This window comes from Peromyscus maniculatus, chromosome 4 (assembly GCF_049852395.1).
Source record: "Peromyscus maniculatus bairdii isolate BWxNUB_F1_BW_parent chromosome 4, HU_Pman_BW_mat_3.1, whole genome shotgun sequence".
Classification (NCBI taxonomy): Eukaryota; Metazoa; Chordata; class Mammalia; order Rodentia; family Cricetidae; genus Peromyscus; species Peromyscus maniculatus.
In genome coordinates this window covers 85,712,320-85,784,408 of record NC_134855.1, presented here as the reverse complement: position 1 = coordinate 85,784,408, position 72,089 = coordinate 85,712,320, and the positions used below count along the sequence as shown (strand labels likewise).

The 72,089-nt window shown below is 40.2% G+C and overlaps 1 long non-coding RNA gene across 1 annotated transcript; it reads left to right on the top strand.

Annotated features, from left to right (window-relative positions):
- The first annotated feature begins 37,438 nt into the window (after positions 1 to 37,438).
- LOC121829104 (uncharacterized) lies at positions 37,439 to 56,088 on the top strand. Its single transcript, XR_013050634.1, has 3 exons — positions 37,439 to 37,523; positions 39,882 to 39,957; positions 55,982 to 56,088. It is a non-coding gene; the product is annotated as an uncharacterized LOC121829104 (long non-coding RNA).
- The last annotated feature ends 16,001 nt before the right edge of the window (positions 56,089 to 72,089 follow it).

The window sequence follows — 72,089 nt, the reverse complement described above, 5'->3', positions numbered from 1 at the left end:
ATTTGAACTCTAGCCATGGACTGGGAAAATCCTGGCATATACACCAGGAAGTATGACTAATTGTAAGCTCCACAGATCACATGGGTTTAACAGTCTTCATGGAGAGGAACTGACATTTGATGCTGATGGAGAGGATGATGGTGGAAAATATAAATATGAATTTTTCTAAAGTCGAGTCACAGTTGTTCTTGGAACTGCACACCCTGAATACATATAGAGAAAACCTCACATAGCAAACTCCTAAATTATACTAAAGCATTTTGCTCAATTCAACCACAATTATTGATGGGAGATTGTATCAGTTGGCCTTATGGTTCTTGCTTATTCTTGTCTCTGTTTTGCAGTTTATAACAGCATCAACCCATTCCCTACTTTTTAGTCACACACACACACACACACACACACACACACACACACACACACACACACATTCATGTAACACATATGCTTTTAAGTTTTATTGTAGACAAAACCAGTCTTGAATTAGTTTCCACTCAAAGTACATATGTTCACAGATGTTCATTTATGCTCAGGTTTTCCCAGCTACCCAAAGCATTGCTATTGAGTTTTTTTTTCTGTGAAGGCTTTTGGCTTAGACTCTATGAGTTAAATGCTAAGGCTAAGTAGATTTTTAGAAAGCAAAGTCAATTTGTTTTGAGTTACCTGAGAAAAGGGACAATGTGCTTAGTAGGCATCTAGTAAATGTATATGAAATGAATGTTTAGAGGAAGAATGTGTAATAGAAACTCAACATTTTTTTAAATAAATTAAAGAAGGAAGAAAAGATGGATGTGATGTGCATGCCTGTAATCCTAGCACTGGAAAGGTAGAGGCAGGAAGATCAGGAGTTCAAGGTTAGCCATGACCACAGTGAGTTTGAAGTCAGCCTTAGCTTCATGATACCTGTCTGTCTTGATACACACACACACACACACACACACACACACACACACACACACACACACACACACACACCAAAACAAATGAAGAAAGAGAGCAGGCATGCAGGATCTGTTGCCATGGGCACGTTTCTTGACTGAGAAAGGGATGTCAGGAGACTCAGCAAATGTCCGTGAAGGTTCAGGTAGCTGACTGGCACATATTAGGCAGTTGAGAAACAACAAGAACAAATAAGAATCCTATTTTGTTCACATAAATGGCATCTACCAGGTTTAATGGGAAGATGTGGGAATATTTGTCCCAAACAGTTTATCTGCTGGGATTGTTCCCTTTTGATTAGGTCTGGGTCTCCTAAAGCATCAACAGAGGCTGTTTATAGTAACATACTTGTTTCTTTTCTCAGGGGCATATAGCCATTCATTTGCCCAAACTCACACATCAAGTGTCTGGTCCAAGCTCCTGATGTATCTGCTTCTTAGAGCCATGAGAGGTCACATAACCTTCCAATGGCTTTGTTTAAACACAGATCCTCTGTGGCAGTCCCTGTGAAGGAGTTCTTGTGTATGTTGATATCATGAACATGTGGTAACATGGATTGTTCTAGGCATTTTACAGATATGAAAGCCACATAAGCAACTTTGCTCAGTACTTGTAAAACACTTTTGGGGCAAACATTTTCTGGACAGCAGTAGCACTGTGCCTATGACTGGCATTTCTTTGAAAGGCAAGGTGCTAAATTCTGCTTGCTTTCACTTTCTTTGGGACAGGAGACTAGTTATCATTGGGTATCTTTCCCCATTCTTTAAATCTTACTCTCTTAGCAGTCATAATCCTTCCATCCTTTAAGCTTCTTGCACATCAGTTTCTTCCTCTGTAAAAATTGTTAGTAATAATACTTACTCCAGAGGATTCTTGTGAAGGTTAGGAATTCTGAGAAAGACTTAGCACAGCACTGAAGTGCTCAGGTAATCTGTTTCCTTAGCACAGACTTGACGTCTAGGAAACCACTGCCATGATGGTAGGGTCCTTAGATTACATGAGTTTGAGAGAAGAGAAAGAAAGACAACAGGGATCTCTGCACTCTTGTGCTATTTCAACCCATGCAACATACTTAACAAATAATTCAGGCTTCCAAATCAGATGCCCAGTAGCATGCTCTCTCAGCTACCACTGAAGAACAAAAGAGAACTTCCATTTTTATAAATGGAAAGGAAGACTGGGGACTGAGGGGTTGCTAATCCCTATACTAGTGATGACTGCATTCTCAGGTCTGCCCCTGATTTTCTCCTTAAAATAACTTTTTTGCACCCTGTGTGTACAACCCCAAACTCTTCAGGATAGACTTAGGAGAGATTCAAATCAGCACTTATTTTTTGGTTGAAAAATAAAGCCTGTATCTTTGAATAACTTGTCCAAGGCTATGCAGTTAAAAAAGGTGCTTTGGCTATAATGTGGGTTTCTTTTGTTCATCACTTAGCACAGTTTCTAGAACATCTGCCATCTTTTAATCCCTGTCAATACCATTTGTATGTACAGTCTAAGACACATTGCTTGGGATAAAGCTACAAGAAATGAAAGAGTGAAGAGTCCCATAATGCTTCAGGATTTCTTTCTGAGGTTCTGTTCCCTTTTACTCTTAAGGAGCTAAAAATGATTTAGGAAACCATAAACTTTAACCAGTTGACTAACCCAAACACCTCATGGTGTGAGTATTGAGGCTCAACCACCTTCATTTGGTATATTTGATTTCTCGATGTACTCCCTTCCTCCTCTTCCTTAGAGAAGACAGGTGAGAATTTTGCTGTGATATCAATGACTGCAGATGTACAGTTGACAGGGAGGGACATGAAAGGCTTCTGTGACAACACCTAACTGTGCGCACCCCCCACCCTCACCCTTCCCCAAAGTAACAGCCTAAACAGGAAGCTGTTGAAAAGAACTCTTAAAAAGTGTGATAAGGATGCTCTCAGCAATTGATGGCTTCTGGTGGGTGGCATGAGGAGAAGGATTCGGTTCTATTTGAGGGGCAGGCCACTGAGAGTTTGACCATACTTCAGGGGGTAAATGGATAATACAAATTGGACTTTTAAAATTTTTTTTCAATTCTTATTTTTAGTTTTACTTTTGGAAGGTCGCAAGGGTTTGGGGTGAATATGGAAGGACTGGGAACTGAGTGTGGCCATGGTGTGTGATGTGAAATTCCCAGATAACCAATAAACATGTTATGTTGAAAAAAAGAAAAGAAAATGTCCACTCAACAAGGCTGGTGGGAAATCCCACATGAAGATATACAGTCAAAGCCTAGATTTAGAAACAGATCCCATAGAAGGAGAAATTCAGTCCACTGGGTTTTTTCTTTTTGATTCACACAGATACTTTGGGTTTTATTTTAGAGTAACTTTGTCCCTAGCTTTCCCCCTTTGGTGTAAGTAAAAACTTCTATTTGTGAACTAGCCCTCAAAATACTCTAGTCCAATCCTGTGGTCATCACCGTGCCTGTGTTTAGATATGAGTTTTTTTGTTCGTTTTTTGCTTTTTGTTTTTTTAGCTCTAATCTGTGTCCCATGCATTAAGCAAGGCAAGGGGCAAGGGGCATTGTTTCCACTCTTCAGACAAAATAAAACAAAACCCAAACCCCTTGTGTTTCAGAGAAGCTATGTGACTTGTCCAAGGTCATACAGCTTTCGGTGTCTGACTTGGCATTCAAATCCAGATTTATTTGCCTGTCTTGGCTGCCTAGTGTTGGATCTTCTGCTTAACCTTTCCCAACATAGAGAATTGTATTTTTACATAAGACCACTTTAGTCACCAATCAATGGATGGTAAAAATACTAGTTAAGGAGGTCATTCCACCTTAGTGTCTGCTTCTAAGGCCTGGAAGTGCGTGGGAGGCAGGGGGAGAAGCTTGGAATAACATTCGGCCTCCTCATGGTGAGAGTTGAGGAGGTGGGAGACATTGGGACAAGTCAAGCGTAAAAGAAGGATGAGAGTTTCCAAGCACAGCCCTGTATAAACACAACCCTGACAGAAGGAAGGTCGTCTGCAAGGACACACTTGAGGTTTCCTTGAGTTTTCAAGGGGAAGGGCTGAGTCACCGTGGAAACACCATCACTTTTCCTCCCCCTGCATGCAGACAACCCAAGTGTGACTTTTAAAGCAATGGGACTAATGCTTTGGACTCTTGAGCCGCATGCACAACTGCCGGAGGATGGTCCCTTTTGCTGACCATTTGCTCAGGTCCTCTTCTGTTTTCCTGTTCAAGGCTTCAAATGAAGGTGTTCTTCCAGTTGGGAATCAGACACCTCAATCCTTATTTTTTAAGCCCCTTTTCTCTTACCTAACTCTTAGGTGAAATTTCACCTGCAATTCACAGACGATATGGCACAAAAGTAGCTTAATTAAAAAAAAAAAACAAATAAGAGATAAGGAGGGTGAATTAACCTAGAGCCTTTCTTCACAGCAGCAGCTCCTCTTCATCTTTCTCATTGTTTTCTTCAGAGGGTTAATCTTTAGACTTGAATGATTATGCTCTTAAGAAGCTTCCATACGTAGTCCCAGGTTTCACACTTTTCAATAGAGGTACCCAAATACAAATGCAGAAAGGGGGTCTTTCTTCTTACATTCTCTCTTCTCTCTCTTTCTCTCTCTCTCTCTCTCTCTCTCTCTCTCTCTCTCTCTCTCTCTCTCTCTCTCTCTCTCTCTCTCGCACATTCTTGTGAGTGCACATGCATGTGTGAATGCACACCTTTGTGGCAGGAGCCAGAGGCCAATGGTGGATGTCTTCCTCAATTGCTTTCTATCTTTGTCTTTGAGACAGGCTTTCTCATTGAAACCTGAGCTCATCAATTTGTCTAGAAAGGCTGGCCGACAAGCTACAGGAATCCTCTCTTTTCTACCTTGCCAGTGTTAGGATGACAGGTGTGTGTTGCCATGCTACCTTTTTATGTGGGTGATGGGGATCTGAACTTAAGTACTCATGCCTGTGTGTTTACCTATTAAGCTATTTCCTTAGTCCTTGTTTGTTTTTGAACAAAAAATGAGAAAATCAGAAAATGAGGCCTCAGGACTGTTATTTTTTCTCATCAAATATCATCTTGCCCTTAGTATAAACAATCTATACCAACAGGAATGGAATTACTGTCAATATCTTAGATTTTTCAAAAATTGGTGCTCCACTGACACACCTTTTGACTTGTAACAGTAGGAGCATATTGCACACATTAGAGAATGAATGTGATTTTTATAACATGACCAGAAGTCATGGCAGTTCTTGTCTGTCATAATTATTTGAATTCACAAAGAGGAGTTACACTTAAAAGTCCCAAGTTACATTCAAATTTTGATTCAGAGATCATGTTATAAGTCACACAGGCCCCATTTTTGAAGGCTGTCACCACTACTTACTTTCCTTCTGTAAAATGGGTATATTAGATCTCACTTCTTTATAAGTTGAAGTAATTAATGCAATAGTGGAACCTAATTGTGTCAACATCCAATCAATGTAGTGATTACATTAGATGAAAGGGAATGACATCTGCCCAGATGATGCTTGTTTTGAAAGTTATCTTCAAACTGGCTTGATACAATAATACAGAAAGGGTTTCTACTTGATTCACAGTTTGCTATAACTAAGGCTTTTAAAACTTCTACTCAGAAAAACCCACCCAAACTATGGCAAACAAATTACAGGTTTTATTTTACAGATACAGGAGGACCATGCAAAACTTCAGAGCAAAGACAGTACCAAGCAGCATGTGTCTGTTGTGCATGGTACCCTGCCGTGGTCTCTGCTGCTTCTCTCCCAACAACTGCTCCACAGCATTTGAAGACTGATCTCTTGCTAGTTGGCATACACCATGTGTTCACAACTACAGGACTTTGTGCTTCTCATCTCTGTCCTAAAAATTTGAATTACTAAATATGAATTCTAAGTACAAGTTCTCAGGTAAATCAGGAGTTCTTCCTACAGGAAAAAGGGACAGAAAAGCTTCTCTAAGTTCAGTTGAACAGGGTGGCATCTAGGATATGTGACAGCTTTGCTAGAAAGGGGTTCATATATTTTCTGGATCTCTATCAACAAGATATTAGTACTTAGGGTACTATGTTTTATCCCATGATTATTTATTGGTTATCCAATGTGGGGAGCTCCCATTTGTCATTTAGAAATCCTGCCAAGAAATAGGACTAGACATCCTCAGAAAAACTGTCTCCTCTATGTTCCTCTCAGGCAGAACTACTCTTTATATGTTAGGTCTTGTTCCTTTGTGAAGAAGGCCTAGTATCCACTCTGGGCAGGATGACTGGCCCTCGGCAGCACTGCTGACAGATGACAGATGACCCATTTCTACAAGTCAGTAGAGGTATTTTGCCAAAAGAAAAAAGGGAAAAACCCATGAAAGGGGAAGGGTTGGTCTTTAACATTTTGGTCACTGAAGTCTTGTTATCCATCTGGAACTCTGCCATTTACCCACTTGGCCATCATTGGACCAGAAATGATAAACGTAAGTCATTGTGGGTTTTGGGGGGGTTTCAAAAATAGAAGAAAAAGAAATGTGGCTAGAATGTGGCCTGTTTGGGTTTCTGGATACATCTATTTATATGAGAAGATAAAAGCCCTAGGGCATGCCATTGTAAATGCCACTACAAGGGTCCCCCAAATCTCAAGGCTACCGGTCCCTAGAGAGCAGAGGAACATATTTTTGCTTAGCTTTATAATTTTTTATGATTATAAATACAGTAGACTTTTATTCTGAAAGAAAAAGAAATTTTATAGAAATGAATGTCCTTTCTAATTTGATACCACAGAATAACCAGTTGAAGCCATTTGGTTCATAGTCTGGCACTTTTTTTTCTACCTGTATGTAAATACAAGTCTAAGCATGGATTTCCCAAATAATTATTTTTACTTAAGTATACTAACCCAAAAATATAGCCCTGGAGCTCTTTTTACTGTAACCATGATTCCTTGACATTTCCCCATCAGTACCTACAACTCCTACTCCTTAAGATTTCAGTTTTCTATTGTGTGGGTGCACTTTAGGGTATGGATTCAGAAAGCATGGAAAGTATTTAATGATCATTTTTATCCCCATGAGCTCCTCTTCTTGCATCCCACACCTCTGATTTTAGTGAGCAAAGGCGATTCTCATATTAAAGGTCAGAAGTGGTTTCTCTCCAGCAGCTGCTTGGTTTCTTTAAAATTAGCTCATCTCGGGGACTTACTGTAATGCTCCATTGCATGATTATTTAGTCTCAACTTAAAGAATTCACCCTCCATCAGTAAGTTTAATAATATAGACTCTGCACAGACTTGCAGAAATCTGAGAAGAATCTTGGTGCTGTGTAGCTTTGTAGAGAATCAGAAAACAGGGCACAAGCTCTTTTGTAGTTTCTGTACTGCCTTTCAATTTTTTGGCCTTGTTTGGTTTCCATGGGAATTGTGTGTGTGTGTGTGTGTGTGTGTGTGTGTGTGTGTGTGTGTGTGTGTGTGAGTTTTATGCATGAGCGTGTGCCTGAGAAAAAAGGGCAAAGTAAGCATGAACTCCCAAGAGCAAATGCCTATCTGTGCAAACTCAAAGGGGGTCAGGTAGAATTTTAGGGTCATCAGGCATTTGGAGAAGTGACCCTAAAGAAATAAAACACAAGACAAAGTTTGAATGCTATTTCTGTGGCTTTCATGAATCTGGAAAATTGATTCCATTATTAATGTAATGATGTCTTTGTCCTCTCTGATTAATTAAATGCCTCTGCCCTCCCCACGCCCCCCCCCCTTTGCAGACATTGTGACTTCTACATAAGAAATGTTCAAATAGAATATCCTGGAAAAAAAATCTTAGATAGATCTTCTATGTTGTTTAGGCTACAAATAGTGAAAAGGAGCTTTGATTTAACATGGATGCAGGTTGCCAGAGACTGTGGGCTAGGGAGGCACAACCAGTGTGAGGTGGGAGGCGTCTGAGCTGCATTCCAGGCTTCTTGTTACAGCTTTCAAACACTGTTATCTGCAGTGAGAAAAATGATGTTTCGAAGGGCACCCTGTCTTGGAGAAGCTTTTATTCTTTGAGGGCTAATTTAAGCACAGCGTGGTTTCCCAAGTATCAATACAGATTTAGTGTGTACTCTAGCCTACTGGAGACACAGATGTGGCTCTGCAAAAGCCACCTTGCTCTCTGTCGCAGAGTGCTCAGTGCAGAAAGAACTGTGCATAGCTCTGGTTTCGGCTAGGCACAGAGATGGTTTTGCAGTGACCAAAGAGGTTACTATGCCCTTTGTAATAATAAGTACAATTGTTTACACCAAATTGTCTTTTTAAAAATTCTTTTCTAATATTTTTATTCTGACAGCTTTATGGATGTCATCTCCTACACCTCATCTCCCACTATACCTCTTCATCCTAACAAGTCTCGTCCAGTTTTCATGTCTTTCTTTTCTTTTCTCTTCTCTTCTTTCTTTCTTTCTTTCTTTCTTTCTTTCTTTCTTTCTTTCTTTCTTTCTTTCTTTCTTTCTTTTTCTTTTCTTTTTTTTTTTTGAGACAGAGTTCTCTGTGTAGCTTTGCGCCTTTCCTGTAACTCACTCTGTAGCCCAGGCTGGCCTCGAACTCACAGAGATCTGTCTGCCTGTGCCTCCCAAGTGCTGGGATTAAAGGTGTGCGCCACCACCACTGGCTTTTCTTTCTATCTTCCTTTTTGTGACCTACTGAGTTTAGTTAGGGTGACTTTTATGAACATGAGTGGGAAGTTATTTGTTGGAATGCACCAGTCATCATATTGAAAAAAAAAAAAGTCTCCCTTGCCTCCAGAAACTGCCAGTAGCTCCTCAGGGTAAATAACTTCTTAATGTATAAAGCTCCTTCAGTTCTTGATTTCATGTACTCCTCTTTAGAAACACCTGGGATTTAAGCATGAGTTATGCCTCCTAGGTAAAAATGATTTCAGAAACAGTAAGGCAGAGGCCCTGATGGTTAGTAACATGAACTATGGGGTCAGGCAGAATTAAGTTCAAATCCAAGTTTCACCCTCAATTCTTCGAGACTATGGGCACGTTATAAAATTCCCTTGCCCTCCAGTTCTTCTTACTTTAAAGCTAAGATGGCCATTTCTACTATATAGAAATTATTGTGGAACTGAGAAAAATAAGGTATATTAAGCACAGAGTATACTTGGTAAGGCTTGGAAAATGAGGAAATTGCACAACGTGCTCAAGTACACAAAGCCAGTAATTTACAGAACAGAACTACAGTTCGAGACTCTGAAGGGAGTAGCTTGCCTTCTTTGTTTGTTTGTTTGTTTGTTTGTTTCTTTTTTTCGTTCTTTCTTTCTTTTTCAGTCATCATATACAGCATGTCCCAAGGTTGTCTTCGGGAAGTGAACTTGTTTTCCATTAGAACAATCTAGACTCATTGGAAATGGCACGTCTGAGCTGCTATAGGAAAGAAAGAATATTGAAGAAGCTGACAAGTTCTGAGTGCCTGGTAGTGTCAAGTACCTTTACAATGTCATTACTTCTTATTCTCCTTAAAAACAGTTGCATGTGCGTGTGCATGTGTGTGTGTGTTGAATGTATGTACGTATGTGAAGGTGTACTTGACTGTGTGTGTGCATATAGAGGCCAGAGGTTGGCTTTGTATATATTTCTTTATCACTCTCTTTTTCTTTCTTGAGACAGGTCCTCTCACAGAACCTTGAACTTCCTGTTTAGCTAGAGTTTCTTCCTAGCCAGTCTCTGAAATCTACCTGTCTCTACACCCCCAGTACTGGGATTACAGACACAATTCAGCAGGCCTCTTTCTTTCTTTCTTTCTTTCTTTCTTTCTTTCTTTCTTTCTTTCTTTCTTTCTTTCTTTCTTTCTTTCTTTCTTTCTTTCTTTCTTCCTAGTCAGTGCTGGGGATTTGAACCTAGATTCTTATGCTTGCATAGCAAGCACTTTATCATCTCCATGCCTCTTATCTATACGTTCTTGCTCATTCCTAAGAAAAAGGAACAGGAGGCTGAGAAAGTAGATAATTTGCCCAAGGTCATGCATATTATATGAAGTAGGGAGCAAGAACCACAGCCGTCCAACACCACAGCCATCTTCCTGTTGCTTCAAATAAAGGCCACAAGAAAGGCCCAAGAGATAAATTTGGGCTGAGAAGGTGTGGGCTGTATTTGGTTTGCCTGCCTGCTTGAGACTCCTTCTTCAGTCTGACTCCCTGGACTATTTTGGGGCTACCATGTCATTTCAGCCCCACTCAAAGAGCCTTGCAGAATGTGCAAGGGAAAAAAAAGAAACCCAAGAAAATCTATTATTGGCACTAGCCCTTGATTCGCTATTATGACGTCCATTCTGCAAAGTGTTTATACCCTTATAAGGTTCCCAGCATCAATTTAACTGTTATCTCCCAGTAGATGATACAAAATGCAATCTCAGTAGCAGAAGGCAGAGAGAGGTGGGAGAGATTTTTGGCTGGGGAATGAGAGAGAAATTTAAAAGGGCCTACTATGCTGAGTCATTCGGGCGAAGCGGCTTACGGTGGACCACATTCAGACCTGAGCCAAGCTGCAACAGCAAGTTGGTGATCGGTTAGGACTGTGGAAATGCTGCTCATTGGGAACACAAGTAATTGCAGCCAAAAACTGAGGGGAAAAATACCAACATCCTGAACATTTTAAGTTCATCAGTTATATTTTTATACAGTTAAATCAAGTACAAAAACAGAAAAAAAAAAAAAAAAGAAAGTCATATTTCCACAGTTTCCTTGTGCCTCCCCCTGCATAGGCTCACCAGCACGATGCCTTAGCTCTTCTCACTTGGTCCTCATAATAATCGACTCAGAATTCCTGAGTGTTGCTCATAGACCAGGCCCTGGGATCAGAGGATCACATGCCCCATCATTCCTTGCAAAGACCGCACCGGGTGAGTGCATTCATCATTTCCATTTTTTGAAAGGAGGAAACTGATGCTTAGCCGTGCTGGGTTATTTCTGAGCTAGAGGTAGTGAATCGCACATTTTCTGACGCCAGAAACGGAACCATTGATGCGCACTACTATCGTACTACTGAAACAAAGAAGGACAGGATATCTTCCGGTTTACAGACACCCAGGCCTCACTTACTATCCAAATAACTTGTTGAACCTAAAACCAGACTGCTGCACCAGAATGAAGCAAAACAAACACTTGTACAAAGTCCCGTCCCCCCCCCGCCCCCGCCCCCCTCCCCCGTCCCCCCTCGGAGTGGACATGCCCACTCAGGTTCCCAGGCTCCTCTCTTGTCTCAACAAGTTTTTCTATCTTTCTCTCCAAGTCTTCACAAGGTGCAGTAGGCTTAGATGTTCAGTTCCTGCTCAGAGGTTTTTCTTTGCTGCTTCATTCTTCTTAACATCTGGGAATATTCAAACTGGACTTTGGAAATTTAAATCCATTGAGATGTCTCCTCCTCACTCAAGATTGGATCTCACTTATCCTACGTTTTCAAAAGCAGCAGGTTAGACTATGGCGTCGCTGGTACACTGGAGGTGACTCTGGCATGCCTCCCCATATTCCTGTTCTTACCAGCTGATTAATGAACCATGTAATTATAGCAATAAACTAGGCAGTAAGCTATGGTTTATGGGCTGGGGACAGTGGCGTGTGGGATATTAGTGAGGGCCAGACTCATCAGAGAAGATTCTTCGGAAGGGGGTATACCAGACTACATTCAGCAGTAGTCATCAGCATGCTAGACTCAGTTCTCAGCAAGCAGGATTTGAACAGTTGGGGAATCACGATCAAATCCTGGGTATTTCCAGCAAGTGAGAGAATTGCTAAAAGTATACATGAGAATGAGATTGCTGTGTCTGGACATGAAAATATTCCAGTGGGAAGAATCTACTACCTAAAGATGAGGAAGTGCTAGATGAACTCCAAGAGAAAATAAAACAGTTAAACCAGCGTTTAAACAGCCTCTCGGAAGTGAGCAGTGGCCATCTTGCAAGCTGTCCTGAGAGTGAAGTTCCTTTTCACATCTGGAATTTTCTGTGTGTCTGTGGAAATGAAGGAAGCTGGTCGGATAGTTGATCTCCTAGCCTCTGGAAGATGGTGTATAGACACAGTGCATGGTGAGATACTCCCTCAAAGTTGGTACCTCTGATCAACTGACTTTTAGAATTCACACGAGTAAGGAAAGGAGGCCATTTAAGGCTCAACAGGGCAAAGGTGAGACTGAGCAGAGGTGGGGCTTGATGTCTGACCAGACTCTTTCTGGCATGCCGTTTATTTATTTGTTTATTCATTCATTCATTCATTCATTCACTCATTCATATTGTGGACACACCCACTCCCTTGTCTCAACAAGTTTTTCTCTTTCCCTTTGAGTCTTCACAAGATTCAGTGGGGTTCAGCTGTTGAGTTCCTGCTCAGAGGTTTTTCTTGGCTGCTTCATTCTTCTTAAACCAGTTAACAGTTTTTGTAACCAAGAACCTTGACCTATGTGCTTTCCATCACCAAAGCCTACTACTTCCCTGTTACCATTTCTCCACAGCCTTGATTGTCCTGCTTCGGCCTCTTTTCCTAATAAGATGGCACTTTCAATTGTGTTTTGCAATTTACTTTTCACATGTGAGGTAGTTATAACTAAGCCTCCAGTTTTTTAAATATCGGGAAAGAGGAACTCATGATAAGAACATATGAGTCCAGGTCCACACTTTGATACCGAATTATATGGTGTTGGGTGAACTTGATTATCTTCTATTTTTCATTTAGCTGACTTTGAATAAGAAACAATGGCACCTGCTTCCATCAGTCACTGGATGACGGGAGGCTCCATGATGACAATTAGGGCAGTCACCACGCTGATTACAGGGGAAGGCCAGTTCAGGCAGCCTCTCCGAGGCTGGGATACCTTACTCAGCCTTGATGCAGTGGGGAGGGACTTGGGCCTGCCTCAACTTAATGTGCCAGACTTCGTTGACTCCCCATGGGAGGCCTTACTTTCTCTGAGGAGTGGATGGGGGTGTGTGTGGGAGGGACGTGGGGGAGAGTGGAGGAGGGAAGGGAGGGGGAACTGTGGCTGGTATGTAGAATGAAATAAAAAGAAGCTATGGGTACATATCCCCCAGGATTGTTGGGAGGAGGAAATGCATGGTTAAAAAATAAATCCTGATATAAAACATACCTCAAATAGAAATCATTATAATTGTTGTAACTCTGGCCCCCAGAAAATTCCATGTGTTTTAATTCACTTTAAATTTATTTATTATCTTTCAAAGGAATACAATTTATAACCCAATGAAAGTTCCACATACTAAAGGTTATCTGAGTCAACATGTGAAAATACTGAATAATTTTCAGTCAAATTGGTTTTCAACCGCATTTTGATACCAGCTCTCTCAGTCGCTCATTTTCTTGTCCCTGATGCAGTATTTCCGCTGAGGTCCTGCTGCTGTGTAGGATCCGTGGTTGAAGGTATCTCTTCTGAGAAAGACCAGTCAATATTGACTCAGATGGGCTGGCCATTTCCCCTAAAACACGTCTGAGAATGGAAAGTAAAATTATGTCTTTTAATCGGAACCTCCCGAGACCTGACCTTCCACAGCAACAAAGCCACCACTCAGAACATTTGCCAGCCATGCCAGCTCCAGCCACCACCCTGGGTGAAACGCCAAGGACTAATAGCCGGAGGAGTTTGACTTCTTGTCTTGATGCTAACCGGGAAGAAGTGCTTTCTGGAGCACAGAGGCCTCTTCCTTGGAAATGAGGCTGCCAGGATGGTGCAATGGTGGCCATTTTCATTTGGAGTCCAAAGGATTCATGCTAAACTCTCCCAAGGAAGATTGGAGATATTGGTCTTCCCTCTTTGTCCAGAACAGAGAACAACTGGGTCTCCTGATCTTGTTTATAGCTCACTTCTTCTTGTTCTTTCTTCTCATGGCCTTTTCCATGTTATTCATGCTGCAGTCCCTCTGAATACATTCTGTGAGCCTAAAATACATTTTTATCTGTATTTATACCTGTTTTTACTCCCTTCTCCTGATTCCCTGCATGACATCTCAGAAGAAAAGATGTCATTCACTCACTCTAGGACTGACCTCTAAAGAGAGGTCTGGACCCATCTTTCCAACATATTCTACCTTTATCCCTTTTTCTTTTTCCAATTCTTCAGTATCTCTGCTTGTTTTGACTCTAAAAGCTGTCCACAAACTATAAATTTCTATTAAAAAATAATTACTTAAAAACCATGTGTTCCTTTTTAGATATAATTTTCTCTTTTTTTTTATAGTTGAGCAACTGGAAAGAATTATGTCAACTCTTTCACTTAATTCATCTTATAATATTTACATCTGGCTCTCACTTCTACCACGCCACTGAAACCTCTTCCTCAGACTGTCACTCACCGGTCAGTGGACACTATCGGTCACCATGGACTGCTTGCCTTTGAAGACTCTTCTCTCCTCCTTGAAGCACCCTCGTACCAGGCCTTTACTGTTCCTTGACATGTCTCTTGGTTGCCTCTGCTTTTCTGCCATTCCTGTTCATCAGTTGCACCTTCTGCATTTTCTTCTTTTCCTGACTTCATGTTGATACTGTACAAAAGTGACAATAATCCCCAAATCTTTAGCTCTAGTGCACAGATTTTATATAGAATGTACCATTTTATAGGTGGGGAAACTAAACTAAAGAATGCTAGCATGCTTAAAATTCACAAAGCTATTATGGAGCCAGAACCCAGAGTCGAACTCATTCTGCTTCCCACTGTTGGAGTCCAAATATCACAAAGTGATTCTTTTTTGAGAGCTTGATCTGCTGCTTGCACACTCCATGTTGGCTGGTCATCTTTTTCCCATGATAGAGAATCCTCACAAGTTCTCTTCTTTTGGGGCCAAAGAACCTTCAGAAAGAGGAACTACAACAGCTACATAATGGGCTCTTCAAACTTCTCACCAATCTAACCATCACCCTTCAGTCTAGACACACTCTGGTTATATTAGAGCCAGACACATCTTGTGGTACCTAATGCTATCCATGTGTGTGATATGACCAGGGACTAAAGACATGATCATGTTGTAGAAATACTAAACAATAGTATTTGCCAATTATTGGTCATTTACCATGCTAAGCCTTTTCAAAAATGTTTTTTTCTGTTTTAAAATGACATTTTAATTATTTTTTTGGTTCTGTTTTTTTTTCAAGACAAGGTTTCTCTTTGTAGCTTTGTGCTTTTCCTGGAACTCACTCTGTAGCCCAGGTTGGCCTCAAACTCACAGAGATCTGCCTGCCTCTGCCTCCCAAGTGCTGAGATTAAAGGCATGCGCTACCCACCACCCAACAATCTTTTAAGAATTTCATATAATGTATTTTGATGATATTCACCCCTAATGCCCCTCCTTAACTCCTGCCAGATCCACTCTCACATCCTTACACTCCCCAATTTTGTATCACCTTTTTATTTACATTAATAACCCATCAGCTCCAGTTTTTCTGTCCATATATTTCTGGATATGGGATCATTCACTGGAGTGTGCTTGACATACCCAGAGCCACACACCTAGAGAAAACTGACTCCCCACTATCCATAGTTTCCGATGAAGCCCTTTTCCTCCATGATGGAATGCTCACTGGCTTGATCTTGTGTTGGTCTTGTGCAGGCAACCACCATTGTGCAGTGCTCCTATCATTTGCAGAAAACACTGCTTTGCTCTGGTTCTCCCAAAATCCTAGCTCTTAAGATCTTTCTGCTACCTCTTTTACGATGATTCCTGAGCCGTGGGGAGGGTGTGTAAGGCAGATGCCTCATTTGTGGTTGAGTAGTCCACAGACACTGATTTGCTGCATTTTGACCAGTTGTGAGTTTCTGCATTAACCATCACCCACTGCTGATGAAGTCTGAGAGCTACACTAGCCCCATTTGAGGATTGGTCCCCATGCTAGGTCTTTCATACACACCAAGCTTTTCAAATCCTTTTCAGATGTACCCTGAAGACAGAGAAAGTGACTGTGAATTATTAGGGAATGAGAGGTATAGACCATGCAGCAGTTGTCTGCTCTCTTGGAAATTCCTTACCATTCTATGCTTTAAAAATGGCAGTAGATTTTTCTTTCTACTCCGTAAAGCTCTCTTTCTGGCTTAATATAAAAATAGGTTGTAAGTGATTTGCCATTGAGTAAAACAGAAACACTGGGAACATGCCCTGTGTTTATGCCATGGCCTCCCATACTCCCAAGCATACTGCCAAATACTCCTAGGAATTTGCCAGCCTAATCTAAAAACTGTAGCCATACATTATTTCTACTACTTAAAACATCCAGGCAAGGGAAGCATATTTTGGCACAGTTCAAAAAAAATAGGCTCAGAAACAACTTGCCCAAATTCTCAAAGAATACATTGACTCTAAACCCGCCCAGATACTTCCCACTAAATTCTGGACTGCCTTCTGAGATGATGTGTGTGAGCATACATCTGAGAATCTAATGTCAATCTTCTGTGGAGCAGAGGATTTAGTTTCTGAACCTTCCTGAGCCAGCTTCATTCACGAATGCAAACAGTTTTCTGTTAGCTCAGCCCAAGCTCATGTGTGGCACGACTAGCTACTTTACAGCCTGGAAGCATCTTCCAGAACCTGGTACAGGACTCTGTGCCATGAAAAAAAAAATCAACGTTTGGACCCACAAGCTAAACTTAATGTTTGCTTCTGCTATCTTCCTTCCTGCTGTCCTGTATGGCACCATGCAGAGTCCCAGATCTGAATTCGGTGAGCAAAGCTGGTTCTTTACTCTTATCATGTATACTATTATCTAAATTACAACAAGTTTTCTAGAGGACACTTTCAATGGCAGAACTACTAGGTAATACTGTTAATGAAATATAATGAAAGATGTGTGTGTGTGTGTGTGTGTGTGTGTGTGTGTGTGTGTGTGTGTGTTAGGACTCAAACTATCTTATTTCTAGCTAAATGGCATTGAAATGCACTATTCATCCTTTTCATTGCTTTCAGTGAACATGTATTCTTGGTGGATCTGAAACTAGGATGTCAGAGGATGGGAGGGGCTGTCCAGTCCCTGAAGTCCTGTCCATTTTCTCTGAAGAAGCACAGAGAGAAAATTTATCCCTGGAAGTCTGCTTGGTGTTCTCAACCAACTGTGAACCTTCTCTTCTCAGAGCCTTTACCGGGGCTGCTCCATGCAGGTCCACTTACCCATTTCCTAGTCCTCCCCGCCTCACTGCCAGCATCTGGGTCCCCACAAGCATTCTAAGATCACAGCTCCCACCCTGTCATCAAAAGCATAGCTAGAGGAATATAGAGCATAATGTCTGGGCATAAATAAATAAATGATGGCAAGCAAGAAAAAAATATGAGATGGAGGAAGAGAACACAGCCAGTCTGATTATCAGCTACACCAAACAAACTACTACACTCTGTCTGTAGTCAAAGTCAAGTAGGTCTTGTTTTCCCTGCATTTACTCAGAACTCCTTTCTTTTCCAATGAGAAAAGAGAATGTGGTTTGAAACAACAATCAAGTCTGCTTGCATGATGTGTAGAAGGTTGCACAGAAACATTTTCTTTCCCTATAGAGAAAGCTTACCAGCCGGATGGTGGTGGCACACGCCTTTAATCCCAGCACTTGGGAGGCAGAGCCAAGTAGATCTCTGTGAGTTCGAGGCCAACCTGGACTACAGAGGGAGTTCCAGGAAAGGTGCAAAGCTATGCAGAAAAACCCTGTCTAAAAAAACAACAAAAAAAAAAAAAGAAAAAGAAAAAGAAAAGCAAAGAAAAAGAAAGAAAAGAGAATGCTTAGAAACAAAGAAGACAGATGTATTGGCGTCTTGGGTGATGCCGTTTTTTATAGCCATGGGCACAGCCACAGAAACTCTCCCTACCCACCAAAGAAACCCTGGAACTGAATCAACCTTGTTGGTAGTTGTTAACTATTTGTTCTTGTTGGTCAGACATTAGAACACATGCAGGACAACACTGTAAGCCGGCCCTTTCCACTGCTCTCATTGCTGATAACACAAAGCCCAGCATGGAGCCCCTTGACTTCCTGTATCCTCTGGCAATGCACCAGCTGTACTGGATTACCTTGGTGACTCTCCTTGACCTTGGGCTTTGTATATGTCCACTATACCAATGTATTCCCTGCTGATTATCTGAGAGTTCTGAAGGGTGAACCTCAGAGAAAGGACTCTTTAGTGAAGAAACAGGATCGAGTCATGGTTTAACATTGGGCTGTAATGTTGAACTTGCTGGCTTCAAATCTCACTTTACCCATGGAACTGTAGCATCATCTACCTCTGGCAAGTAAACTACTCTTTCTCGTCTTCAACTTTCTCATTTATCAGAATGGTGATAATAACTAAAGCTACCTGGGATCCTGGTGATGTCTCATTTTTCAGGGAAACTATTTCAGCTTGAAGAAGCAGCAATGTTTTCCATGAAGAGGCTGTATTTTAGAAAGGTCTTCAAAAATAAGCATTTTATTGGCTAGGGGGATAATCTTTTTTTTTTTCCCCCATTCTCATGTGTATGTGTGTATGATGTGCATGCATGTATGTGAGCTCTCTTGTATGTGAGTTCACAGGTACGTGCAGGGGTGGATGTACACATGTATGTAGAGGCCCAAGGTTGACATAATTGTCTTCCTAGATCACACTCCATATTTGAGGCAGAGTCTCTCAGTTAAACTGAGAGATCACTAATATTGCTAGTCTAGAATCTAACTAGATTCTTTCCCCTGCTTTCCCAGCATTGGAATTATATGTAGCCACCACAACCAACCAACATTTATGTGAATGCTGTTCAGAAGAACTGCAGTCTTCATGCCCCTTTACCTGGTAAACTACCTCCTTAGCCTCATGACAGTGTTCATCTTAACTGAACAACACAGCATGAGCAAAGTAAGGGAATCGAGGAAAATGTAGACTGATGAGCAATCACTGTCCTGGTGTGTGTGTGTGTGTGTGTGTGTGTGTGTGTGTGTGTGTGTGTGTGTGTGTGACCTTGCTAAAATGTTTGTACTTCCCTTTGTTCTTGAGTCATGCTCATGTGCCTTTAGGAATAATGTTTCTGTAAATGTGGAGAAGAGAGCATGAGAAGTTTAAGGAAGCCATAGGAGGTGGAGTTGTGGGCAGGCAGCAAGAGTCTTCAAAACTGTAGTGAGTGAAAAAAAAGTGCAACCAACAAAATAGTACAAATGGAGTTGGTGGAGGGAAGGGAGAAATGGAAGACAGGATGGGATGGTAGGAAGGGAGAGAGAGGATGAGAAAAGGCAGGCAGGGAGGCAGGCAGGCATTTAATAATTTTGTTTTGGCATTGTTAATACTGTAGTGAACTGATGGATGATAAATCACTAGTCTTCATATATTTTAGCATTAGATGGGTGGTAAAGTAATGAGTAAGAAACAGCAAAGAGTAGGGTTAATTAAGACAAAGGTAAGTGGGGGGAAAAAAGAAAGTGAAATAGTGTGACACCACAAAAGACTTGACTGAGAGAGACCAGAGGGGTAGCCAGGGAAGATTCACTGTGGAGAGAATACTGGGCTGAAATCTGAATGACAGAAGGATCAGCCAAGCAAGAATCTGGGGAGTCAATGGCCCTAAGGAGGGAAAGCTCTGTGACAGAAAGGGATGTGGATGACACCAGAGAAGCACCATCCCTGACTCTTTGGCAGCTATTTGGAGATTCCGCTGAAATTGCTTAGAAAACTATCTTAGTATTCCATGCTAAAACTATTGGTGGCTTGAGCTCATAGGGTAGTCAAGAAGGCAGCAAGAAACATGCAGATTCAGCTTATATGTTAGAAGCAGACATGAGTGCCACTGATTCAAATTAAACTTGGGATGGTAAAGAAATAAGGATGATCTGTAAGTTTGATGGTTGAAAAGCTGGGTGGATGAAAAAAGAAAAGCGATACTAGCTCTGTGACACGTTCCCAGACGGGCTCAACACTAATTACATTAGTAAAGCACAACCCCACCATCGTGGACTTTGCATGGTTTGCCAGAGCTTGGCAGCTACTGCTCTGAAGATCACAAGAAACAAAAACACTCATAAAACTTCCATTCTTCTACACTATGGAGGGAGGGAGCACAGTTATAGCGTTTCTGGAGAGCCATTTGGCAAACTGTATCAAGAGCCATAAAAATGTTCACACCCCATTGACTGAGAAATTCGAATTCTAGGAACAGATCCTAAGGCGATGCTCAGAGAAAAGCATAATGGTTGTGAACATATGTTAATGTCAACATTGCTTACAATATGATAACAAATGGGAACATCCTAAATGTCTGACAATAGGCAATTACTTAAAACTGTGATATGGTCATGTCATGTTATATTAGACAACAATTACAGAAATAAGGCTTTAGTGGAATAATTAACAACTTGATAAAACTGCAAATGCATAGTACAGAACCATAAATTATATGATCTCAGTTTGGTAAACAGCTTATAAAGACAGCAGAGAGGAAATACATGACCATTGGGGCTGGGTTTAAGTATCACACACACTGGGAATTTGGGGTCTGGTAAGTACTGGGATGTGTGCAAGCCCCCCAATTTAGATTCAACTAATAAATAATCTTTAATCCTTCCTGTTTCCTGTGTTGATGCATTTTATGGCTCGTAGGAGTTACTGAGCAGAAGATAAAGGAAACATGTGGGTCTATAGACAGAACAAGAAGGCTTTTTCCTAAGTAGAGAGGACAGGGAAGAAGCCAGGGTACTGGACAGAATGGGTGAGAAAAGGGAGAAAGAACACTGGGAGGTGGGTGCAGTCAGCCTCAAAGTGAGAAAGTGAGATAGCAAATGTGCTGTCGGTGGTCTTGTCCTGTCCTGGGTTTTTGTTGTAGATTCTTTCTTCCAACCCCTTGATAAATCTCTAGTGCATTACTGATTCTTCACTAATAAGAGTCAGTACCATATAGACAGGTGTGGCAAATGTTAGTACTTAGGGAGTAGAAACAGGGAGATCAGAAGTTTAAGGTTATTGTTTGCAACTCAGTGAGGCTCTCATGGATTACATGAGTCTCTATCTTAAAACAGAACAAAGCCAGCTGCTGCTTAGTCCTATTCAAAATTGATTCTGTCAGTAACACCTTGGTTTTCTTTTGGGGGAACCACCCATTCTTCTTTTTAAGTTCCTGGGGTTTAAGGGCACTTGACCCACCTGCCAAACCCCTCAAACTGAGGAGTAAATGCACTCCTCTCACCAGACTAGTGAGAGCATCCTTCCTCCAAGGCAACGGGGGCAAAGATAGGCCTGTAAACCCACAGAATGAACTGTAGATGTGACAGTTTGGGTCTGACTGTCTTCCACCTGCTCATGTTTTGAGTGCTTGCTACTGGTTCAAGGTTTTGAGGAATGTGGACCTTTTAGGAGGTAGAGCTAGCTGACACTTGTGGGTCATTAAAGTCAAGTCTTTGAAGATTATATACATCCCAGGCCCTGGTTCCTGGCACCTCTCTGTTTCCTGGTCTGCTGGGTGTACAGAGCCTTAGCCAGATTGCTTTTGTTGCCCTGAACCACACTGTGCCTTCTCCTATGATGGACTGAAATCTTATGGAGTTGTGAAACAAAATTAATCTTTCTTCCACTAAGCCCAACTGTCAGGCATCCTGTCACATAGTTGAAAAAGTACAATGGTGTGTTCTCTTTAACATTGTTGGAAGATGGAGTCTTGCCCTCCTTGGGTTTACAGGGGAAAACATCCACTTAAAGCTTTGGCCCCGACCCCCCGACCCCCCGACCCCCCGACCCCCACTGTAAGAAGAAAGCTTACCTATAAATGGAGCCAACCAGAAGACAGAACTGAGACACATACGATCCTGGAGTTCAATCATAAAGAGGCTAGATCGTCCCTGGATATTGTAGTGAAATGTGGGTGTATGAGAAGGGCGGTTGGTGGTTAGAGGGGTGTTCTTAAAAGTACATATTGTAAACTCATTCAGATTTACAGACATGTAGAGAGCTAATGCAATATGAGCCTGGATACTCACCATCCAAACTGAGAAATAAAACATCACCAACCTAGATACTGGCTTTGCTTCTGGATCACAACCTGTTCCACCCTCCTCAGCTTAGAGTTTATTGTTTCCAGCCCTTTATGTTCTCTTTTAAGATGTGTATGCATGAGACCAGTAAGATGGCTCAAAAGGTAAAGGCACTTGCCTCCTAGTGATATAATTCTGGCAATTTCCCTTGGAAGTCACATAAAGGTGGAAGGAGAGAACTGACTCCACAAAGTTGTCCTCTGACCTCCACATGTATCCATATATACTAACAAAAAAAAATTGAAAAAAGATTTGCATGTATTCATGAGCTTGACACATGCAAGGGACTGGAGAGATGATTTGGGAGTGAAGAGTACTGGTTGGTTTTCTAGAAGACTTGTTTTCAACTCCCAGCACTCATATGGCAGTTCACAGCTATCTGTCACTACAGTTCCAGGGGGATCTAACAACCACTTTTGGCCTCTATGGGCACCAGACATGCACATACATAGCCATATATATAGGCAAAATACTCATGCACATAAAATTATGCATATAATGGAATTAGTATATGCATTATTTTATAACTTCCTTCCAGGGTTATAATTGTGAAAATTGTCTTTCTTTCAGTGTGTGGTTTTAGTTCACTTATTTTCCTAGCTGTACAACATTTCATTGTATTCCCACATCATTGTTTATAAATCCCATTTCTTGTGGATAGATACTCAGCTTGTTACACTGAAAATTTCAGTGATCTAGTAAGTTAATCTTTTGCCTAATCCAGTTTTAGCTGAGTATTCAGTTACTTTACGCATTCTGATAACTACAAAAATTTTTGTACACATCAAAAGCCCAAAATAAGAAATAAAGAACATAATCATATAGCTTATAATTATACACAATGAAAAAAATATATCAAGCTGTTTGGTGGCACAGCAGGTAACTGTTAAAATTTTGTTTTAATACTTTCTCTGTTTTCTGTATTAAATATGTGCTATTACTATCACAAAAATAAGCTCTTATAAATAACTATTAGGAGGCAGTTGCTGCAAATTAACTTCTCTAGGTAAAAATAGCACAGATTCATTAGTGCAGAGCTTAAAAGAGGAGTCACAACACATCCAACATGAAAATACTACTTAGATATTGCTCCAAAGATCTTTCACATGTCACACAGCTCCCTGATGACAAAAGTCCTTATTTATCAGGAAATAAGAGCCTTGGTGATGGACCCTCTTTGCTCAGAGGACCTTCCTAGTTTTTCTTAGTTGAATGTTCTATTGGAATCAGGTACAGCACAGCATTTGGGAGTGGCAAGCTAATATTCTTTCCTTCCTTCCCTCTCAGTACCATAGCTTCCCCCTTACTAGAACTTATCTTCGCCTCCAGCTGGAACCTAGCTTCGTGAGTCACTCCCACTTAATAGCACTAAATCAAGGAAAAAATAACAGCAAAATACTATCGGTCTTTATATAGGTGCCTTAGAAGGTGGTGCTGAAATGCAAGAGGCAGTGAGAACATGTTACCTAAGTTAGGGATAAAAAAGTTTGGATTTAGAAGCCTACTACCAAGAAAGGGCTTTGAAAGTGATCTAGTCCAACCTTTTTATAGATGACAGAAGTGACTTATGATCGAGGTCATACCTATAACCATGATAGATGGTGAATTTGACTATGTTTTTTTGTCCATTGTTTTAGCTGAAGAATAACAGTAAATATACTGCTTTAGTAAGCAGCTGTGATGAAATCACCACTGTTCACATAAATGATAGGTTGTCCCCTCTGCCCTTTTCTAGCTGTATTTCAACCTCTGTCTGTTTATCTGCTTTATCTCAATTTCTAACATCTCTGTGGTCTCTATCATTTCTCATTCTATCTCAGTAGTAGGAGAGCAGAGCAAACAGCAAACCCATAAAACGTGTCTTTGGTAATAAAGACAACAGACGTCAATCTTGAGCTCTTTGGGGACTGTTGGACAGTAAAAATATTTCCTGTAGTTTGGGATAAGAGAAGGTGAGTCTGTTCAGTGATGCCAGTATGAATCTCTTTAAAACAAGAATGCAATAGTAAATAGAAAAATTAAAATTAAGACTCAGTGTCTTAGTTAGGGCTTCTATTTCTGTGATAAAACACTATCACCAAAAGCAACTTGGGGAGGAGAGAGTTTATTACATCTTTCAAGTAGCATTTCATCACTGAGGGAAGCCAGGGCAGGAACCCAAGGCAAGAACTTGGAAACAGTACCTGAAGCAGAGACCATGGATGACACTGAATATGACTCCTCATGTCTTGCTCACCTTGCTTTCTTATAGAACCCAGGACCATCAGCCCAGGGATGATACCACCCATAGTGATCTGAGCCTTCCCACATCAATCATTAATTAACACAACGCCTTCACGCCATATATTTGCCTACAGGTGATCTGGTGGAGGTATTTTCTTAATAATGGTTCCTCTTCTCAAATAATTCTAGCTTATGTCAAGCTGACAATAAAATAAAACAGGACACTCTAGCAATTTCATACTGTGGGACGTATTTTTCCCCTGACAGGTGGAAAAACAATAGGTAGACATCATTGTCTAATGAGAACATTGATAACAATGAAAGATGTTTCTAAACAAAGTCATATGAGCACACATACTTAATTCATTTCTTAAATTGCTGTATGTATGATTGGTCAAGAAGCAATGAAACTCAATATTATAACTCCGGATTCTAGGAAAGAACTGCTCGATTGCCTTTGGTTTTAGGATTCAATGAGGGCAGCTTTTCTCTCTCTCTCTCTCTCTCTCTCTCTCTCTCTCTCTCTCTCTCTCTCTCTCTCTCTCTCTCTGTCTCCCCCCTCTCCCTCTTCGTGTGTGTGTGTGTGTGTGTGTGTGTGTGTGTGTGTGTGTGTGTGTGTGTTCATGTGTGTTGGTTGGTTTTGGTGGACTTGAGACAAACCTAGAATATGGGCAAAAGGCATTTTAATTGAGATAATGCCCCATAAGATGGGCATATAGGCAAGTCTATGAGGTATTTTTTAAATTAATTATTGATGTGGGAGGGGCCAGCACATGATGAGTGCTACCACCCTTACGCAGGTGGTCTTGGGTTGTATAAGAAAGCAGGCTGAGCAAGCCATGGAGACCAAGTCAGTAAGCAGTGTTCTTTGGCTTCTGTTTCAGTTCCTGCCTCCAGGTACCTATCTTAAGCTCCTGCTCTGACTTCCTTGATGACAGACTACAAACTGTAAAATGAAATAAACCCTTTCCTCCCCAGGTTGCTTTTACTCATGGTGTTTTATCACGGCAATAGAAATCCTGAATATGACATGTGTGTACATGTAGGAGAGCATGCACCTGTGTGGGGTGTTTGTGTGTTTAGGCCAGAAATCAATTCTGAGTATTTTCCTTGGTTTCTGTCTACCTTGATTTTTTGAGATGTAGTCTCATAATGAACTTGGAGCTTGCCAGTTGGCTTGGCAGAATATCCTCCTGTTTCTGTCAACTCCCCCTACTTCCCATTGCTGAGGTTAGATGTGTTATACACAAATCTCATATCTGTAAGTTTATGTGGCAAACTCTGAACCAACTGAGTGATGTTTCTAGTCTCCTGTGTTACCCTTAAGGCAGAAAACAAAGCACAAAATTAAAAGAAACTTTTTTATATATGTCTTCAAAGGATAAAACTATGTTTGGAATTTTTCCTATGAAAACTGGAATAGCCGTTTTTTCCCTCATCCTTTAAGGCAGTTTCTTGTACTCCTGTACATAAAATGGTAGAAATCAAAACTTGTATAGACAATTTAAAGGGGGCAGATTTAAATGTTATTGCTTCAAGATCTAGAAAAAGATGGGTCTATAGACAAAGAAAATCTCTAATGTGCAAATGTACTCACTACACTACACCATTTTCTGAGAAGCATCAATGTTCATTTATCCATTTAGGCAAAATTTTAAATGAGTCACTGAGAACATAAATGGTGGAGAATGGATATCTAGGATTGTAAAGCTAAAGCAAATATTTAAACTGTAAAATGGAGCTGGGCTGCTGTAGAGACACACTCACAGGAACAAGAATACCCAACTGGGAGCAGGTGGCTGGACCAACAATAGGCTAGGATGTAAGTAGTGACGCCATGATAAAGGACACAGAAAATGGAGAGGAGAAGATCAAAACAAATTATTTAGAAATATTTGATTATTAACTGTAGATGTAACCAATCATATTATTAAAATAAGAATCACAGAGCCAAGGTAAAAGAGAAAAGCCGAGAGGTCAGAGCTCAGAGATAAAATCTTACCTCCTGCAGTGCTCCTAGCTTCCCCGAGAGAGGGAGGTACTTCCTGTGTCCCTGCTTAAATAATCTTTCTGTTCTGCCTTCTCATTGGTTGTAAACCCAACCACATGACTGCCTCATCACTGCCTGTAAGTACCGCCCTCCAGGTCTTAAAGGCGTATGTCTCCAATACTGGCTGTATCCCTGAACACACAGAAATCTACCTAGCTCTTCTAACCACCACGCTCTTACTATGGCTCTAATAGCTCTGACCCCAGGGCAACTTTATTTATTAACATAAAATTAAAATAACATTTCAGTACAAATAAAATATCACCACATTTCCCCTTTTCTATTTTAATAAAAAGAAAAAAGGCAAAAGGTTATAACTAACAAAAGAAAAACTATATACAAAAGTACAATAACTATATACAATATATACAAGTAACAAATACCTAAACGATGTCTAGTCCATTTGTATTTGACAAATCAGAGAAAATAATTCCCTTATCTATCCTATTTTAGTAAGTCCAAAATGTATCTAATTCACTTTCTATCCTAATTAATCTTCAACTATAACTAACTAATCTTCAACTCCCTCAGAGACCCAAGAAGGAAATAATATTAGCTAACAAAAATAAAAACAGGAAGTGCACAAAAGCAACTTCCAAAAATTTTGTGAGTTGACAGAAACAGCCAGCTGCCTGGACAGTCACCTGAGGTTTCTCCACAGTGTTGGGGCATCATCTTCAGCCTATAGGCTTATCGTATCTGACAGACTCATTTGTGAAGTAGGTTGCACACAAGGTCAACAGTTCAACCTCACATTGGGTGAGAGCAGTCCATATACCAGAAAACACCTGAATTCCACTAGTGTCATGTCATGATTCAGGATTTTAAATTCTGGAAATTGTTGATGGTTTTTTAATTCAGCTGTCCATTCTTCTTGGCTGTGTATATATGGCTTCATCTAAGCATGCCCTTCTCCACATCCCTCTATTAAATGCCAGTCTACTATTGAGAGGCGTGAGCTTTTAGTTGCTGTTCCATTGCACAACAGAAGCCATCGGCCCACTGCCTGTTCAGCTGCCTTCAAAGAAAAGGGTACTGTACCTTTTCCAGATTGTGAAGGCGACTTCAGGGATGGTGCCATATTGTCCTGGCCTCAGAAGATGCCTTTTGATAAAGCCATAACCACACTTGTTTTGGCAGGAATCAGTAGTCCTTTGTTTCGTGTTCTGTCTGTCCATTTTGTCCTGTTGATTTGAGGATACTTTGTTGTCCAGTGGCTAACTTTTGCCACAATGAAAATTAACTCCATATGCAGTTTCTTCAATGCCCATATTTTCTCTGAAGTAGATTGGTACTGCCAGGAGCTGACATGTCTCAAAAAAGAAAAATTTCTAAGTTATTAAAATATTTTAAATGCCATATTCTGTAGATCTCTGAAGGGTTTGAAGATGACCTGTCTAAAATACATCTGCTCAATTTTTAAAACATATCTAATATGACTACAATTTCTATTGTAATGTCTAAGTACTAACTTTCATTTCTTTATATCCTAATAGTTGGTAATAATGTAAAGTATTTAAAACTAGTAATTGTCTTTTTCTTTTCTTTTCTTTCTTTCTTCCTTTTTTTTTTTTTAAAACAAGAACCTTAAATCTAATCTCCTTTGCTTAGCCTTTTTCCTAACCCTTGACAACTTGTAACCAAACCCCCTAAACAATGAAAATTATCCCAGACCCAAAACCCATTAAAAGAACCAAAAAACCACCCGCCCCACACCACTTCTTTGGCAATGTGGGTGTCATATTCTTAAAATTGCTTCCTGCTGGGTATGGGCGAAGTTATCTTTATCCTGAAAGAAAAATTTAGGTTAATTGTCAAATTCTAGGAAAGGTAACTATATCCTTCATTATTATCCAGTCTGTGTATAAAGCCAAAGTTCAGGGTTTATCTCAAGTCCTTATTCAAGTAGTCTTTGAGACTGGATCATCTCAGCTAGTCATCTCAAAATTGTTCTGAGCACCTTGTAGTTCAAAGCTGATCTGTAGATGATGTTTGTCAGCTTAGTGATATTATTATTGTCCACGTGGAATTGTTGTTGTTGTTGTTGTTGTGGGGCCCCATCTTCTTTCCGGAGACTTCAGTTGATGTTAGGCCTAGCCGTGATTTCCTGCAGAAAACTGATAAGAGACTCGAACACAAAGACATATATATGCAGCTAACTGAAGCCTTTTTTCTAGAATTAGTTAGTACTCTATATGACCATTCATATCTTAACAAAGTTTAAAATGTATATATATATTAATCTTGTAAATTTTGATATAAAATTTATACTTTAAGAAAAGTTTAAAGAATCAGAATAGAATCAAAGAGTTGAGATTAGTAATAGAATAGTCCCTTAATTAATTTGGCTTTTGTCCTGTCCCATAGCAGAAAATGGCTCTTTTATTCTGTCATGATACAGGGAGTTTGTATTTTCATTTTAACAACATGCTTGAGTTTAAAGAAGGAGAGAGCCATTCTCCAACTCCAAAGTCAGCTTTAAATTTTAATTGAACTGGGACTATTAGAAAACCAATAGTGTTAAATCTTTAGAGAAAAGCAGAAACAAACATTTAAGAAGACATAAAATTTTTTAGATAATATATACCCATATGCCATATACTCCAATATACTCTGTTTCCTGGGATAGATGATTTGTCCCTTTTCTTCAGTTGTCTCATTTGTCTTGTGTCCTTCAGATTCCTTAACCTTCATTCTCCTAAAAGACAAAAACAAAAACCTTCCCCCAAGACTAATTTTGGGGATGTTCCTTTTTGGCAAGTTATTATCTGATTAAATGAAAAGACATGTGTTACAGGTACAAGTTAGTTTAAATTGGATGTTCATGCTGGTTGATGAACTATCACCTCCTCTAATTAAGAGGTTTCTCTTGTTCAAATCGAACCTTTATCAATTTTGATGGTACCCACAGCTTATCTTCTCCTATAGAAACAAAAGCAAAACCTCGTCCCCAACGTAATACATACCCTGGTTTCCATTCTGAGGTCAGCACATCCTTAAAGTATATAGGCTGATTTAATTCTGTAGTTTTTTCTATTACCCAATGTCTCTCTGCAGCTGTTGTTCCTTTCTCATTGGCATTCAGAAAATTCAAAGTTAATAGAGCATTATGCAGTCTATTTCTGGGGGTTTTTGTTACTCCTTTCTGTTTATTTAGCATATCCTTTAGAGTTCTGTTTGACCTTTCTATAACTGCTTGACCTGTAGGATTATGTGGTATACCTGTAATATGCTTTATATTGTAATAAGCAAAAAACTGTTTCATTTTAACAGAGACATATGATGGAGCATTGTCAGTTTTGATTTGTGCAGGTATACCCATAATGGCCATAACTTCTAGCAAATGAGTGATTACAGAATCAGCTTTTTCAGAACTCAGAGCAGTTGCCCATTGAAATCCTGAATAAGTATCAATAGTGTGGTGTACATATTTCAGTTTTCCAAATTCTGCAAAGTGAAACACGTCCATCTGCCAGATTTCATTCCTCTGAGTACCTTTTGGGTTACATCCTGCTGGTAATGGCGTTTGATTATAGAAAGAACAAGTAGGACATTTCTTTACTATTTCTTTGGCTTGTTGCCAGGTTATGGAAAAATCCTTTTTTAAACCTTTACTATTGACGTGATGTTTTTTATGAAAGTCTGAGGCCTCCAGCACATTTCCTATCAATAATTTATCAATCTCATCATTGCCTTGTGCTAAAGGGCCTGGCAGACCAGTATGAGATCGGATGTGAGTTATATATAAAGGATGACTCCTTTTCCTGATTGTATCTTGTAATTGAATAAATAGTGAAGTTAATTCTGAAGCATCATGGATAAATTCTGCAGTCTCAATATGTAATACCACTCTTTCAGCATACTGAGAGTCAGTTACTATGTTGAGAGGTTCTGAAAAATCCATTAATACCAACAGAATAGCATACAATTCTGATTTTTGCACTGAATTATAAGGACTTTGTACCACTTTACTTAAATTTTCTGATTTGTAACCTGCCTTTCCTTGTTTGTTGGCATCTGTATAAAATGTACGAACTCCAGATATGGGTTTTTGCCGTACAATTCGAGGCAAGATCCAATCAGCTCTCTTTATAAAATCAATTCTGTTGCTTTTGGGATATTTGCTGTTAATTTCTCCCAAAAAATTACTGCAAGCTCTTTGCCAAGGTTCACTTTCTGTCCATAATTTTTCAATGTCCTCCTTAGTTAAAGGTACGACAATTTCTGCTGGGTCTATTCCTGCTAATTGACGAAGTCTCAATTTTCCTTTCCAAATCAAGTCAGAGATTTTTTCCCCATAAGTTTTTAATTTTTTATTTGGTTTATTTGGTAAAAATATCCATTCCAATATAATATCTTCCCTCTGCATTAATATTCCAGTAGGGGAATGCCTGGAGGGTAAAATAACCAAAATGCAATCCAGCTTTGGATCAATACGATCCACGTGCCCTTCATGTACTTTCTTTTCTACCAAGGCCAATTCTTTCTCAGCTTCAGGTGATAATTCTCTTGGACTATTTAAGTCCTTGTCACCTTCTAAGGTTTTGAACAAATTAGTCAGTTCATCATTTTTTACCCCAACAATAGTTCGTAGATGAGAAATATCTCCAAATAATCTTTGAAAGTCATTAAGAGTCTGTAGTCTATCTCTCCTAATTTGCACCTTTTGGGGTCTAATTTTTTGTAGCTCTATTTTATATCCTAAATAATTAATAGAATCTCCTCTTTGTATTTTTTCAGGAGCAATTTGTAATCCCCAGCAAGGCAAAATTTTCTTTACTTCTTCAAACATTCTTTCTAAAGTATCTGCATTTGAGTCAGCTAGTAAAATATCATCCATATAATGATAAATTATAGATTTAGGAAATTTTTTACGTATCACTTCCAATGGCTGTTGTACAAAATATTGGCACAGAGTTGGGCTATTTAACATTCCCTGTGGGAGGACCCTCCATTGAAATCTTTTAACCGGTTGAGAATTATTATAAGTAGGCACTGTGAAAGCAAATCTTTCTTTGTCCTTTTCTTGTAAGGGTATTGAAAAGAAACAGTCTTTTAAATCAATAACTATGAGAGGCCATCCTTTTGGTAACAGAGTAGGCAAAGGAATTCCAGATTGTAGAGAGCCCATCGGCTGAATTACTTTGTTAATTGCTCTAAGGTCTGTTACCATTCTCCATTTACCAGATTTCTTTTTAATAACAAATACAGGAGAATTCCAAGGGCTGGTTGACTGTTCAATATGCTGAGCATTTAACTGTTCTTCTACCAGCTCTTCTAAAGCCTGGAGTTTCTCTGTTGTTAAAGGCCATTGCTGAACCCATACAGGCTTGTCTGTTAACCATTTTAAAGGTAGAGCTGTTGGTATTTTTGGAAGATTATCAGTTGTTGTGCCCTGTTGTTGTATAATATGGATGGCTGGTGACCACTCAAAATAATGCCTTCTAATATTTCTCTCAGAAACATGTGCTAGTTTATGATTTGTTTCTGAGATTGGAGGGATTTTAATCTGAGTATTCCATTGTTGCAACAAGTCTCGACCCCACAGGTTCATAGCTATGTTAGCGACATATGGTTTTAATTTTCCTCTCTGTCCTTCTGGACCTATACATTCCAGCCATCTTGCACTCTGTTTCACTCCAGATAATGTCCCAATTCCTAACAGTTGAATGTTTACCTCCTGAAGAGGCCAAGCTGGATGCCAAAATTCTGGTGCAATTATGGTAATGTCCGCACCTGTGTCTACCAGACCAGACAACAAAACACCATTTATTTTTATCGTTAATTTTGGTCTCTGTTCATTAATAGAAGTTTGCCAAAAAATTTTCTTTATGTTTTCTCCTGAATTTTCTATTCTCTCTTTTTCATCATCCTGACCAGCATGATTTATTCCAATAGTCATTTGGTTATTTAATCGCTCAGAGCAGGGATTTCCTCTACAGCTGCAGGAAAGGTTTGAACTGGTTTTGCTATGGGGGCCTGCATGAGGCCCCTCCGGGAGTTTCCCGAAATCTGAGGCAAAGGATTACCCTGTCTGTCCTTTGTTGATCTACATTCGTTGGTCCAGTGTTTTCCCTTACCACACCTTCTGCATACTCCAGAAGGAAGGGGCATTCTGTTGCCATTGTTCCTTGAAGAAACATTGCTTCTAGGATTGACCTGTTTACAGTCCCTTTTAAAATGTCCTTGCTTTCCACACCCAAAACATCTAACACTCCTCAAACCTTTTGAAATTACTTCTCCTACCCACGTATCATGCTCATCAGCCTCAACATTAATTGTTTCTCTAATCCAATCTTCCAAAGGTGCAGATCTTGCCCTTAACGGCCTGATTATTCTTTTGCATGCTGCATTCGCATTCTCAAATGCCAAAGCTTCAATTATTGCCTTACTAGCTTCTGATCCTGAGACCATTCTGTTTACTGCTGAAGCCAGTCTTTCTAAAAAATCTGTGAAAGATTCTTTTGGGCCTTGCATAACCTTTGTGAATGACTCATGTTTTTTTCCTGGTTCATCAACTCTGTCCCATGCATTCAAGGCTGCCATTCGACATAAAATTACGGTTTGAACATCATATAAACATTGTGTTTGTATTGAAGCATATTGGCCTTCTCCAATAAGCTGATCCTGATAAACTTGTATTCCTTTATCCCTCCATTGTGTTTCTACGTTTCTAGCTTCCTCCTTAAACCAAGTCAGAAATTGAATTCTCTGGCTGGGTTCCAGAACAGCTTGTGCAAGGTCCCGCCAGTCCTGTGGTATAATCCTATTATATGTTGACCAAGAGTTTAACATTTGCTTTACATATGGGGAATGCATGCCATAAGATACTATTGCCTCCTTAAACCTTTTAAAATCCATCAGTTCAATTGGAGCCCAGATATTTTGTGTAGCCATTTGATCAGGCATCTGCTGTACGGTTACAGGATAAATTAAGGATGATTGTGTGAAAACAGGCTTTCTTTCTGTAACCTTATGATCCAAACTTGAACCAACTTCACTGTTAAAATTAACAGGTTTTTCTAAAGCTGTTATCCTGGCACTTAAATCGACTATCTTTTTAAATAGTAAAATGAGAATAAGCATGGTGATTAACTGCATAATTCCCATAATACTAATCTTTTCATATAGTTGTTCCATTGTCAGACTGCCTAAAATTTCAAACAAAACCCAATTTTCTTCCAATGTACACAGGAAACCTATTTTTTTAAATGTGGAAAAAATTTGTCTTTTAAATAGTTTCCTTTATGACTTACCAAATCTGCGTAGAACAGTAGAAATCCGAGCGAATTTCAAAACAGCCACCTAGAGTCCTAGGTGTAAATCCAGAGAGAGAGAGAGAGAGAGAGAGAGAGAGAGAGAGAGAGAGAGAGAGAGAGAGAGAAACAGAGAGACAGAGAGAAAGCAAGAGAGAAAGCAAAAGCGAAAGTGAAAGTGAAAGTGCAAGTGAAAGCGAAGGGGTAGCCGGCTAAAGCTTAAAGCCAGCCACTTGTTCCCTCTGAGCCGAGTCAAGGCTTGGCTTTACAGCCAGGGGCCCTGTTTAGCAGGGCAGGCCTGAGCTGTTTGTAGCACTGGCTTTAAGCAAGCAGCTCACAGTCCGGCCTGAGCCCAAGCAGACCTGGGCTGGGGCTAGGGAGCCGGCTGCTCCGGCTAGGGAGCCGGCCCCAAGCAGTTTTTAATGGATTCTTGTCACGTTGGGCGCCAGATGTAGATGTAACCAATCATATTATTAAAATAAGAATCACAGAGCCAAGGTAAAAGAGAAAAGCCGAGAGGTCAGAGCTCAGAGATAAAATCTTACCTCCTGCAGTGCTCCTAGCTTCCCCGAGAGAGGGAGGTACTTCCTGTGTCCCTGCTTAAATAATCTTTCTGTTCTGCCTTCTCATTGGTTGTAAACCCAACCACATGACTGCCTCATCACTGCCTGTAAGTACCGCCCTCCAGGTCTTAAAGGCGTATGTCTCCAATACTGGCTGTATCCCTGAACACACAGAAATCTACCTAGCTCTTCTAACCACCACGCTCTTACTATGGCTCTAATAGCTCTGACCCCAGGGCAACTTTATTTATTAACATAAAATTAAAATAACATTTCAGTACAAATAAAATATCACCACAATTAACCATGTTCTGTTAAAGCATTTCCAACAGGCTTATGCACACTTTTAAAGATGTTTGCAACTTGTGGCAAAGGACCCTGAATTCAGAATCTGTTTGACAATCATTGTGCACTTACCAGGTTTAGGGACGCCATTCTTCCTTAAACCACTTCTTCCCAGTAATGTTCTTTGTTCCCACATGAAATCACCATCTACATTGCCTGTCTTAACTCTCCTAACAGTTTGGTCATCTTTCTTACTACTCACTGAACCAGCTTCTTGAAGACTTCCATAATGAAGCCAGTCAGTTGTGTTCCCTGTCCTCCAGAGATCTCAGAGCATCAGGTAATCACTAGTCTCAGAAACTTGTTATTTAGAGTATGGCTTGGTCAATAGTAGACTTATCTTTGATACCTATATTCCAAATCACCAGTATTAGTAAATTCCTGGAAGAGAGGAAACATTTTACAACAAATGTACAGGTTAAAAAAAAAAAACTTTGAGTTTTAATCAGAGGGTCTGAAATACTAATATGATTGTGATTTTTTTTGAAAAATTATTTATGTGTATATGTGTATGTGTCAAGTGTGCAAGTGGAGGTCAGAGAGTCAGAGGATAATTTTCAGGAGTTGGTTCTCCCTTTTACTACATGGATCATGGGGATTGAACTCAGGTTATTAGGGTTGGATGCAAGTGCCTTTACTGACTGAGCCATAATACTAGCCTGGGGATTATACTTAACTGTGACTTTATGTGACCCTTTTTTACTTTTTCATCCAAAATATTAGTGTAATGAATACATAATATTTTGTGACTCAATGGCTATCTCTGCAAAACTGGCTCATGCTCCAGTGCTTGTCCTGTCATTGATGGAGACCCTTTAGTCACCATGAAACACTGACAGCTATCTTTGCCCTGCTTCCACTTCTAACCAGCCTCACCATCTTATTGATTCTAGAATAGGATTCAAAGCTTTTTTTCTTTCTTTCTATTGCAAACCATTTTTTAAGGCAGCACCTATCTTCATGTTGAGTGTCCTACTAACAGGTTATACCTTTCTACCTACCTCTGATTCATCCTCCATTCTACATTCACAATGATTGTTCTAGAACACAGAGCTTATTAGGTTGCTGATTTTCCAAATGTTTCTGTGGTTTTCAGTTGCTCCAGTCTTTAAAATGACTTCAGTGACTCTCATTAACTTGATACTCACGTTTCTTTGACCTCATGGTATGCTTTCTGCCTCTAATTCTTTGCATTCCAACTGCAGCAACTTTCTCTGTTTCATGAGTACCATAGGATGTTATCACAGGCTGTCCTATCATCTTCAATTGCTCCAACCACTCATATTCTTCTTGGCGGTGGTAGTGCTGGTCTCATGTTTTAGGAATCAGCTGAAATAGTCAGCTCCTTGGGGAAATCATTGCTCTTACAAATCAGAACAATCTCTTTCCTAATCCGCTTCCATTGTGCCTGTCCCTTTCCTGATGTAACCATATATGGAATCAAATGCTTCTTAATGGAGCTGACACATTCATGTCAATCATCCTCACTAGACACCAAATCCAATAAAGAAAGGCCTTTGTCTTGTTCATCTTATGTTTCCAACAATTACTACAAGGTCCACAGTATATGATAGGTTCCTATTAGATAGCTGTTCTTAAGCAATGAAACTCAGTATGTATTTTCCAACATACCTTTATCTTCCTGAAGTGAAATTCATGGATTATAGAATCTGGATAGACTCACACTTTTAAATAATCATCTAGAATATTGTAAGTATGAAGTAAAGGATTCTATTGTCTAAAAGGAAAGCAAATTATAGTAAAATTAGGCATACTGCAGTATGTGTTTGAACACAGGCACACACAGTAGACAATATTATGAAACAGACTAAGACTTCACATAACGCATGCACACCAAACCTCCAGGAATCGTACACATGCAAGTGTCAATATCAAATGTCACCTTTCATCATGTAAATTCTTTTAATGGCAAACAACTTCCAGTAGAGTTATATTTAAAAATTACAGGAGACTTGTGGTTTATGCGGTATTTGAATTTCTGGAAATCCATTGTATATTAAAACTTGGCAATTGGTGTCTTGTTTAGGAAGTTGTCTCCTGTGCCAATGCATTCAAGGCTATTTCCCACTTTCTCTTCTGTCAGGTTCAGTGGTCTTTTATCCACTTGGAATTGAGTTTGTGCAGAGTGATAGATATGGATCTATTTGTATTCTTCTACATGTAGATATTCAGTTATACCAACACTATTTGTTGAAGACACTTTATTTTTTTCTATTCATAATTTTGGCTCCTTTGTTGAAAATCAGGTGTCCATAGGTGTGTGGATTTACATCTGGGTCTTTGATTCAATTCCATTGATTCTTCTGTCTGTTTTTATGCCAATATCATGTGGTCTTTATTACTACAGCTCTATAGTAGACCTTGAAATTAGGGATGGTGATACCTCTGGAAGTACTTTTATTGTACAGGATTGTTTTGGTTACCTTGGGATTTTTGTTTTTCCATATGAAGTTGAATTTTGTTTTTCAAGGTCTGTAAAGAATTGTGCTGTGATTTTGATAGGAATTGCATTGAATCTGTAGATTGCTTTTGGTAAGATGGGCATTTTTATTATGTTAATCCCACAGATCCATGAACATGGGAGATCTTTTCATCTTCTGATATCTTCTCCAAATTCTTTCCTCAAAAACTTGAAATTCTTGTCATACACATGTTTCACTTGCTTGGTTAGAGTTACACCAAGATGTTCTGTATGATTTGAGGCTATTGTAAAAGGTGCTGATTCCCTGATTTCTTTCTCAGCTCATTTATCATTTGTATATAGGAGGGCCATCTCCTGTGATCCGGCAAGTCTTCAAATGGAGGGAGTGGGAAACCAACCCAGCTATATAACCTTCAACCTGTAGTTTGGACAAATGGGATGTGCTGGGGTAAGGGTTGCTTAGAGATGGAGTGGCCAACCAATGACTGGTCTAGGCTAAAACCCATGCCAGCAGAGTAAGCCTACCTCTGACACTAGCTGGAGGTCCAGGACCCACAGGCTGGATGACCCAGAGACCCAGGATAGAACCAAACATGGATGGAGAAACCAAATGTCAATGTAATGATGCCTAACAATATTCTGCTATACTTATAGATTGGTGCCTAGCCCAGTTGTTATCAGAAAGGCTTCATCCAGTAACTGATGGAAACAGATGCAGACTCATGGCCAAACATTAGGTAAAGTTTGGGGAATCATGCAGAGGAGGGGAAGAAAGGATTGTAGGAGTCAAAGGGGTCAAGGTCGGCATAAGAAAACCCACAAAATCAACTAACGGGCTCATAGGGGCTCACAGAGACTGAACCAATAACCAGGCAGCCTGCATGTGACTGACTTAGGCACTCTGCGTGTATGTTACAGTTGTGTAGCTTGTGGAATGGGAAACCAAGCCAATGACTTGTGGGATTCCTCTTGTGGGAGCAGGGGCTGTCTCTGACTCTTTTACTGGCTTTGGGACACTACTCTTCATACTGAGTCACCTTGCCCAGACTTAACACATGAGGAGGTGCTTAGTCTTATGGCAACTTGTTGTGCCATGTTTTGTTGATATCCATGGGAGACCTGCCCTTTTCTGTACAGAAATGGAGGAGGAGTGGATGGGGGGGGGTTCGCGGTGAGAACAGAGGTGTGTGGACAGGGGAGGGACTAAGAGGAGAGTAGGGAGGGCAAACTGTGGCCAAGATGTAAAATAAATAAATAAACAAATAAATAAATAAAAATCTTTGCGAATAAAATGAAGTTGTGTATATGGAAAATGGAACTGGATTCTAGTCATAGATAAATATAAATAGGTTTCTTTTTCGTATAGCTGAATAATGGGTAGGGTATTTGAAAGTCTTGTATAACATGGGCAGTTTTTCACTAGAGAAGATGGCCCTGCATTTTGTGGCATGTAGGATCCCTGCTGCTTGTTTATCAAAAGCTACCATTACTTACACTAATTATCCCCACTGTTTTCTAAAATATTTTCCCAAGGGCTGGAGTTTTTGAAAACTATTTGTATTAAGTGTAATTTTCTATCACTCAAAGGTTTAGATACTTATTTTGCATACAGGTAGAATCTTTAGAAAAAATTATATGTTAGTTATAACCAGGAGAATTGTGCATCAGATACTTGGTTCCCTGATTCCCATACAATAAATAGTCTCTGCAAAGACTGATTTGAAGGCAAGGACAGCAAGTATTAGTAGCTGCCATCTTTTACAGGTGAAAAATGAGTAGACACATTTATTTTCTCATATTTCTCAAACATGAATTTAGCATCATTAAGCCACTAGGTTTACACTAAGGCTGTGGCACCCAAAGTGGAATGCATAAGACAGTTATACCAGGAAGGGACATGGTACTGAGAATGAAATGGAATGTATTCTGTAGTCTGGCAGTCAGCAGAACTTATAAAAATTATTTTCTCTTTAAACAAGTTTGTATAGTGTTATAATTTTATTAAAAATCCTATTTTTTTACCCAAGAAAATCACTCTGCTAGAGCAACAAGCAGAAACAGAGCCAAGTGGGTAACCTCTGAGAAAATGATGTTGGCACCATAGCCTGCATATTCTATACCATAAATGCTATCAGTTCATGTAAACTAGCAAGAGTGGGTAAGAAATCTGTTAGATCGAACATTTCTTTAGATTTTTAGATTTAACATGTCTCACTTTTACGGCTGTAGACTAAAAGAAAATCACAAGATACTGAAATAGAAACAGATTGCTGTATTCTGCAGAAAGGTTGACAGGCAGTGAATATTTCTGTTAAGACGTATTCCGACCTTAATCTTTTCACCTCTGGGCTGTCTTCAAGTGAGGAGTGCTGGTAGGAGACAGGGTGATTGAATAGCAGGTTGGCTCTGTCCTAGTGGCCAATATAAGTACAGCAGCTGAAATCAAGAACATTGCTCACTCATTCACTGCACAAATGTAGACTATCTACTCTGAGCCATGTGCTGTTTAGTTGCTGAGTTATAACGATAAATAAGATTGAGCTCTTTTCATAGGCTCTTCCATGTCTGAAAGTAAGTACATAAATAGGTGTGTGTATTCAATAGATACCAAGAAAGATAAAGTCATTGCTGATGGGTGACTGAAGGTGAAAAGAGAAGCTGTCTGTCTGGGAGTGTCAGTGAAGTTGTCCATTGAATTGTCAGAAGGCTTTTATGTCTGATATGGTTGCCTAGGAACTGAGATATGAATAAAGGCAAGAGTGTTCACTTACTCTACACCTTCATCTCAAAGTGTTCAGGCCCAGTGGAGTGGGTGTCCTATTGCTGAGTCCCCTGATTACTATTGGAATTGAAAACTATGCAGGACATGCCTATATTTCTTCTTTTCCTCAGTGAGTACATCCTATGCCCTCAGGAGATGATATAGCAAAGTGAAATGCTTGGGCTGGAAAGTGGGTCCTACTTCTGTGACAGTAGACACATTGGTCATAGTCAAAGTATGCATTGGGCTTGAATTATTTCTTTGTAAAGTGAAAACATAGTGTGTGCTTCATAAGGAAAGGCCATGCCTGAATTGTTTCTTACCATCTTCCTAGATTCCAGAATCCAGATCCTAACAAAGGTGAAGTCTCAATAAAATCTATTATTGCTACTTCCATCATCATCTAGTAGGTAAGATTTCCTCTAGCCCTAATATTTGACTAATTTAATGTAGTCTCTTTATGATCAAAACAACACATATTTTTCAGATTCTGCCATGTCCAGCTTTACTATAGAGGATATATCTTCTTTCTGGGACTCATTTCTTTTATCTATAAAGTAAAGGAGTCTATATCAGCAATTTGTCTTGGATCTAGAATTATAAGATTGAAAGGAAATTTTGTAAATAAAATCAGATTTCCAATACCCTGGAGGGACCCCATAGTGAATTTTAAAAATAAGTGTGTAGTAGAATTTTTTCCTAAAGTGAAATATATCATTTTCTGTATTATTCTTCCATGTTGGATCTTACTGCATGAGAACAGGTTACCTTTTTTCAAAAGGAGGGATGTCATAGTTTTGAAGCATCACTAATGCTTATTGTATTAGTAGCAGGGCCATTTCTCCACCTAAGTAACACGTAGGATGTAGGGGGATATGTGAGTACAGGATGTTAATATTCTTCTAGCATGGCATTCTCTTTTGGAAGTGGACTCTCTCTTTGTCTCTCTTCTCTTCATACTTTCTCCTTTCATATTGTGCCTCCATTTGCTTGTATGTCTTCATAAGAATCAAGAAAGGACTTTGTCTTTCACAATGTTACTCACAGCTTGAACATAAAATTAGATGTCTTGGCTTGGTATTTCTAGCCGCCAAAGAAGAAATGATGTTAGTGAGGTGGTTGTATCACTTAATGTTTACTTTGCTACAATAATGAAAAACTCAATTAATTATGGCTTTAATCATGGAACATTCATTTGTTATCCAAGAAAAGACTGGAAGTAGATAGTTCTATGTTTTGGGGGCCTTGGATCTGTCTTAGTCCCTTAGTTAGTCTCCTTTTGGTCAAAAGATGACCACTGCAGATCTCTAATTATTTTCAAAATCAAAATACAGGGAAGAAAGAATAACAAAAGATACTTCTCCTCATAAACTCTCTTATCATTCCATAAGAACCTGGTGGATTTCAGCATCACCGTGTTACTCGGATTAATTGAAAGATTCCAATCTGGAGATAGGAGAGAGCCTCAGAAGACTAGAAAAAGCTAGTAAAATGTAGGATGCCCAGGGAGCTCCTGAAATCACATAACTCAGGGGGCAAGAAAGTTATAAGCTCATGAGGGCCTGACCAAGGTTATATACATAGTAAACTCTTGCTGTATAAGGGACTTTCTTTGGTGGGGCTGCCAGCTGCACAAGGAGTTCAATAGCCACAGCTTTCATGATTTAACACCCATGTTTGAGTGAGCATCTTAATGATGCAGAAGTCTTTGAGTCAATCAGGCTCTTATAAGTAATGTCATAAAACTTGTTGATTCACCAAGCCAGATTGGGTAGGATTGTTTCTTATACTTGTCATCAATGCCTTATCTGATATAGATATACATTTGTTCACTTATCTCCAAGAAAAGTCAAGCAACACAATTAGTGAACAAACACTAGCCAACAGAACCAAAGGTGTTATGGAAACTGGATGATTTTTATGAGGGTAGAATATACATAGGGACAATCTCAATATGGCTAGCTTTCTCTGTTATGTGGTATAGGATGGTGGATTTTCCCTACTTACAGTCATGAGACACAGAACTGCAACCAAGGCTGAGATGTATGAGAAGTGGAGTGCTCTTTGGGAGAATTCCAGAGTAGCCACCTTCTATTTGCTATGGAATGTCATGCCTTCCTGAGGAACTGGGACTACTGTTAATTAATGAAGTTGTTTTTGAAATGACTGATGGACTAAAGATTATATTGTGATCCTTCAAAGTAGCATGGATAGAGTAGGACTATAAACAGGCTTGGTTAAGGTTGTGTGTGGCCCTTGCTATGGATAGACATGCAACTGAGGCTGTACTGTCCTCTTAGGACTTGCTTATATAATGCAGTATACAGCAAGAAGAAAATGTGTAGATACTTCTGATTTGTCAAGGAAAGTAGAGAAAAGAGGAGAGGGAGATGTTGGCTTGCTCTTTTTTACATTTGGTGAGTCACAAGTGAGAGAGTACAAATTAAATCCACGTTAAAGAGGCCTTTCTGGGATCCCAGAACTTAGAGCCCATGGAAAGAATAAAACATCATGGAAGAATAGAGCAAGGAAAAAATGGTAGAATATATTCTTTAGGTTCAAACACAGAAGAAGAAAAAGAATCCACTACTCAACAAGGAAATGATAGCCCTAGTAATGGCCCAGTCAGGGAACCATGATAACCAGGAAATATTTTGCTTCTGTATGTTTGAATTGGGAAAGACTTTTAAACAGGAAACCACAGGGCCTCCCACAGATTGGCTCATGTAGTCATGAGACATGATAGTAGATGATATTCATTTGAGTGCCATTCACAGAGAAAAACTATGTATTATGACTACCCATACCTAAAAGCAGAAGAAACAATATGAAGAAGAGGCAATATGAGAGAACACAGTTCCTGATGGACAAGCTAGTAGACAAGCTGTTAGAGTCACTTAGTTATCACTGGATGAGGGCCCCATGAATATTAGCAACTAAAGGAGAACAGGCAGAGGATGAACACAATTGAGGGAACTGGTAATACCTCCAGACAGTGTTGGATGCCCAGCTCACTGGGCCTAAGGGAAATGTGCTCAGAGGAGAGTTAAGAGAAGATGATTCAGCAGGGACTTAAGGTCTGATGCCAGGATTTAGTAGCTTTCTTTGGCTCTACAATAGAAGATGATGTTTCTATTTTTTTTCTGATTCTTTGAGAATTTCATACAATGTATTTTGATTATATTTACCTTCCTCCTTAAGTCTCCCCATACCCACCCTTACCATCCTACTTCCCTAACCTTGTATCTTTTAAAAAATAGTCCATTGAGAAGCATTTGTGGCTTCCATATACTCTGGTTGTGGGGCCCTCCATTAGAATATGACCAACCTACTAGGTCCCATACCCTTACAGAAAACTGACTCTCCCTCACCCAGAGGCCATCTGTTACCCATAGTTCCCCAGTTAAGAGTGAGAGCTTGTTATAACTTTTCCATTCTGTCTTAGTTTGCTTCTTTATTGCTGTGATAAACATCATGACCAAAAGCAACCTGGGGAAGAAACAATTTGCTTCACTTACACATCCTAATGACAGTCCATTATGAAGGGTAATATCTTAGTTAGGGTTACTATGGCCGTGAAGAAACATCATGGCCAGAAGCAAGGGTTTATTTTACTCACAGTTCCATTTAATAGTTCATTATCAAAATCAGTGAGGGCAAGAAGCCAAGCAGGGCAGGAACATAGAGGCAAGAACCAAAGCAGAGGCCATGGATGAATATTGCTTACTAGCTTGCTCCCTATCGCTTGCTTTGTGTGTGTGTGTGTTTTTTTTTTTTGTTGTTGTGTTTTTTTTAAAATATACTACCCAGGACCACCTATTGAGGGTGGCACCAACCTCAGTGGTCTGGCCCTCCCCCATCAATCATTAATCAAGAAAATTTACCACAGACTTGCCTACAGGCCACCCGAGGGAGTCATTTATTTCCTCAACTGACATTCTGTTACCCAGATGACTCTCACTTGTGACAAAAAACAAACAAACAACACCAAACAAAAATAATGCCCCCAACACAAACACCCTCTCCCCCAATACAGCCATCCAGGAAACATTCCATGTTAAAATGTTGACTGACTTGATTTTGTGAAGGCAACCATAGCTGCTGTGAGTTCATGAGTGTAAAAGACATGTTTCACTGTGGTCCTCTCCAGTCTTTAGTTCTTACAGTCTTTCAGCCCTCTGTTCCACATGGTCCCAGAGCTGTTTAGGGTATGTGGTATAGACAGACATGGTTTTTATGAGGTGGAAGAGGATCTAGTAGACTGGATTGGATTGGATTTATAAAGTGTGCAAACATTCTGGAGGAGAGAAATAAAAGGGAAAGCAGATGATAGGGTATTTCTAAACAACTCAAAACAAATGTAGCAAGATTTGTGTAGAGCCAGAGCTCCTAGGTAAAACAATCAACAGGAAGCCAAATGCTGTGATACAGAGCTATAGATGGTTTTTAAAAGACAAGGGTTTTTAAAATAGCCATGAAATGGGGTGAAAGAAGTGACTGGCAGAACAATAGAGATGAAAAAGTTCATTGGCCCAAGGGATGGGCAGATATTCTCTCCCTAGGGCACTTTGTGTATATTGCTCTAGTCTGTTGGAGGTGGAAATATCCCAGAGCCCTTTCACAGTCAGATGGAACTGATGGACCAGCTAATGGCCTTTTAGAGACTGTCAGAACCAGACAGCCTGTTACCACAGTGGGTAAGGCAGGCAATATCCTATCCATGGTCTGCCTTGACCCTAAGTTATAGAGTGATAAAAAAAATAATTCCTTTACAAGCCTTTAAGGAGTTGGTAAATGAGTGGCCCCAGGGTTAAGAATTGGAATAGCTCATGGAGAATGGCTGTGGACTACAGAGAGTTAAATAAGGTAGTATTTCCTATCCATATCGAAGAGTGATCTATTGATAGACAAACTGACAGACATCATGAAACCTCTTTATGCTTTATTGGATTACTAATATGTTGTTTATTATTTTTTTTAACCAGTGTAGTATATTTTTTATTTTATCTAATTTATAAACTATTTTACAGTAATTTACATTCACAGTAATAAGTGATTATCAGTAAGATTCCCTTTTTAAGAAATAATGCCCTTCAACTGAAGAATGGATAAATAAATTGTGGCACATATACACAATGGAATACTACTCAGCAGAGAAAAACAATGACATCATGAGGTTTGCAGGCAAATGGATGGATCTAGAAAAAATCGTCCTGAGTGAGGTAACCCAGTCTCAGAAAGACAAATATGGTATGTACTCACTCATAGGAGGATACTAGATGTGGAACAAGGATGACTGGACTGCTACTCACATCACCAGTGAGGCTACCTGGAAAACAGGACCCCGAGAAAGACACGAGGATCACCCAATGATGGAGAAATGGCTGAGATCTACATAAACAACCTGGACATGAGTGGGAGCAATGAAGAGCGAGGGTCAAGGGAAAGAGAGCGGGAGATCCCAGCTGGATCAAGAACAGAGAGGGAGAACAAGGAATAGGAGACCATGGTAAATGAAGACCACATGAGAAAAGGAAGAAACAAAGTGCTAAAGAGGCCCACAGAAATCCACAAAGATACCCCCACAGAATACTGCTGGCAATGGTCGAGAGACAGCCGGGACAGACCTACTCTGGTGATGGGATGGCCAAACACCCTAATAGTTGTGCCAGAAACCCCATCCAAGGACTGAGATATGTCCATTTCCCAAAAGTAAAACCCTGTGAGATGCATGGCAGTGACAGCAGTGATAATGCACAGGACAATGAAGACAGCATTTACTGGGAACTTGTTATACAGAAGATACAGTCTAAGAAGTTTACACACAGCAAATCATTAACTCTTTCCAAAAGCTCTACACAGCAAGTACCACTTTCTCTTTGGCCAATGGAACAAATTGAGTCACAGATAGGGTAGAGTACCTTGGCTATGTTCAATGTAGCATGTTTCAACCAATAGACTGCTGTACATGTTCCTGTTTAAAATTCTCTGAGGTGCTGGAGAATTGGCTTAGCTATTAAGAGCAACTACTGTTCTTTCATAGGACCAAGATTTGATTTCCAGCATGCACAAAGTGGCTCACAACTGCCTGCAACTCCAGTGCCATGAGATCTGACATCTACTTCTGGCTTTCATGGACACCGGTCACACACATTGTCTTAGTTATGGTTTTATTGCTACAAAGAGATATACCATGACCACAGTTTGGAGCTGGCTTATAAGTTCAGAAATTTAGCCCAATATCATCATGATAGGAAGCATGATGGCATGCAGGAAGACATGGTGCTGGAAGAGAATGAGCCACTCTGGGCCTATCTTGAGCACCTGAAATATCATAGCGCCCCCCCCCCACACACACACACTTCCTCCAACAAGGCCACACCTACTCCAGCAAGGCCACACCTCTCAATAGTGCCGGTCCCTATGAGACAATGGGGCCATTTTCATTCAAACCACCACACATGTACATGAAGATACTGACACACATATATAAATAAATAATGGATCAGCTCTGTGTGTGTGTGTGTGTACGCGTGCGTGCGTGTGTTAGATGGGTAACTTATGAAATAGTTCTGAGGGACAGAAGTGAGAGCTGACTGGTGTTTGCTAAAGATTGCTTTGCTAGGGAGAACAGCCTGAAAGCAGGGGGCCTGGTTGAGAGAGATCAATATGTCAATGTGAATGTTTTATTAAAACCTTAGCCTTGGTTTCTGGCCCAATGAAGTGTTTTGTTTAGAGACTAATCAGAGCTATTGCTGCCACCCACATTCTGTGGCTGACAATAGACTCAAGTCAGTTTAGGTCATTGATTTCAGCTCTCTCCCCCTTTTATTTCCCACCATGAATCTTACATTAAATGCCTGGAATATGATGCATCCTCTATGAGGCCTTGGGGATGGCAAGATGAATAAAATACAATCTTTGTCCTTGGGGAATCAGGAAGTCATGTTTGTTTACTTGCTTTCCTCCAACATGCTGCATAGCTCTCTGTATTTTCCATTGAAAAAATTAGAGGGATATTGTTCATTCAGTTTGCCCCAGGTACCAGAGGAACAGTCTGAGATGACGTAAAGCACATGAGCCTGGAAGTTAGGAGACTACGCCTCTGCTTTGGACTCTGTACCTGTAAGGCCATGGGACTGACTAAAGGCTGCACATTGGGCTGGTGGTGTGGGAAGATCTGATGATGTGGACTCTATTATATTATTGATTGGCTGATTGTCTCTGCTTCTAAACAACATGCAGAATGTCTCAGCAGTGGCTTAACCCTGAGGAAAAGTGGTGCTTTTGGTGTCCAACCATGTTTTCCAGCCAGTACTATCAAACTCTCAGAGGTCCCAGGAAGTTGTGTCAACTCCAGAAATCAACTAGAGTAATCAGAAGATCTGCAATTACACCTTGGGGAGATATGTACTCTATCCCTTCCTAGCTCTGGGATCTGAGGAAACCCCCAAACAACCATGACCTAACAAAATCAAAATGTCCTTACCAAAAATATGTTTCTTCCAAATAGGCTATTGATGATGACTGTAGTAGCCTATTCAGAGACATGGGGAACACTGATTGCGTCTGTCTTTTTATTCTACCATCTCTAAGATGGAGCTTCTATCTTATGGTTCAAATTTATTTTCCCAGATGCAGTAATCACAAGTAAAATCTCAAATGGAGAGGAAGGCTGAACAAGAAAAAATTTTCTTCCTTCATTTAAAAATGTTAACTGCTCTATTAGGATTTTGGAGGGTGAGAGGACATATTCATATCAATATTCCCAGCGCATTACACATACTCAAGGGATGGGAATAAGTGTAGCTATGAATGTGAAATGTCAGATGGTAGGTCTCAGTATTGCCTCACTCAGTTCTTCTGATTTTATATATGTTAGATAACATGTATGAACAAAGTCAATCAATGCTAGACTGTCAAGTGTAGCCACTGCTATTTCTACCATCTCCCCTCACATGTTTCATGTCCACAGGAGTGGCAGCAAAGAGAACATGACAGAAATAACTCTTTAGTGAATTACCTTTCTATGAAATCTATTTTGCAGCAATTTTCCTAAGTAACTTCTATCAGTTGGGGGGAAGTAAAGGTGAGTGGGGACTCCTTCATCAATCAGACACTCTTCATCCTAGGTGCAGGCTAGGTAAGTAAAGCTAAGCTGTTAAAACAATGGAGAGCTGCAGCTACGAGCCAAACCAGTGTTGGCTCCTTCTATGGGAACAAGGTTCTGGCTGTTACTGATCATATCCAGGCAATGCCCTCTTGGATTCTGCAGAAGAAAGACAGAGCTGGAGGACAGGGCTCCTGTCTACTGAACAGACATCCACTTCCTAACCCTCAATGCCTCTTCCAGAGAAGCTGTGCTGCCATCCCCAAAGACACACATAGCTACCAGGTGGAAGGCACTTTAGTGAAACCACATTTAGGATTTCAAAAAAGCATGCTTCACTGAAAATCCTTCCTCTAAGCTCCTGTGAACAGACTAAGCCACAAGAGTGAAAAGGGTAGGAGCCTCAGGGTTGAGCCTATTCCAAGGAGGGTATTAATATGACCACTGCTTGAAATCCATTTCCCTTATTAATTAGCACATTCATTCATTCTTTCAATGGTGATTATTAAATGACTATTATGTTCAAGATACTGGAAATGCTTAATACATCCCTAAAGGGCAGTAAGCATTATGATGGAGGTCAAGATGGAAGTGAATTTGACAAAAATGGAAGAGGTGGAGAGATTGTGCTTAAGAGTGCATACTGTTCTTGCAGAGGCTCCAAGTTCAGTTCCCAGCACCCAGAAGTTATAGAAAAACAGAAGAAAATGGATATCCAATGTAAATTCACAGGAGAGAGAAGTTTTCTCGATTTGTAGCTTAGAACCATCTCCTGCAATTCTCTACTTCCCCCTTTTCCTTGCAGCATGGGAGTCGCCCCCTAAACAATTCTCAGCAAAGCATGGGGAAGTGGGACAATCTTGTGTCGGAATGGGCTCTTCTCTGTATTTAGTAATCCTGAGCAGAGGCACCTCACAATCCATTTAAAAGGTTTGAAGGTAAATTGCCTATACTTGAAGCACACAGATTTGGAGTTTAGGAAATCATCAGGACACTGCCGAGACTTTGGATTTTTAACTTGTAGAGTGCTGGAGGGTTTTGAACAGCTGATGCACATAGATAAGTTGAAGCTACTGTAAAGGTCTAAGCAAAATTCGATGTCTGGGAGGAGATGGCTGAGTGAAGGAAATACTTGCTGCACAACCATGAAGACTCATGTTAGAATCCTCAGAATCCTTGTAAAAGCTGAACTGGTAGATCACACAAGCAACTGCAATTCCCATGCCCCGGTGGACAGACAGGAGGTAGAGACAAGAGAAGCTTGCCTGGGGTATGCACTGGGAAAACAGCAAAAGAGAGCCTGCTTCAAATAAGATAACAGGTGAGGACTTACAGGGAAGGTTGTCCTCAATCTTTCACAGGGATGCTGTGGCATGACTTGTGCATAACTCCATTTACCCAATGTGTGTGTGTGTGTGTGTGTGTGTGTGTGTGTGTGTGCGCGCGCGCGCGTGCTGCATTTACACAAGCATGTACACCATACATAAACACAGATACAGTCACAGACACACATACAGTCACAGACACACATACAGTCACAGACACACACAGACACACACACAGACACAGACACACACACACACACACACACACACACACACACACACACACACACACACACTGAGAGTAAATAGACTGAATAATGGCTCTCCAAAGGTATCAATTCCTAATTAGACATTCCAAAACAATGTGTAAATGTTACCTAATGAACAGAAAGGGTTTAGGAGGAGATTATGCTGTTGACCAATAGGCTTGAAAATCTGTATACACAAACGTCTTTTCAAGAGAAAGAAGCCATGTGGAAGAAAAGGCTCTGTGAAAATGGAGACAGAAATTGGAATAAGCCAAGGAGTATTATCCCACCAGCATTTCCAGTGGAAAAGTCGAGGAGCTGATTCTTCCCTAGAGCTGTGAGAGGAAGGATAGCCTTAGTGAATTTTTCATGTCCTATTTATACTAATCTGTGACTTCTGACCTTGGGAACTATTAGAGAATAAATCTCTGTTGTGTAAGATATCCAGCTTGTGGTATTGTGTTATAGCATAAGCCAGAAACTAATACAGATATGGTGCTGGGAAGCAGAGAGCTGTTGTAACAAGTATATAAAAATACAAAGTTGACTTTGGAATTAAGTAATGGGTAGTAGCAACTGGAAGAATTTTCAGGGCTATGGTGGTAACAACCAGATTTTCTGAAACATTCCTACTGGCAAAAATGTGGAAATCTATGGCATTTATGGCAAGAGGTGAGAAAGAAGAATTCGTCAGAGAAAGCCTGCCATATGTACACTCATGTCAGAGAGTGTATATATCACCAAACGTTAACATCTATGTTGGCTTTTATGTGTGGGTACTGGATGAAAATGAAGAGGAAATTATTGTGGGAAAGCAATATTTTTTTGTACAGTGGCAGAAAACTTACCTGAACCGTGTCCTGTAGTTGTATGGAAAACTGCCCATGTAAGTGATGGGCTTGGCCATTTGCTTGAAGAGATTTCCAAGGCAAATTTGAATTTGTGGTGTAATTTCTTCTGGATACTTGTGCTATGATGTTATGAGAAGAAAGAGAAAAGCAGACAGAAAATTGCTAAGCAAAAATGAACCCAGACTGGACTCTAGAAAATTCTTATTCTAGTCTAGATGATAAAAGATGCTAACACCAGGAAAGTCACCATCAAGAAAGAGTGCTCTGGAGAAAATTCCAAGAGTGTGGCTAGACAGTTGCTTTGCTAATACTACAGAGTGCATGGAGGAGACGATTCAGGAAAGAATTTCGTGGATATTTTTAATAGTCTGAATCTGTGTGGCTTACACTGAAGACACAAAGGGCTTTCAATAATGCTATAGCCCCCAAAAGTACTACCAATTTAGACTAAGAAAGGTGGTAGGATGATATGAAAGAAGGATATTGGATTTGTAATTTTTCTTTTTAAATTAAGACTTTATTATAAAGAGATCAACATAAAAATAACCAGGCAAATTAACTAGACTTAAATCCTGTACATCTATATAGTTAGCATGGCCCATTTTGAAGCTGTAGAGCTTCGCATACTATTTTATACTTTCAGTATTTTTTATAGACTTAACCACCACTAGAAAATAAAAATTGCACGACAGACTTGAAACTGGAAGAACAATTGTCTTTATATCATCTTTTGTGACTTAAGTGTCTGTTATTCATCCCCTAATATGTTCCCTTTCCTTTCTGTCTGCTTGTTATTCTGTACCCACAGGTACATTTGTTTACACAGATACATTTATATTTCAGGCTAAGATCAGCATACAAGAACATGCATTTCTTTCCTTTCTGATACTGTGTACATTCTCTTAATATTATACATTCTAAGTTTTTACAGTTTTGAACAAATTTTGTGATTTCAACTTTAGAATTGATTCATATTCCATTTTATATACATACCCATTTTCATTATCATTCATCTACGTATAGAAAACAAAGTTGGTTCTATTTCTTTGCTATAGTGAGTGAAGCAGCAATAAACATAGGATGTGAGTATCTCTATGGTAGGGTATAGAGGGCCAGAAGTGAAAAAGCTGAGTCAAACAGCCCGATTTTCTATAGGCAGAACACAAACTGATAAAAGTACTTAGCTAAAAGATGTGATATCCATATATACATAGTCTTCCAGTGTGGTGGTTAATATCAATGTGAAGGGATCTAGAACAGTGGTTCTCAACCTGTAAGTATTTAAGGGTCGAATGAACCCTTCACAGAGGTTGCCCATTGGAAAACACATACTTACATTATGATTCACAACACTAGCAAGTTTACAGTTATGAAGTAGCAATGAAAATAATTTTGTGGTTGGGGGTCACCCCAACATGAGGAACTGTATTAAAGGATCACAGCATTAGGAAAGCTGAGAACCACTGTTCTAGAACCGCTTAGGAAGGATGCTCATGAGAGATTTTCTAGAATGGATTAGTTGAGATGGGAAGATTTACCCCAGAAGCAGGAGGCACTCTTCACTGGCTTGGGACCTAGACTGCGTACAAGGGAAGCAGCTAGCTTGGTGTAAGTACTCGCCACTCTTTCCTCCCTGACTGGGGGTGAATTGTGATGAGTCTTTGTGCCTTTGCGGCAGTGGTGGGCTGTACTGTGGAACTCTGAGATGTAAACCCTTCTTTCCTTAAATTGTCTTCGGTAGATATTTTGTCACATTAACCAATAAGTAATTAATACATCCAGTAAATGCAAAGGCTAGACTCTGAGTTCTGGGATACCTACAGAAGAGCACATAAGGTTTTAGATCTATGATTCTGCTGCAAAATATTACCAGGCTGGGCTGACCAATTTTCATATTACATTCATTTTCACAAAGAGCTGCCTGCAGTTCAAATCCTAAATCTCATTTTACCAGTGATGGTTTCTAACGCATCTCCGGCTGTTACCTCTGAAGTAGGTAGCATTGATCGGATTCTTTCAGATGCTACTTGACCAATTCTAGAATGCAAATTCTCTTTGGAGACTTTCATTTGTTTTACCTACTTGATTAATTACTAGTAGTTATTATGTTTATGCTGGTGTATTTAAAAGTAAACTATGCTTGGAATACCAAGTTTGAATTGCCCTGCACTCCAGTGCTTTCGTTGCCCCATCCGTAACTGATCAATGAGGTGCCTGCTTCGTTACAGTCATTGGCAGTAGAACAGTCCCTGACATGGGTCTGGCAGAACAAGAGACAAGAATTCGTAAGTGGTTTATTAATGAAGTGCTCCCAAGGGAGAAACACTGAAGGAAGGGGAGAAGCTGGACATGGGAGAGGATGTAGCTAAACAAGGGTGTCACCTCAGGAGGAGCTCCAAAGTGGCAGTCTTATAAGGTGAACACCTGGAAATGGCAAAAAAGAATATGAGACTGTCAGCACAGTAGCTCTTGGCTTATGTGACATTCAGAGTGTTTCCTGGCCCAGTGCTGTCTAAGGACCCATCTCCGATGAGATAATCACAGAAATCACAATTTATCACTTAGAAAAACTCACAGCAATATGACAGTAATTTGATGTCTGTTGAATCGAATGTTCATACTAACTGGTGTTATTTTATTTCATTTTTCTAATAGTTTTTTTAACTCAGGGCCACAGAACACATTAAAGTGTTGCTATTACTAAAATGGAAAACCATTCACCAACTTCCTAACTGAGGCTGAAATGTAACCCAAATTGTGTGGTACCAGAGACTAGAAACTTAATGTGACTATGATGATTAGAAGCACATACTTTTAAGAGGTGATGTAGATTAGAGGAGGTCATCAAGGTGAAGCATGATGAATACTGATGGCTTTGCAAGAACAAAATATCAAAAGAGAGACTCATGTAGATTCCCTTCTCTCTTGCCATTAGGTTCCACAGTCTTTGGACTCTGCTAGCAAGGAAATCATCACCATAGGGCTTATGCCTTGTGCCTCTAGAACTGTGAGCCAAAATAAATATCTTTTCTTTACAATGTAATTTGCCTCTGCTATCTCATTATAGTAATGGAAATGGGCTAATAGATTATTTTTAAAATATCTCCTTAATTTCTGTTAGGATCCAAGTTACAAATCAGCTATGAATTTTGTTTGATTTTACATTTTAGTGGAAGATCAAGATAATAATAAATATCTAAATAAAATTTAAATATCAAATGGGCTAGAAATAACAATCATGTGTTATAAAAAAAAGTGAGGGGGGAATAGATGACAGGGACAAAGTTAGGGTAGTTGTAGTTGTTGTCCATTAATACAATCTTAATGCCTTACCAAAATGAACTTGCTGATCCTGTGAGTAAAAATACTGGCACAGCTTGTCTGGCTCAGGACTTCAGATCTTTTAAAGTCATAGTCAAGGTGTTAAATGCATTGTATTCTCAGCTCAAGGCTCAAATGGAGAATAATCTAATTTTCTTTTGTGGTGCATGGAATTGACTCTAGGGTTTGGCACATGCTAGTGCTTTACTGATTTTATTATTATTATTATTATTATTATTATTATTATTATTATTATTATTATTATTTTGTTTTCTGAGACAGGGTTTCTCTGTGAAGTTTTGGTGCCTATCCTGGATCTCACTCTGTAGACCAGGCTGGCCTAGAACTCACAGAGATCCACCCGGCTCTGCCTCCTGAGTCCTGGGATTAAAGGCGTGCACCACCGCCACCTGACTGACTTCATTCTTTTGACATGGAACTTCATGTTAACTTTGAACTTACTATGTAACCCAAGCTGGTCTTAAACTCAAGATTCTCCTGCTCTTATCCTCTAAGGTATGAAATTACAGGCATGAACTACCATGCCTGGCACAGGATAATCCACATCTAAGGTCATTTGAGTTGCTTTGGAGAACAAAAACATCTAGTTTCTTGTGATTGTTGGTCAAAGGTCACCCTTATTTCCAAAATCTACTCTTGGCTACATGTCAGTAGGTATTCTATCATGGACATTTATTCCTTCAATGTCATCAAGGGAGGATATCTTTAGAATGACTCTGATGGCAAGAGAATCTTAAACATAGCATAGTCAGGGAGTGATCTTCCATCTTCTCTCCTGACACAGGGCCTGCTTATACTCTATGGTAAGGATTACACAAAAGAATGAACAGAAGGAGGGTATGATGACAGCTATGTTAGGGTTATCCATCATAGTGGTCAAAGAAAGTATAAATGAGGAAATATGTAAGCAACAATCTGAATGAAGAAAGAGAAAACTTGGAAAAAGCTGATAGAAGATTGAGCAGTGTAAATGTAAAGACCTGGAGGTCAAATGTAGTTGGTGATCCCTTGATTAAGGATAACTTGAGCAGAGGGAAAAATTAGAAGAAATGAGCTCAGAGGGATACTTGGGAGCCAGACCATGTAAGGCTTTATAGATTTGTCTGAGGATGTCATCATTCACTGAGTGAGACAGGGACACTGATGGGTTCTGAACTGAGTCCTAACATGATCTAATATAATCTGTCTACCTTTGGTGTTAGAGTGAGAGAAATTAAGACTACTTAGTAATAGACACAAGCACTCTGGCTTATTAGACCACGATAGTAAAAGTACTACTTGAAGTATTCTGGTGGTAGATACAATCAGAAGGGAACACTGATAAGATTTGGAGCATGGTTAGATATATGGCAAAGAAAAAGAGCAGAGCCAAAGATGACTTCAGAGTTTCTGGCTTAAGCAAGTCAAGCAATGAAGTCAGTGAAACTGAGACCAGGGAGATGGTGACAGGGATAGTTTTAAGGATGCATTGCACAGGAAGTACAGAAGTTTGGTTTTGGACACATTATTTTGGTTTGCTTATGTATCAGGTGAGTGATGGTGATAAATAAAACATAGAGTGTGTGAATCAGAGATTCATAGGTGAGGTCAAAGTGAACAACAGAACTTGGCAGTCATTAGCACAATGATGGCATAAAACCATGAGATGTGATGAGTGACCTGATGGAGAAATCTGAGAACTTAGTCTCCAATAAGAAAGAAGAGGAAGAGGAAGGAGAAGAAGAAGAAGAAGAAGAAGGAGAAGGAGAAGGAGAAGGAGAAGGAGAAGGAGAAGGAGAAGGAGAAGGAGAAGGAGAAGGAGAAGGAGAAGGAGAAGAAGAAGAAGAAGAAGAAGAAGAAGAAGAAGAAGAAGAAGAAGAAGAAGAAGAAGAAGAAGAAGAAGAAGAAGAAGAAGAAGAAGGAGAGATTCCTCTGCAGGGTATTGGAAAAGAATGACCTGTCCATGTGGCAGGGGGAGGAGAAGCTAAGAGAGTGGTATCCTGGAAGTCTAGATGTTTAGAGATCACAAAGGAGAGAGATAAAGCTTACAATTACAATAAGAAGGACAAGGAAGCATGATTGATCATTGGTTTTAGCTACATGGAGATTACCAGTGACCTTGACAAAGGTGGTGGTTAACATAAGACCTGATGGTATAGGTCTGATGGAAAATGGAAGGGAGAAACTGGAAAAGAAATTGTATGCAATTTGTTGGAGACATTATCCAGTAAACAGGAAGAGAAGAATAGATGATGATTGGAGAAGTCTATGTCATAAAGCCATTGATGCTGGTAACATGCTTACTTTGCAAGTGTGAGGACCTAAGTTCAGCTCTCTACCACCCATATTAAAACAACAACAACAACAACAACAACAAAAAACCAGCATGATGTCACCTCCATGACATCCCTGTGCTGGGAAGGCAGAGACAGAGGGATTTCAGTGGCTCACTGGCCAGATAGTCTAGCCAGTCCATGAGCTTCAGGTTCAGTGAGAGATCCTGTCTCAAAATGTAAAGTAGAGAGTAATAGGGAAAGACATATGGCTTTAACCTCGAGCCTTCATCTGCATCTACACAGGATGATGCACAGATGAAGGACACTAGGCCACTTTTGTGTGCTGATGGGCAGGACACATTGAAATCAGAAAACCAGAAAATTCAGACATGGAAGTGAACAAGTAAAAAGTGAGTATATCAATGCGGTAGCAATATTCATTTAGTTGAGGGGATGATCTAAGATTCTTCCAGTAAGACCTCAAAAAGGTACTTGATAAATGATAACTTGTCAGAAAATTGTATTTAACTCTTGTTGAACAGTATCTTGTGACAGAGTAAAGGGTAAAAGCAATCTTCAAATTCAGAAAAGTTGAGATTCAGATTACAATCAAGGTAAGTAGTCATGACTAGTATGAAATGGACAGTCCAGAAACTGAGACCTTTCAGGTAGTTCAAGTTTGATTTGTCTAACTGGGAGAAGTAAGAGCTTCTGGGGTCAAATACAAACAGCCTTGGGGACACAATGCAGTCTCTCCCCATCAAAGCCTCATCCAAAGGAGCAAATCCCTGAATTACTTCAGGCCTCCATCCTCTCTCCCATAAAAAGAGGTTTCATTATTTTGACCTGGAAGTTAATTCCTTAAAAAATTTTAAATTAATCAAACAATATCAGCCAGTCAATTAAGTGTGTGTGTATGCATACTCATATAGACTCAGGAGCCAGGGAGTGAATGTGGAGGTCAGAGGAAAGCTTGTGGATGTTGAGGTTTTTAACTCAGATCATCAGGCTAAACAGCAAGCACCATTACCTGCGGACTGATCTTGCCAGCCCTAGAAGTTATGTCTATGAAAGAAGCAAGGCTAAGCGAGAGAAAGTTGTGTGTGTAGAACAGCCTCTCTGCAAGTGAAAATTGGAGGTGTCTCAAATAGCAGAGAAGTGGGGATTCCAAAGACTCTCTGGGATTAGAAAAACAAATACTGTACTCTATACAATAGGTCCTTGACTCAGAAGGGAGGGGAAAAGGAGAAAGCAGAGTGGTACAAGGGGATCAGGAGTCAAACAGCAATTAGGGGAACAAAGGTCAGCAGATAATAATTACAGGCGGGTAGGGAGGGAATTAAAGCTAGAGAGGTGCTAATTACATGAGCCATTTAGACAAGGGCGGGGCTTTTCTGAGAACAACAAAATGAGGGTTGATTACCTGCTAAAAATAAAGGCAGGCCCTCTGAGCCAGCATCACAGTTCTGGCTCTGTCCCAGGCAGAGAGAAATCCTGCACTAGCTCAGCGACTGTGGATCCTGTGGGAGTGGCCTGCCTCCACCTTTTTCTAAGTTCTGATGCACACCAGTTCCAAAGGAAGCGGCAGAGCAGAGTGGAGTTTGAGGATACAGAGTAAGAGAATGAACATCTAGAAATCCATGTAGTCCTTTTAGTTGCTGCCTGGGCCCTATAGAAAGATGCTGATCAACGAGAAAGAGTGAAGTCTAGAGCCTTTTGTTCTTGGTTAAGTTGTCCACAACTGCAGAAGGAGGGATGTTTCTTTTTCATTTGAATGCAGTCAATTTCTAGAGTAACCTAGCTTTGTAACCAGAGCAGAATGTTGGTCTAGCTTTCCCAGTGGCTGGCATAGTATCTTTCTCCTGTTGCTTTGTGAGATCACATTTCCTACTGGGGTCCATGGAAGTAGGAAAAGGTACAGCAGAGATAGTAGCAGCAGGACATGTACACTTAAATCATATTCTGCTTGTTCAGCCAGAAATTCATTATATCTGTACCCATTGGGCTCCACTGTGACATTTACACCCACTTTCTGAATACAGACAGTTTTTGTTGTGAAGATTTTCTGTTATGATGATGATGACATAGTTTACTAGGTACTAAGGTCTCTGTGTGTTTCAGTAGATATTTTTACCCTTTGTTGGGCTTTTCTTTTGTAATATTTTTTTGTTGTTAAACAACAAACTGACCCCAAGACCTAATGACTTCAAGTTCCAATGCAGTGACACTCAAGATAGCATCTGGGGTTGCAGTCATCTGAGGGTATGATGGAACCAGAGTGAGGTGGCCTACTCACAGAGCTATTATTTATATTTGGTGTTGACTGGAGGTCTCATTTCCCCTTCTTGTAGCTCTTAAATTGTGTACTCTTATGATATGGAGGCTGGCTTCTTCCAGACGGAGAAATGTGAAAGTCCAAGAAGGAAGTACCTGTGTGAGTTTGTGTTTTATCCAGTTTATCTTGAAAGTCACATATCACACACTAAAACTCTCCCAATATTAAATTGATCCTACATTTCATACCCAATTCACAGGGTGTAAATACTATTATCATATAAAGTTTTATTTTATTTGTTATTTAAGCAATGTATAAGCATTACTTAAATCCATTCATTGATTTAGCGACCCAAAATACTTGTTGGGTCCCCACTATAAGCTAGGTACTGTTTATAAACTCCTGTTAAATGACAAATGAAGTCCAACTGATCTGTTCAAGGATCCCAGTGGTGAAGAATCTAGGAAACTTAGCATCATTGAGCATTTGATCAACAGTAGAATGAAAACATCGGTGAGTGTAATTCCTATTTTCAAAGAATTGAATGTCTAATGGAGGACTTTTATTAAGAGATCTTCACATAGAGATAATAATTCGGTTAAGTACACGTATTTACCACTTATGTACACACACTCACACACACGCAAAACCTTACCTAAGAAGTGTTAAAAAATTAGTATTATGTGATTACTTGCACTCAGTTAGCAAGCAACTATTTTATTATGTTTTTTGAGGGTGAATGAGAGTGTTTCCAAGGTCAAAAACAGAGGCACATTGTAAATTTAGGAGTATCTTTCCAGAGAGCAAAGTAGGTGTGGTTTGGGAGAGTAATGAAGAGGAGAAACATGGTACCAAATGTAAATCGAGTGTACATTGCTTTCCTGGAAACATTTAAATGAGAAAACATGGGTTTATAATTGAGTAATGTAGCACATAAACACTTAAGCATCTTGCCTTTGCCTTTGTCAGCTGGGGCACATCTATAGCTGGAGTCAAAGCAGGATGTCAGCAAGCCTTTCCAAGAATAGAGACATAATTCCATGGTTTTGGCGAGGGGAGAGAATAGACTTTTTCAATAGTATAATTTACATACAATCAAATGCCCAAACACTATGTGTACATATAAGCCCATACTCAGTGTCATATATACTCTGCCACAATAACTTAAACATGTTTGAGTCTGGATATAATTATATTGAAATTTGGAACAAATGTGTCTAGATACAATATTTATTATAGGAAAATTCCTCTCTTAATCAATATCAGAATGTTTTAAGGGCTTGGTTGGGAAGAAAGCTTGCACATAATGAACTTCCACTAAAGTCCTGCCATGTCTCTGTGATCTGCCTATTAACACTTCCATTTACGGAAGGGAAAATCAAAGATACTCACCCATATAATCTGTTCCAAAGTCAGATTAACACCTCTGCTGTGGGATAATGCTCTTATACACTGGTTTAATAAAATGTTGATTGGCCAGTAGCCAGACAAGAAGTATAGGCAGGACAAGTAGACTAGGAGAATTTTGGGAAGAGAAAGGGCAGAGTCAGGAGTCACCAGCCAGACACAGAGGAAGCAAGATGACAAGACAGGACTGAGAAAAGGTACTAAGCCATGTGGCTAAACATAAATAATAATTATGGGTTAATTTAAGTATAAGAGCTAGTCAGTAATAAGCCTAAGCTAATGGCTGAGCAGTTATAATTAATATAAGTGTTGCTAGAGTTTTCTTGCCTTGCCCACAGTCAGGACAAATCTTTGTCACCTGCCAGTCCCACAGCTGCTCAGACCCAACCAAGTAAACACAGAGACTTATATTGCTTACAAACTGTATGGCCATGGCAGGCTTCTTGCTAACTATTCTTATAGCTTAAATTAATCCATTTCTATAAGTCTATATCTTGCCATGTGGCTCGTGGCTTACCGGCATCTTTATATGCTGCTTGTCATGGCAGCCGCTGGTAGTGACTCCTGCCTTCCTGTTCTTTCTTTTCTCCTCTCTGTTAGTCCTGCCTATACTTCCTGCCTCGCCACTGGCCAATCAGTGTTTTATTTATTGACCAATCAGAGTAATTTGACATACAGACCATCCCACAGCATATAAGCCCCTGAGTGATTATTTTATAAGCATTTACAGGACCACAGGGCTGGGCAAGACTGGAGAAAACTTCTGATTACACCTCTATTTACAAAAGGAAAAACCAGAGATACTCACCCTATATAATCTGTTCCAAAGTCAGATTATTTTGTGATTGTGAATGAAACATAGAACCAAGCTCTATTTTTCTCAGTCTTAGTTGTAATTTACTAAAATTCAACCCATATTTTATTTTAAGGATACCAACACTAATTTCCTACGTGTTTTGATTGAGCATCTGTGGCCAGCACTGCCTGGGTGCTAAGGAAGAAAACTACAATAAAATCTTGATGTCAGTTCTTAACTGTTATGAACAATCTAGAACAGTGGTTCTCAATTTTCCTAGTGCTGTGACCCTTTGTTACAGTTCCTCATGTTGTAGTGACCCCCAGCCAAAAAATTATTTTGTTGCTACTTCATAACTGTAAACTTGCTACCATTGTGAATTGTAATGTAAATATCTATGTTTTCTGATAGTCTTAGGTGACCTCTGTGAAAGGTTCATTCCACCCCCAAAGGGGCCATGACCCACAGATTGAAAACAACTGATCTAAAATGTGTCAAAATGAAATGAAGCAAAGGAGTAAATATTGTTTGGTTTGTTAATCATAGTTTGGATTAATGAGGAAGTAATAGAATGAAATGTGTTAACAAAGCTCAGCAGCACTGAGAGACTATTAGATTAGATAGAGAAGAAAGAGAGAGAATGAGAGACACAGAGAAAGAGATAAAAAAAAGTAGGCAGAGACACAGAGACAATTGCTGCCCAGTGCTAACTCCACAGATTGACAGGGTCCATGTCCACCCAGATGCAGAAAAAATCATCCTTCTAATCAACACACATTCCTCTGTCCCTGGAAGGTGGCAAAGTCATCAGTATCATCAGAATCAATGTCTTTACAGGAAATTGTCTTAGTTACTTTTCTATTGCTGTGAAGAGATAATGTGGCCAGAGCAATGTGTAGAAGGAAGATTTTGTTGGGGCTTACAGTTCCAGGGGCTAGAGTCTATGGCTATCATGGTAAGGAGTATGGCAACAGGCAGTCAACAGGCATGGGGCTGCCCCAGTAGCTAAAAGATTATATCCTTATTTGCAAGTAGGGGCCAGAGAAAACTAACTGGGAATATCAGAAATTTTAAGACCTGAAATCCTGCTTTCAGTGGTATATCTCCTCCAACAAGTCCACACATCCAAATCCTTCCCCAACAGTTCAAATATATGAGCCTATGGCAGAAATTTTCATTCAAACTACAACCTAAGTCTATCTAAAAACTTGTTAATTAGTGAAGTCCACTCAAAAGCATGATGCAATAGGTATCAGGAGAAGGAAAAATTCACATTAAGGTCAGTGAGATGGAAGAAGATGAAAGGTTAAAATTTCCTTTACAAAGCTCAAAGTATAGCTTGTGAGACTCCATGAGTTCTGTTGTTAGAACCATCATCCACAGTGTTATAATCTGTTTTCTAGGAAATCCTCCTCCTCCTCCCCCTCCTCCTTTTCCTCTTCCTCCTCTTCCTCCTCCTCCTTCATCTTCCCTCTCTGATTTGATGGAATGAAGTCCTCATCTCTCTCTCTCCCTTCTCTCTCTCTCTCTCTCTCTCTCTCTCTCTCTCTCTCTCTCTCTCTCACACACACACACACACACACATATATATATATATATATATATATATATATATATATATATATATATATGAGAGAGAGAAGGAGGGAGGGAGGGAGGGAGGGAAAGAGGGAGGGAGGGAGGGAGGGAGGGAGGGAGGGAGGGAGGGAGAGAGATATTCCTTAATACAATACATTTGTTTCTGTTGGAAGTTTTACAAGGGTACCTACCTTAAGTTCAACTCTCATATCTATTTTAGAGAATGCAGAAGTTCATTAATAGGCAACTGTCTTCACTTAGGCCCAGTAATTTTCAGGGACAGCCAATCCTTTCCTTTATAGAGCCTCTTATGAAAGTGTCCTATTCCTCAAAATGCGAAGTGGAATGAGACCAGCAGGTGAGACTACAGATGATAGGCAGGTCTGAGATACATGTATTGAAGATTTTCCTTTCATTCAGTAAATATTTACAGAGACTCTTCTTTATAATGGATCTCATGTTAATAATACAGCAGTGAGCAAGACAGTCCTTGCCCTTGCAGACCTTAGCCTATGAGGCTTAAAAAGAGATAAATCATAGCAAAGTATGGGACAAGAACCTCCAATTTAGGTTTTGATTTTACATTTTTAGGTTAACTTCACCTTTCAGCTCTTTGTTTCTATGCCCCTTTGATGAATACTAGTCGTAATATTAAAATATCTGGTCAGCCTCTCATGATGCTCTGTCTTGTCAAGGTTCTGGCAAGATATTGGCCTTGAGCTTATGATCCTCTAGCCTCAGGCACTCAATTGCAGGGATTATAGGCATACCTCACCACACCTAGCTTGAGCATTTCATAAACACGCGCACACACACACACACACACACACACACACACACACACACACACACACTTACAGTTTCCCCAGTGTTAATATTTATTATTTTACATAATAAGATGAGCCTTAATCTTGTTTATAGATCTGGGTGTTGAGATACATACTTGAAGCTAAGTAGTAGGATTTTGTCTTAAAAAAGCTCTTGTTTATAGTATCTATAGGTGTGGGAGAAGGAGACTCTTCAGATGTCACAGTCTCACCCGGTTTTGCAACGAACTGCCTTAGACTGGGGAATGTATAAACAACAGAAATTGATTTCTTGTTCTTCTGGAGGTTGGTAAAAGTTAAGATTCGGATATTTGGAGTACATGAGGTATATTTGGGGTATATAAGGACTGCTTTCATATTTTAACATGGCAGTTTATTATGTGTTCTCATGTGATCCTGGGAAGGACTGTACTCTCTTGAGGCCCTTTTCTATAGGTGACACATTCTGTCATGATGGTGAACCTCCTAGGTTGGTGCCTCCAAAGTCCAAAGACACCAACTCTCAATATTATCATTGCTTTAGGACTGAAGATTCAACATGGATTTGGAGGGACACATATTCCAACATGATACCCCACAAACTAGAACTGGCCACCATTAGACTTGACCTGCCTGAGGTGAGTCATTACTGTTCTCCTGACAGACATCAGGCAGGATCTCAAAGACAAGGTAGAAATTCCTTATGTAAGGTCTGAAGACCTTCCCATTATTAAAGTTGTTATGTTGAGATGAAGGAGCCCAAGGAGTAGGGTAAAAATATTTGCCTGGACAGATGGATATGAAAGTTTTAATGAATAATAGGCACTTTAGGCAGACATACAGCGGATAAATTCTGAGAGAGTACCTTGCATGATGGTAAATTGGGTCCATTTTTACAGCCATTAAGAAATATTATCTGGCCTTGTCTCTTGGCCATTGGTGTGGCCTCTTGTTTGAATAGTTAAGAGGACAGATCACTATGTTTTATAACACCATTGGCTTCCTTTTCTGAAACTGACCATTTGGGGTGAGGCACTGGGAGTTGTTCAGTTAGATTCTAACTGTTAAGGCATCACAAACAGTGCCAGACCCTGCCACTTATATGAACATGGTAAAATGCTGAGCAAAGGAAGCCACAGGAGGGGGAAAATATTGCATAGAGGGACCTAAAGCGAGATGCTGAAATGATCGAAAGATGTTGGTCTAAGGATGGAAATGAGCCAGTTTGTAGTGGGAAGAAGCCAGAGATCTACTGTATATAACAACTGTGGTGGATTATTGTCAATCATAGTGGTTCTCGTCAATTGAGGAAATTGTATGGTGAGACGATGTATCATGAAATGGTGGCACTTGGTGGCTTAAATATACAATGAGATTTATTTTGAAAAGAAAATAATAATCTTAGTATTGCAGTACACGTGTTCTGTCCAGGTCCCTGTATGTGTCACTCTTGGGAACATCTGCAGGCACAGCATGGTGCCCAATATCTGTTCACATCCTGGCTGGCTGATCTTCACCCAGATGCACAATGCACAAAATCAGCAGTCACTTGGCTTTCACTAGCTGGGTATTTTTCTTAGGGATGTATGCATGGTTCAGTTCTGCAGGTATTGGTTGATGTTACTACTGTAGGTGGTGCAAAGATAAAGACACCCCAATGTGACTGTATGTTCTGTATGTCTGTCCCTCGAAGCTGACAGTCTTTCTGAGTCTTCCTACTAGGCAAGTGTTGCCTGTGCCTAGGTGACCAAAGGAGACAGTAAGACCAGCTGATTCTCCATGCTCCATGCATTGAGAGGTGGTGGACAGAGGGGACTTGAGAAGCACCTTACCTTCCTTTGGCTCCTGTCAGGATAGAGAGGAATTGCCCTCAGTGAGGAAATCCTCCAAGCTGCCTCAGACAGTGTTCTCCCATGACAAGGGGTCAGGGTGTAGATGTAACCAACCGTCTTATTAAATAAGAAACACAGAACCAATGTAAAAGAGAAAGCCAAGAGGTCAGAGCTCAGAGCTAAAACCTTACCCTTCCTGCGGTGCTCCTACCTCTCTGAAAGAGACCTACTTCTTGTGTGTTTGTCTTTAATATAGTCTTTCTGTTCTGCCTTCTCATTGGTTGTAAATCCAAACACATGACTGCCTCATCACTGCCTGTAAGTACAGCCCTCCAGGTCTTAAAAAGGCATATGTCTCCAATGCTGGCTGTATCCCTGAACACACAGAGATTTATCTGGCTCTGCCTACCAAGTGCTGGGATTAAAGGCGTGCACTGCTGCCGCCACTGCCGCCGCCGCCGCCGCCACCACCACCACCACCACCACGCTCTTGGTATATGGCTCTAATAGCTCTGACCCCCAGGCAACTTTATTTATTAGCATACAATTAAAATCACATTTCAGTACAAATAGAGTACCACCATATCAGGGTAAGGTGCTGGGGGCTCCTGGGATCAGAACACATTTTCCTGTTCTTGTTCTCCTCAGTTCATTCACGTGTTAGTCTCTGACCTTGGCCCTACTTCTCTGTCAGCCAGCAGGAGCCTTTTCCATCAAGGAAAACTGAGTAAGGAGGGGTTTGGTAAGAATCACAAAGAGTCCATTTGTGCATCACCTGTGACCGGCCACCCCTTCCCGATGGCTTGAGCCAGGAAGTATCACCTGTGTGCCTCTCTTCCACTCAGGGTGTCTGTGTTCAGAAAGGAGGCCCATTCCCAGGTCCCTGCAGTTGTGGCTGGTTCCACGTTGAGTGGTGTTCCTGGTGTTTTTCTGCAGTTTCCACAGTTTTGCGAGTTCACATATTGGCCCCAGAAGCACCTGGCCTTTCCCAACCTGCAATGGAGATTAACAGTGCTGCAGCGGCAGCAGCAGTGGAGGCAGAGGTAGCAAGGACCTGTGCATGCCAGGAGCCACCTTTGTGATGAGAAAAAGCCAAGTAGTTTGCACAGGAAAGTAAGGTCCAGAGTGGAGGAATGCAATTCCACTTTAACCACATTGGAGGGTCTCTGGGTCTTTCTGCTTTGTGGGAATGTGGCAAGTCACTATGGGCCCCAAAGGAAACCCCATACTGTCAGATCATGGGATCTCATGGGTTTTCCCATCAACTTTTCCCTGCCCCCTGCAATACTTGTTCCCAGCTCCTTCTCTGGACTCAAGTGGCAAACACTTCAGCCCTCACCTTGGATCTTCTCAAAGAATAGTCAGTAGAACAGCCTCTCCTTGCACATGGCTGGATGCCTTGGAGCAAATTAGGGAACAAGGTGCAAACTGACGTCACATGTCTCCTATGAAGCAGTAAAACAGGATGATTAATGTTTCAGGTCAGGGTGGAGACAAGCACAAGCTGATTTGGAGGTCAGCAATGATAGAATCCATAGCAATAATGAGTGTCTACTTCTCCCATTTCCACACACAGCAAAGATGATATCTCTGCACCCATGCTCAAGCAAAAGTGTCATTCTTGGCTGTTAGTGGATGCAAATATCCCCTCTTTGTTCACATGCTCATTCCTGAAAGGATTGTCTTTATAAAAAAAATAAGATGTTCTGCTTGGGCATGTCTGAGGTCATAAGCCACAGGGTAGAGTTATTATCACAAAACTACATTGACTGAGATCGTGGTACTGATTGTTCCATGAGAGAAATTCAGAGTGTTATTATAAAATAATTAGTAACAGAAAATAAAATCAAATTTATAACACAGGTCTACAATTGTAGTCAAATCCTGAAATTATATTTATTCTCTCCATCTCAAACCCTCTCTCTTAAAGGCAATATTATATGTGCATGAATAAATACATCTAATTGCAAATACATACACACACACACACACACACACACACACACACACACACACACACATTGTTATATTAAAGCACAGCAGTGAAAAGACAAACTCCAGGGTCCCTGTTCCTACTGACAGGGCAGCAAGCACATGGTTCTCTGTCAGCATCTTGGAGAGGAAATAGCTAATCATTTGATGTAGTGGCCAAGGAAGACTTCCTCAAAGAAATAAAGTAGAGAACATAGAAAAGATAATGAGGGGAAAGGGTGGACAGAAGGAACATTTTTACACAAAGGAGCCTACATCTGGGGAGGCAAGTCTGAGGACCTAAGAGCATTTCATGAGAGTCAAACTAAAGCCTATGAGAGTGAGTGGTTGATAAGAGACATTTGTGCCAAGCTTAGAAAGATCTTGTGAACTGTTTTGATATGTGGATATTAACCTTGAGGGTAGTCAACATTTAAATGGAAAAGTGCTTCTTTTACATTGTAGTTTTAATTTTTCATGTAAGAAAGGAATCCAGGATTTAAGAGAGTCTTTGATGATCAGGCTGGTGTCATTTATAGAGGAGAGATGGCTCAGGGAAAGACAGGAGCATGAAGCTGTACAAGTGTATTGGCATTTCTGCCCATCTGTCCCATGGCTCCCCACTTTTCTCTATGGTGTTTGGTTTTTTACAAAACTCAGCATCGTCCTTACAGATCTCCAGGTCACTCCTGAGAATCCTTCGTGGAGACTGACATCTTAAAACACAGCAACAGGGAAGGGTTAGGGAAGCTTCTAAGAGGTGCTGGATTTGAGCTCATGGATTTTTCCATCGTTGGAGAACCAACCCCCAGGGACTCTTCTAGTAGTTGTTACTATATTTGCACTGGATCTCATATATGGGAGGAAGCCATAAAGTACTTTTAGTTTTGTATTTATTCTCCAAAGCAGATGTCACAGATAGTCTTCCCACTTGACAGAGGAAGAAATTGTGGCCTTGGTGGCTTGTGCAGATACACAAAGTCCATTTGTAGCGAAGGTTGATCCAGAATTTGACATAATTCCTGGCAACAACATATAATATACTATGAAGGAAATGGTCTTTACTTTTGAAAGGTAAATATTCTTTCATTCATTTGATTTGTGACAGACATTTATTCATTCAAAAATTTAATGTTTTCTGTATGGTAATGAATACTGATAGTCAGTTTTTGTTAATTTAGCATATACAATGTAGGTGAAAAGTAGGTTTGTTTAACAATAACAGAACTTTTTAGTTTTCAAAGAATTTCTTCCTTTGAGAATGGTTTATTATTTATTTTATTATGGGGTATATATGCCTCCTGAAGTATGTACTTACTAGTTTCCCTATAAATCCACTGAACCCAGAATGTGCATGTGGCCCATTAGTGTCCTCTGACCTTAGAGATTGATTTGAAAATGCTATGTGATCCAAGGCTAGATTATGTCTAAGAATTTACAGAAGCAGTGAGCAGAGACAGCTGTGCTTTGCCTCTCTGGGATGTTGGTTTGTCACTGGAAAAGATAGTGACCTTTTTTTTTTTTTTTCACCATATAGGGTAGGGAAGGATGGCTGGTCAAATATCTTCTTGAAAATAAAAGATGGTAAAAAAATAAGGTGGAATTTAGAAATTAGGAGATGAAGACAAAAAGAGCCCCTGGATGTGGCAAGGGAACATGTGGGTCTGTAAATGTCTTGCAAGCTAGGTAGGAGGATTATTTCACTTTAAGTTTGTTTGCTTTTCTGTCCCAACTGATATATGCACAATTATAAATTATTAGAAGAAAATGATCATGAGACTAGGAAGGGGGAGTAACGGTGAGGATGTGAATACTGTTTGCTCCGTGTTTCACTTCATTCGGAGCGTGGGTTATACCATAGCACAACTGGAGGTGTCCGCACGGATGTAGTCCTCTACCCTTACTTCAAGAGGACTATCACTGAATGGGCGCCCTCAGTTTCTGAAGTACTGTTGTCGGACTTTTCCCAGGGAAATGTAAATAAACATCTGCTCACCTAAGATAGGTTGCCAGGAACAGACTCAATGAACCATTCCATTCAAGTCTCGCTGGTAAACCAATGAGTTGATTGGAGTTAGTTAGAGGACCATTGGTGATTCAAAGGCAGCTAAATCACTAAAAAGCTCATCTCAGCATCAGGAGTAACTTGTGAAATGTGTATCCCAGGAACTCCCTGTCCAACTTGCTGGCTACTCTGTAGAAAAGCCTTCTCTTCCCTAGTAATTAATAGCCTTGGGAAGGAGCCTTATACATCTTGTAACTTTCTGAACATCTTGTAAGTTTTATGAGTTTCCTGAGTCTCATGATCCTCTAATCTCCTTCTAGGAGGAAGTGTGTGTGTGTGTGTGTGTGTGTGTGTGTGTGTGTGTGTGTGCGCGCGCGCGCGCGCGCGCGCGCGCACGTGCATACTAGAAATCAATTTCAATCTCAAGTGTACTTGCTCAGGAGACAACTTCTATTTTATCTGTCTGTCTGTCTGTCTATTGTGATGTGGTATCTTAATTAGCCTGAGATCACCAAATAGGTAAAGCTGGATGGCCAGTGAACTCTAAGAGCATACCTGCTTCCACTTCCTCAATGCTGGGATTAGACATAGTACCAGCATACTCATCTTTTTTGTTCACCTCGTCACTGGAACTTGAACTCAAGTCCTCTTGCTTGTATGGCAAGTGCTTTATAAACTGAGCTATCTTCTTCAGCCCAGGAATGGTTCAATTCTAAGGAAATAGCTGTGCAATAAGTACCTAGTTTCTGCCTTAGACTCTGCCTTAGATGGAGCTGCTTTGGGGGAGATTTTGCCCTCTCCCCCCCCCCCCCCCCGCCCCGACAGGGAAGATATGATTCAGCCTAAAGCCACTAACAAGGAACAAGCTCATAGACAAAGGGCGGCCTGGGTTCTGGGAATTGTGGTAATGAGGCTGCTAAGGGCCTCTGGGCCCAGCCAGCTGCTAAGGACACAGGCTCTGGCCAGCTCCTACCTTGCGTAGGCTTTGAATGGAAACAGTAGAAGCTCTTGAGGGAGGAATAGTTTTAAAAATAGTACCATCTTCTCTAACCAGGCAGTGGGCTAATGCGCAGACCCCTCTCAATAGGAATGTGGGCTAAGAGGGGAAGGCTGGGGCAGGCACTGAAGGGCATGGTAAGACAGCTGTAGCCAGCTGCCACAGGCTATAATTCTGGTCATATCATCACCCACTTCCAAGGGTACAGTGCTTGAAGGTCTAATTAGGACCCCCACCCCTACAGGACAATGGATTCCTTTGGAAACACTGCCAACTACTACCCCCACCAGCCTTCTAGAAGAGGAAACAGTATTAGGCTTGGGCTTAGGTTAGGGCAAGGCAAATCTGGATGGAGTAAGAGTAGAGAATGGTATCTCACCCACACAGGTCTGGCTTTGCCAAGAGCTCTGGGCTTGTGCTTCTGGGATTTCTGATGGGAATGCTGAGAATGGATGAGAGGAAGGCCCAGACTTCCTCCCCACCCAGACACTGCTTATTGGAAGGATGTTGGCGCAAACCACAGTGCTGGCTGTTCCATGCTTCCCCTCAGCTCAATTAAGGCAGCAAATCGGTATTTCTTAATTGCTGCTCCCGTTCCATCTCCTGCCCCTCCTCCTCTCTTTGTCCACTGCAGTGTAGTACCAGGAGACCAGTTTGTCCTTTGGGAATGGCCTGGGAGGGAAAGGGAAGTGACTCAAGGAGGCTGAAAAGCCTTAACACCTAGAAGTCTTGCAGAAATAGTTCAGTAGTTAGAACACTGCTTGGCTAACCTCATACTCAAAGCTGAAGCTTCCCTCTAGCAGTCAGGGTGACACATGGCCCAGCATTTTCATTCATCTTTATCTGCTTTTCTTTTCTATATCTGTTTTCCCTAGTTCCATGATTTTTCACTTGATAGGTGTCTTATTTTAATCCTACTATTATCGTATGAGGGGCTTTGTGAGAGAAGATCAGGTATAAATATTAAATGGAAAATTGAAGTTATTTGTGTGGAAAGAAAAACAGTAACTTGAACAATGTGAAAGGAAGGTGTGTGTGTGTGTGTGTGTGTGTGTGTGTGTGTGTGTGTGTGTGTGATCTATAAACTTTAAAGAGGTTGGTTTGAGTCTTTCCAATTGATCATGTATGGCCTTTGAGCAGATAGATACTAAAGAAATTACTTGACATAAACGAAATTCCAGAAGTGTAATGGTTAATTCTAATTGAGGCACTCAGGGATTTTGAAGTAGCTCCATGGATGGTATGGGGTTCTCAGACTAAGATTTCCTAACAAATGTATTTCTTGATCTTCCCTTCCTTTTTTCTTCTCTCTACTCTTTTTTTCCCTCTTTTCTTCTTCCTTTTGTTTTCTTGCTTGCCTGCATGGCTGCCTTTCTATTACTTTCTTGTATTTTATGGAACATTCACGTTTAAAGTTCTGTGTTGAATGATAATACCATAATTAATCAGATATAGACCTTTATTAGAAACATCTTAGTTCTAATTTCTAGAGATCAGACATATTCATACATGAGCATTATAAATGGTGTGTGTGTGTGTGTGTGTGTGTGTGTGCGCGCGCGTGCGTGCGTGCGTGTGTGTGTGTGTGTGTGTGTGTGTGTGTGTGTTTAACTTGGCATGTCAAAGTCCTGTGGAATTTGCTATTTCTCTCTCTTTCATTGTCTTGGCTCTTCCCACATCACCTACTATGTTCAATTCCTAGTGACTCTCTTTTGTTTTTCAATACACCACTATTCAAGATGCTCCCCTTCTTGAATAATATATGTAAGCCTAGAAACTCCTTGTTTCAAGGCAAATTCCTATTTGAAGCCCCTGAGGCCAAAAATCTGTTTAACTCACTACTTGGCTATGTCCAGTTGATTCAGACATTCTTAATTGGTGATTAAATTGGCAGTCTTGGTGTGCCTGTGAGCTGTGGATAAAGCGTGAAGACAGACATTATAATACCAAAATGTACTCCTAAATGGTTAATTCCAACTAATGTTTTCTCTGAGCCTAACTTTGGAATCTGCCTCTTTGTTGATAGTTTATTTATTATCTCTGGCAAAAGCCTAGTAAGTAGCAAGAAAGGTCATGATGCCTCAGTCTGGAAATTCAGTCAGGTGACTAGTCCCTCAAAACACTAACTGGGCCCTGTGCAGCTGTTGGACATTAAATTAACTGATAAAAGGGCTTGGAAATGGAATAGTTCTATGTCTCATTTAACCTTTGGACTACAATCTCTAATAGAAAAGCTTGTAAACTACAAATGTGACCTAGTATGTAATCTAAGATTTTCTAGTAGTGGACATATTTTAGCAAGTAAAATAGAACAAATGTCAGTCATTTTAATGGCATATTTTATTAAATTCTTTGTAACAAAATATCATTTCAACATGAACCAAGGTAAAAATAATTTGGTGTGTGTGTGTGTGTGTGTGTGTGTGTGTGTGTGTGTGTGTGTGTGTGTAGCATGAATCTTAAGTGGTCTTATGAATAAAAACAAACCTGGAGCTGGGTATTGGGGTGAATGCTGGAAGATCAAAGAAGCAGAACAAGCCACAGTCACCTCACCTTGCCAATTCCTCTGCTGAACCTGTTTCCTCAAACTGGAAGCTTCTGAGTCCTCATCCAGATGGATCTCAGCTGAACTGCTGCTCAAAAGCCTAAAAGCTTAACCAGGCTCTAGTTCCTCGTCCTCATGCCTTAAATACCTTTCTGCTTTCTGCCATCACTTCCTGGGATTAAAGGCTCTTGTTATCATA